This window comes from Rattus norvegicus, chromosome X (genome assembly GCF_021556685.1).
Source record: "Rattus norvegicus strain SHRSP/BbbUtx chromosome X, alternate assembly SHRSP_T2T, whole genome shotgun sequence".
Lineage (NCBI taxonomy): Eukaryota > Metazoa > Chordata > Mammalia > Rodentia > Muridae > Rattus > Rattus norvegicus.
The window spans coordinates 125010191-125082072 of NC_141554.1; the positions used below are offsets into that span (position 1 = coordinate 125010191).

Below are 71882 nucleotides of genomic sequence, written 5' to 3' on the forward strand. Positions count from 1 at the left end.
TTCGATGAACATAGTGGAGCACGTGTCTTTTTTATATGTTGGTGCATCTTTTGGGTATACACCCAAGAGAGGTATAGCTGGATCCTCAGGCAGTTCAATGTCCAATTTTCTGAGGAACCTCCAGACTGATTTCCAGAATGGTTGTACCAGTCTGCAATCCCACCAACAATGGAGGAGTGTTCCTCTTTCTCCACATCCTCGCCAGCATCTGCTGTCACCTGAGTTTTTGATCTTAGCCATTCTCACTGGTGTGTGGTGAAATCTCAGGGTTGTTTTGATTTGCATCTCCCTTATGACTAAAGATGTTGAACATTTCTTTAGGTGTTTCTCAGCAATTCGGCATTCCTCAGTGTGAATTCTTTGTTTAGCTCTGAACCCCATTTTTTAATAGGGTTATTTGTCTCCCTGCGGTCTAACTTCTTGAGTTCTTTGTATATTTTGGATATAAGGCCTCTATCTGTTGTAGGATTGGTAAAGATCTTTTCCCAATCTGTTGGTTGCCATTTTGTCCTAACCACAGTGTCCTTTGCCTTACAGAAGCTTTGCAGTTTTATGAGATGCCATTTGTCGATTCTTTTTTTTTATAAATTTATTTTTTTAAGATTTTATTTTATTGTATATGAATACACTGTAGCTGTCTTCAGACGCACCAGAAGAGGGCATCAGATCTCATTACAGATGGTTGTGAGCCACCATGTGGTTGCAGGGATTTGAACTCAGGACCTCTGGAAGAGCAGTCAGTGCTCTTAACTGCTGAGCCATCTCTCCAGCCCCCCATTTGTCGATTCTTGATCTTAGAGCATAAGCCATTGGTGGTTTTTCAGGAAATTATCTCCAGTGCCCATGTGTTCAAGATGCTTCCCTACTTTTTCGTCTATTAGTTTGAATGTATCTGGTTTGATGTGGAGGTCCTTGATCCACTTGGACTTAAGCTTTGTGCAGAGTGATAAGCATGGATCGATCTGCATTGTTCTATATGCTGACCTCCAGCTGAACCAGAACCATTTGCTGAAAATGCTATCTTTTTTCCATTGGATGGTTTTGGCTCCTTTGCCAATAATCAAGTGACCATAAGTGTGTGGGTTCATTTCTGGGTCTTCAATTCTATTCCACTGGTCTATCTGTCTGTCTCTGTACCAACACCATGCGGTTTTGGTTTTTTTTTTTTTTTTTTTTTTGGTTCTTTTTTTTCGGAGCTGGGGACCGAACCCAGGGCCTTGCGCTTCCTAGGTAAGTGCTCTACCACTGAGCTAAATCCCCAGTCCCCACCATGCGGTTTTTATCACTATTGCTCTGTAATACTGCTTGAGTTCAGGGATAGTGATTCCCCCTGAAGTCCTTTTATTGTTGAGGATAGTTTTAGCTATCCTTGGTTTTTTGTTATTCCAGACGAATTTGCAAATTGTTCTCTGAAGAATTGGATTGGTATTTTGATGGGGATTGCATTGAATCTGTAGATCGCGTTTGGTAAAATGGCCACTTTTACTATATTAATCCTGCCAATCCATGAGCATGGGAGATCTTTCCATCTTCTGAGGTCTTCTTCAATTTCTTTCTTCAGTGTCTTGAAGTTCTTATTGTACAGATCTTTTACTTGCTTGGTTAAAGTCACACCGAGGTACTTTATATTATTTGGGTCTATTATGAAGGGTGTCGTTTCCCTAATTTCTTTCTCGGCTTGTTTCTCTTTTGTGTAGAGGAAGGCTACTGATTTATTTGAGTTAATTTTATTCCCAGCCACTTTGCTGAAGTTATTTATCAGCTTTAGTAGTTCTCTGGTGGAACTTTTGGGATCACTTAAATATACTATCAAGTCATCTGCAAATAGTGATATTTTGACTTCTTCTTTTCTGATCTGTATCCCCTTGATCTCCTTTTGTTGTCTGATTGCTCTGGCTAGAATTTCAAGAACTATATTGAATAAGTAGGGAGAGAGTGGGCAGCCTTGGCTAGTCCCTGATTTTAGTGGGATTGCTTCAAGTTTCTCTCCATTTAGTTTAATGTTAGCAACTGGTTTGCTGTATATGGCTTTTACTATGTTTAGGTATGGGCCTTGAATTCCTATTCTTTCCAGGACTTTTATCATGAAGGGGTGTTGAATTTTGTCAAATGCTTTCTCAGCATCTAATGAAATGATCATGTGGTTTTGTTCTTTCAGTTTGTTTATATAATGGATCACATTGATGGTTTTCCATATATTAAACCATCCCTGCATGCCTGGGATGAAGCCTACTTGATCATGATGGATGATTATTTTGATGGGCTCCTGGATTCTGTTTGCAAGAATTTTATTGAGTATTTTTCTTTGACATTCATAAGGGAAACTCGTCTGAAGTTCTCTTTCTTTGTTGGGTCTTTGTGTGGTTTAGGTATAAGAGTAATTGTGGCTTCATAGAAGGTATTCGGTAGTGATCCATCTGTTTCAATTTTGTCGAATAGTTTGGATAATATTGGTATGAGGTCTTCTATGAAGGTCTGATAGAATTCTGCACTAAACCCGTCTGGACCTGGGCTCTTTTTGGTTGGGAGACCTTTAATGACTGCTTCTATTTTAAGAACACTTTCTTGTGTTCCAGAGGACACAAGTTCAGTTCCCTGGACTCATGTCAGATAACACACACAACACAGCAGCCTGTAATTTCCTAGGATCTAAGTGATCCTATGACTCTGACCTCCAGGACATCAGCACTGTTCTGCACATACTCACACTGAGACACCCATTAAGCATAAAACAGACTTGGGCTGTAGCAATGAATGAACAACTAAGAGCACGGACTACTCTTCTACAGAAACCGAATTCCAGCCTCAGAACCCACATGACTGACTGCCAACAACCACGTAGAACTCCAGCTCCAGGGGATCCAATTCCATTCTCAGGTACTTCATGCATTGGGATCACATATATACATGCAGGCACACTGACTAGAAACAAAAACTACTATCATTTAAAATAAATGATGGCTTTAAAAATAAAATAAATTTTAAATGCAATAAGTTGAAAAGTAAAAAGAGAACAATGGGAGACTACCTAAACTTTAAAACACAGCAGTGAGCCTGGAAAGCTAATAACCAAGGAGCCCAGGGCAAACAGTTCATTAGGAAAGAAAAATAGCAACCCAACTCTGCCCTTCTCCCAGCCTCAGGTAGGAAAAGTATCCATCAGGAAGCGGGTCCCAGTCAATCCAGTCCATACTTGATACTTTGTTCAAGATGGAAAAGGGGCTTGATGAGAGCTGACTTCTCCAACACTCTGTATCCGCATCTCCTGTGGCTCTCCGGACCTAGTTGGTTGCAGGCAGTGTATAGAAGGGTCCAGCTGACCCCAGAGAGGGGCCCTTGAGAGAGGAAGGGAGAGGAAGCCCATGTGTGATGGGGAATTGAGATCTGGAGGAATGAGGACCCTTGATGCAAACTAAATCATTTTCTACCCCATTGCTCATTTCGGTATAGTAAAGATGTTCCAAGTGGGGTTTTCGGCATGGTAAATGGATTAGTGTGTTCTGTATCACCTTCCAAAAAGACAGAGCAATTTATCATGTATCCTAAAGAGCAAGTACACGGGGTTGGGGATTTAGCTCAGTGGTAGAGCGCTTGCCTAGCAAGCTCAAGGCCCTGGGTTCGGTCCCCAGCTCCGAAAAAAGAAAAAAAAAAGCAAGTACACTAGGCATGAAGATGTGGCTCGGTTCCCCCAATCCTGAACTGGCATTCAGGAGGCTCTGGGTTCAACCACCACACAAAAATACTTTGTTTGTTTGTTTGTTTGTTTGTTTGTTTGTTTGTAAGGTATGGAGGCACTTTTAGAGCTCATGTCCTCCTTGCTCAAGTGCCATGCCAATCTCTATACTGTTTTAGTTTAGAGTATATGCTGCAGCATGAGGGAACATACAAAATAATTCAAAAAGCAAAAACTGGGCTTCAAAACAGGAACCTCTCCAGCAAACAAAAAACCATTCATTCATGGACCCTGGTCAGCCAATCAGGAGTCCTGGGTTTGTAACACCCCTTGAAGACATAACTGTCCTTTTGATTTGTGAATTTGCCTGGGTCCTGGGGTGGAGATGTGCAACAAACACCAACTTATGCTTTGTGGGCTGTTCCAGGATGACCTCACTATGTATAAGGAAGACTCTCTGAGGTGACCTGAGGGACTGATTTAATCAATGGGGTAGCTTTAAGAGCAGGATGGAGGTGTCTCTGATATCCTACTCCTTACCAAGTGCCTTGATAAGGTTTGGAAGGGCTAAAGGCAGGGACTGTAAGTAAACCTCTTCCTATTCCTCATCACCTCTGAGTTCTGCGTCTCTGCTTGAACTGTGGCTGAATAAATACAAGAGAGAAGGGCTGGAGAGCTAGCTGGCTCGGTGTTTGAGAGCATGTACTGCTCTTACAGAGTACCTGCATGAACACCTGCCTTCTTTTATTGCATTTCCTGAAATCCAATGTCCTCTCATGACCTCTGATGTCACTAGGGTATGCACATTGTGCACACACATACATGCAGGCAAAATTGCATTCGTATATGAGAAAAATAAAGTGTTTGTTTTAAAAAAAAATGCGAACTATTCTGGGACCTGTAACCTAGCCAGAGGCTTCATTCTGAGCATGGCCAATTCCAGGCTAGCTAAGGCCGTACATGAAACATAGGTGTAAACATTATACATTCTGACACTGTAGGTCAGCGTTCAAATTTAAATTTGTTCAGGTCACAAGGCCCTGGCAGATTTTTAATAACACACACACACACACACACACACACACACACACACACACACGGGGGGGGAGGTTTCTTTTCATGGATCATATCTTGCAGCCAGCCTCCTTCAACCATTTTCCAACTTAAAAAGAATATTAAATTGCTGGGCCTTTATTTCCAGCACTCTGGAGGCAGTGTCTTCTGGATCTTTTGAGTTCAGTGCCTGCCTAGTCTACACAGTGAGTTCTAGGATAGCCAGGGGTACATAGAGAAACTTTGTCTTAAAAACAAACAAAAAAACCCATAATGGATATAATGTAAGTATCAAAAATATCCAACTGTTATGAAGAAAGTACTTTTTTTTGTTTGTTGGTTTCTTGGAGGCAGCATTTCCTGAAATCCTGGTTGAGGCTACCCTTGGACTTCTGGTCTTCCTACCTCCCCGGACAAGTAGTAGAAGGCCTTAATGACTACTTAAATATTGGGGAAGAAGAGAGAAACTTTGTATGCAGGAAAACAGTAATTAATATGTATATATACTTGTTCAAGATTGTAACTCCTCTTCCGGTTTTCTTCCTGTCTTTCTGTCTCTCTTGCCTTTCTATCTTTTTATCTCATTCTCTCTCTCCCTCTCTCTCTCTCTCTCTCTCTCTCTCTCTCTCTCTCTCTCTCTCTCTCTCTGTGCGTCTGTCTCTGTATCTGTCTATGTGTGTGTGTGTGTGTGTGTGTGTGTGTGTGTGTGTGTGTGTGTGTTTCTGTCTTTATTTCTGTCTTAACAGAGGTTCATTCAGTAGCCTGGATGGCTTCAAACTGCCCATCGTCCTGCCTCAGCCTTTCTAGTGCTAGGATTACAGGCCTTCACCACAGCACCCTGACACACTCCTTAAATGAAGGCTACATCTAGGAGGTTATTTTTCCAGAGTCCAAGTGGAAAGGAGAAGGAACTCTACACTGGAGAAACTTGATACCCCACCTCAGCCAGGTGATCTAGGTCAACATAGACAGTGATACATCGTGTCGATGGTATGTTTCCTAGACTGGATTAAAAAAAAATGCTGCTCTACCTCTGTGACCTTCCTTAACTAGACTCACAAGCCTAGTCAAATTGTGAGGAAAATAGCTAAGGAATTCTAACAGAGGAACATCGTACAGATGCTTGACATAAGTAATTTTCCAGGTCAGCAAAGACAAGGCGAATGGGAGACCCTCACAAATAAGAGGACTCTAAGGCAATGTGATGGCTGACAGCAACATGACCGCATGTGTGGGATCGTGAAATGCCAAAGTGAAAAACTCCTAATATAAAATTAGAGAGTCTAGTGACGCACATTTGCAACTACAGTGTTTAAAAGGATGAGACAAGAGGACTGCCACAAGTTTAAGGTCAGCCTAAACTTTATGGTGAGTTCTACTACAGCCTGAGGTACATTGTAAAACCTCATTAAAAAATAAAATCCAGGAGCCAGGGAGTGGTGGTGTACACCTTTAATCCCAGCACTCAAGAGACAGAGGCAGGCGGATGTCTGTAAGTTTGAGGCCAACTTGGTCTTCAAAGTGAGTTCCAGGACACACACACACACACACACACACACACACACACACACACACGCACACACACACACATACACACACACACCAGGAAATTGGAATAAACCACAACTTTTCCTGTGGTATCTTCTCACTTTTTAAAGTAAATCTGTCCTAAAAATAGGGACGGAAGAGATGTCTCTGTGGTTTAAGAGTGCTGGCTGCCCTTCCTGTGGACCTGAGTTTACGTCCTAGCACACTCACTATTATTGGTGGTTGGAGCTATAAGAATTATTGGAGCTATAAGAACTCCAATGATTCTGTCTTCAAAGAGTGCCTGTACTCATGTGCATATACACAAATGCATACATACTCACCTGTACATAATTAAAAATCATAAAAATAAAAAGTTCTTTTTAAAAAGCATCTACTTAAAAACTAAAGCAGAAAAAGGTTATACAAAGTTCAGTATTAAACTGCAGAAATAGGAGCTAGTCTGATGATTTTATTTTTACTTGAATTAGGATACAGATCTTGGAACTGGCCATTGGTGGTGCATGCCTTTTCTCTGTGAGTTCTAGGCCAGCCTGGTCTACAGAGGGAGCTCCAGGACATCCAGGACCACAAAGTGAAACCCTGTCTAAAAAAAAAAAACATAAATCACAGTGGTTTAAATGAATAGTAGTTAGTTGAACTTGTTGGTAGTAAGTGTTCTGACTTTTAGCCAATGGTTTAAAAAAAAGGAAAAGAAAATAAAGAAAGGAAAGACTAGAAAAAGTATAGAAACTATCTAAATGGATTATTCTAGTTCTTGTTCACCCTGCCCTCCTTTTATCCTAACAGGAGGTGCTAGTAACATCATTTTGTTTGATACACAATAAACTCGTGCACTACCATCTATGCAAGATGTCCACATACCTGGCAAAACATGAATATTGTTTATGCATTCTTGCCTCCAATCAGCAGAACAAATTTATTTAATTTCACTGTTCTGCAGTCGGAGACACTGAGACTGAAGCAGAGAGTGAGAGAATCAGGTTTTAACCAGCTAGGCTGACTTCTAGCTTTCCTCCTCTGCACGTCAAGCCCTTTGTCCAACATCTGACTCATGCCCTCCCATCCCTTAGGACCTAAGGTCCACTGACTCCTGTGTCTTCCAGCTTCTCCTTCTCAAGCCATTACGCAAATGACTTCCAGGTTAAAATTAACCCCTTCCCCAAGGCAACAGCCTGTCCGTCTCAGTTTGCATGTGTCCATACTCAACTGTCTGCTGGCTATTGTCTCTTGGGTGTCTTGAAACTTGGTACACAAAAACTGATCTCCCAGCCCATCCTTCCAGTGTTCTAATTCTTTACCTCTTAGTATGTGACACAAACCTTCACTCTGCTGTGCAAACCAGATACCTGAGCTTCGTCATGGTCACCTTCCTCTCCTTCTCCCCTGCAGTCAGTCACAAGTCTGTCCATCTCATCCATCTCTGCTACCTCTGCCCCAAAATCGTCACCAGTAGGCCTCCTGCTCCGAACCACAGCCTCCGGTGACTCACTACTCCACACCTACCTGCCTCAACGATGACGTTCTCAGTGGTCCACACAGTGACCTCCACAGTTTCCTCTTTGTCTCCTTCTCCTGTATTTATTTATTATTTTGAATATTTGTTTTTAGCCAATCATAGTAGTTAATGCCTGTAATCACAGCACTCAGGAGGTAGAGGTAGGAAGATTATTCCAAGTCTCAGGCCAGCCTGGAAGGGCCTTCTCTCAAAACACATTCTTCTCTTTCTTTCTTTTCCCCTCCCCATCCCTTCCTCCATCCCATTTCTCTCTCCGGGGTTGATACACATATCAACTCATAGAGACTGTGACCCAAAACACAAGAGGAAATCAGTTTTCTTCAGTGGAGTGACACTGGGTGTATCAAACACACTCCAGGACTGACCTCTACATTCAGGCTCAGGAGTAGTTGACCAACACAAAACAAACTCAATGGTGTGTGTGTGTGTGTGTGTGTGTGTGTGTGTGTGTGTGTGTTCAAGTGTGCTTTTGTTTTTTGTTTGTCTATTGGGTGTTTTTGTTTTGTTTTGTTTTGAGTTTCATTTTTTTTTGATTGAAAGTTGTGTGTGTGTGTGATCTAGAAGGAGTTGGGAGAAAGAATAAGGTCAAAATATATGACATAAATAAATAAATAAATAAATAAATAAATAAATGCAGAATTGTGTGAGAAAGGAGAGAGAGTTGGGGGGGAGCAAGATGGTTCTGCAATCCAAGTTTCATCTTTGGGATCCATCTGGTGGAGGAAGAGAAGCAACATCTGCAAATCCTCCTCAGACATTCAGGAGCATGCTGTAGGTACGGTCCACCCCACCCCCAGGAAATAAGTGAGTATTAGTGTTAGTGTCTGTGCTTATGTGTACGTGTACGTGTGATAATGTGATGATGTGTGTGCTACGTGTGCTATGACTTGAGAGTGGGGGTCAGAGGACAACGTTCTGGAACGAGTTCTTTCCTTGTAACTCTCTATGGATTCCAGGGCTTGAATGTGAGTCATCAGCTATGCACAGCACTCTGCCTGTTGAGGCATCTTGCTGTCTCCCCCAAAATTTTAAGAGATATGCAATAATTGTCCCTATTTATAGGGTATATTATCTCTCTTTTTTAAATATTTATTTATTTATTATATGTATATGAGTACACTGTAGCTGTCTTCAGACACACCAGAAGAGGGCATCAGATCCCATTACAGATGGTTGTGAGCCACCATGTGGTTGCTGGGATTTGAACTCAGGGTCTCTGGAAGAGCAGTCAGTGCTCTTAACCGCTGAGCCATCTCTCCAGCCCTATATTATCTCTTCTTCTAAGACAGAATCTCACTATGTATCCCAGGCTAGCTTCCAACTCCTGCCTCAGTCTCCTGAGAATGATATCCATACAGCTCTTACCCTGACTGTTCAGATGTAAGACTGCGATACAGGTATACAATACGATACAGGTATACAATATGATACAGGTATACAATACGATGTAGGTTTACAATACGATACAGGTATACAATACGGTACAGGTATACAATACGGTACAGGTATACAATACGGTACAGGTTTACAATACGATACAGGTTTACAATACGATACAGGTATACAATACGATACAGGTATACAATATGATACAGGTATACAATACGATACAGGTTTACAATACGATACAGGTATACAATACGATACAGGTATACAATACGATACAGGTATACAATACGATACAGGTATACAATACGATACAGGTATACAATACGATACAGGTATACAATACGATACAGGTTTACAATACGATACAGGTTTACAATACGATACAGGTATACAATACGATACAGGTATACAATACGATACAGGTATACAATACGATACAGGTTTACAATACGATACAGGTATACAATACGATACAGGTTTACAATACGATACAGGTTTACAATACGATACAGGTATACAATACGATACAGGTTTACAATACGATACAGGTATACAATACGATACAGGTTTACAATACGATACAGGTATACAATACGTTACAGGTTTACAATACGATACAGGTTTACAATACGATACAGGTATACAATCAAGTTGGGGTAGTAAAGTTATCTACCACTATCTATCTAACCTCTCTCCCTTCAAGGATTTCTGAAAGCCAAGATCGATAGGCCACTGTAGGATTTCATAGCCTTAAATATTGTTCTCGGCTGTAGATAGAATCTAAGCTCCCCCAGACCTGAGGGCTCCATGACTGAGCCCTGGATATTTCCCCAGACTCTCACCCCTCTTCATTACTTCCTCCGGCATCCCCCCAATATATCCCTTTTCTGCAGTCCTGATTCACTGAGTGACTTTCGGTTCCCTAAATTCTTCTAACCTTCCCTTAACTGTCCTTCTCAAGGCCTGTTTCCTCTGCCCAAACAGGCCGTGCTTGGTCTCCAACCTCCCCTGGTCCTACAGACAAGGAGCCCATGAAAATATGGTCTGTGTGTGCCAATCCAAATGAGCCTCTGCTTTGTCATCTGTGCTGGTTTTGGAAAGAGAAAATAGTAGTAGGGGGTGGCTGATGTTGAATCTAGATCCAAGGGCTTTCTAATTCAATTACATAGTTGTCTTGGAGAGAGTTATTTGTCCTCCCTTTTCATGTCTGAGCCCTCGGAAACGCGCTGTAGAAGGATACTTTCTTTCCCCTCCCCTCCCTTCAGTCTGTAACCCAGACTGGTTCCAAATTTAGGACTCTTGTGCTTTAGCCTCCGGGGTGCTGAGATTGTACCATGCCTGGCTAGGATTCCTGTTTCTAAAAAACCCAATATTAAGTGTATATTCAGGGTCACAAATGTGGCCTCCAGGTTCACGATTCGTAGAGCTTGGTCATCAATGATGATTTTCTCACTTCAAACAGAAGAAGACTAGCCAGGGACAGTGGTGTGGAACTGTAATCCAAGGACAGGGGAGGCAAAGACAGGACTACAGGTCAGAGGTCACAGAGACCATATAGTGAGAGCTTGTCTCAAAAAAAATACCAATGAAGAACTTGAAAGTCCCAAAGTCGTTGCAGATTGCTTGTGGCGGGCTACAAGCATGGCTGGATTCATTCTCAGTTTTATTTAATATTTCCTTTCTTTTCTCTCCCCCCGTCCCTGTGTTTTTTCCCTTCCTTCTTTGATAGTTTACTGGTTTTACTTTTACTTTTTTTTTGAGGCAGAATCTCAGTAGCCCAGGTTAGCCTCAAATTCATGATGTAGCTGAGAATAGCCTTGAACTTCCGATCCTCCTGCCTCCATTTCCAGAGTGCTGGGATTGCGGACATGTGCCAGCAGACCGAGTTTATGTGATGCTGGGGGTGGAGCTCAGGGCTCTGTGCATGTCAAGCAAGGATTCTATGAACCAAACTACATCCCCAGCTTATTTTATGATGTGGCGCATGCCTCTAATTCCAGAACTTGGGAGGTGGAGGCTGGAAAATCACAAGCTTAAGGTCATCCTTGAATATATACCCAGTTCAAGGCCAGACTAAGACCCTGCCCCAAAGTTTCTTCTGGTCAAAAGAGAATTCCTTAATGCTCCAAATCAAGTTAAACACAGGGACTTGTGTGTTCTGTGGTTCGCAGGCCCATAAAGCAGTTTCAGGTTGTCTTACTTGGGGTTTCTATTGCTGCAATGAAACACCACAACCAAAAAGCAGGTTGGGGAGGAAAGGGTTCATTAGGCTCACACTTCCGTATCCCTGTTCATCACTGAGGGAAGTCAGGACAGGAACTCACACAGGACAGGAACCTGGAGGCAGGAACTGATGCAGAGACCACGGAGAAGTGCTGATTACTGGCTTGTTCTCCATGGCTTGCTCAGGCTGCTTTCTTACAGATCTCAGGAGCACCAGCCCAGGGATAGCCCCACGCACAATGGGCTGGGCCCTACCCCATCATTCACTAATTAAGAAAATGCCTTACAGCCAGGTCTTATGGAGGCATTTTCTCAATTAAGGTTTCCTCCTTTCGGATAACTGTAGTTGGTGTGTTGACATCCGAGTAGCCAGCACACAAGTTCTAGATTCAAGGCCCAGGTCTCCTGAAACAGGCTACTTTTGGTCCCTGTCTTTTGGGACACAAGGCAGTTGCCACCTGAACAGCAAAGTGTTCTGAGGTCAACCTGGGGGGGGGGGGGACAAGAAACTGAAGCCACAGAGAGGTCTAGTAGGATCAGAGGTCATGTAAAGAAACCAACAAACCAGGGGTTGGGGATTTAGCTCAGTGGTAGAGCGCTTGCCTAGGAAGCGCAAGGCCCTGGGTTCAGTCCCCAGCTCCGGAAAAAAAGAAAAAGGAAAAAAAAAAAAAAAAAGAAACCAACAAACCTAAAAGTTATGAAAATCCAGCCCACTGTATGTGTGCGAAGGGAACTATCACGGAAGTAAATCCTACAGGTTGGGTAGCCCCACTGACCCCAAACCAAAGCACACAGTCAAGGTCAATCTAAGTTCTTTGCCCGAAGAGAAAAAAAAGATGTCCAAAAAAAAAACTTTGTTCTAGGCTGCTGTAGTTTGGGGATAGCTTGTTGCACAGAAGTAGATAAATATAGCATATTTTCTTCCTGGACAAGTTCAAGGTAGCAGATAGATAGCAGGAGCAGACAATGTCTCTAGCAGCCTTTAAAATGTAAGCAAACGGCTATCTCTTCAAGCACAAAGAGTTTGTTGGTATAAAGCATTTCCAGTCTGAGAGTTCTAAATTAAATTAGAACTATACAGATATAAATATTACAAACATGCACGAAAGTCACTATGGAAGTTAAACTATGTAACTACATACTAGGGACATAATCTGTTTCAGAGTCTGCCAATCTACCACCCCACACTATAAAATGTAAAATATGTGAAGTTTAGCTGACTCAAATCTGTAATCCCAGCATAGAGGAAGGGAAATTGCTGAGTTCCAGGCCAGCCTGGACTACATATTGAGTTTCATCCAGTCTGTGCTGTGGAGGGAGGCTGGTCTGGTTAATGAACGGTAAGAGTGATGGTGATGGAGGTGAGGGGAGGAGGATGATGATGGTGTATCCGTTTCAGATGGTTCCCTTGGCCTCTGTATTCTCTATAATGGTACTTAAAATACCATAAATATTTATGAACTAATCTCCTCAAGCAGATCTGTGTTTTCCTTCTTTGTTTTTATTTTGCTTTTGGTTTTGTTTCTGAAACAAGGGCTCGTGTACACAGGCTGGCCTTGAACTAAATATGTAGTTAAGGATAAATTCCGGATCCTCTTGAATTCCTGATCCTCTCATCTCCATTGACCTGATGCTAGACTTATAGGCATATGCTGACACATACATTTCTATGTTTTTCAAGCTGCCAAATTAACTTAGTGGGACACAATGTACATTTTTTTCAATGAAATAGAAATATGATGTATTACATAAAATACGTATGATGTATTAAATGAAGATATAAGGAGAAGCTGGGGAATAGAGATAGCCCTTTAGTAAGAGCTCTTGATATTTAAACAAGAAGACCTGAGTTCAGATCCCAACACCCAACTTAAAAGGAAAAGCGTGGATATTCATACATGTACCTGTAACTCCACCACTGGGGAAGGTAAAGACAGGAGGGTAGCTGGGGTACCGGCCATCAGCCTAGCTTCAGGCTTCAGTGAGAGACTGTCTTAAGGGAATAAGACATACAGTGATAGAGTATGACACCCAACATGCTCCTGTGTGTACACGTACATCACATGCTCCATGCTCCTGCATGCACATGCATCACATACATACATACACATAAAAACAGTAAAAATTCCCTAAGAAAGTAATAAGGCTAGGTATGGTAGTGTGTGCCTCAATTCTAGCACTCAAGAAGCAGAGGCGGACAGATCTCTGTGAGTTCAAGGCCAGCCAGGGTACATAGTGAGACCATTCTCAAAAAAAAAAAAAAAAAGAAAGAAAAGAAAAGAAAAGAAAAGAAAAAGACAAACAAAACAAAACATTAAAGGGAAGAAGAAAATGAAGGAAAATAATATTGTTGAAAGAAACAGCTCAGAGGAATAAAAGACACAGTTTATTATGGAGTGAAGTTCAGTGGTTAGGGCTCAGGCTTTCCCAAGGATGTTATAATGCCCAAGGTAGAAGCAGTTTTAGAAACAGAAAAAAGAGATAAGTCAAGGCATTTTAAAAATACACTGGTGGAAACATGAGAGAAGCAGTTGCAGTAAGATGAGGGAAACCTCTGCTACAGACCTTGGATGCTATTTGATGGCAGAGTGCTTTGGGGATGGGGGAAGCCTGCTGTGTTAAGACATTCCAAAAGGTGTTTTCTCTTTTAGGTCTGACCCAGAGGTGGGAAAGGAAAGGCTGTTTAGACAGCTAAAGCTGCCCCAAGATAGAGTATAATTAGGTTCTGGACCTGCAACATTCCAACCTCTCCACACCACTGTAGCTCTAACCAATCACAGCTTCTATCTGGGGAAAGCCCATTCACACCAAGGGAAGAAATGGAAAAAGATAAAAGACAAAAAGACATTGCGGGAAGTCGTTTTAAAGATGGATGTATTCGTTGCTGGCCAGTGGTGGTGCGCAAACCAGTGCTCAGGAGACAGGCAGGCTCTGTGAGTTGGAGGCCAGCCTGATCTACGAAGTGAGTTCCAGGACAGCCAGGGTTACACGGAGAAACCCTGTCTCGAAAGAACAAACAAATGAAAAGTTTCATTTGTTTATTCAAAATTTTGTACAACTATCTCCTTCATGCCCTCTCCCCCCGCCCCCCGCCACTGAACCTAGTCTTCCTCGGAAGTCTCCTTCTTACTTTCACTACGTGTGTGTGTGTGTGTGTGTGTGTGTGTGTGTGTGTGCGTGCGTGCGTGCGTGCGTGCGTGTGTCCTACTGCATTTCATTACATTTGCTTAGCATGAGTGGATTATTTACTCAAGCTGGGCAATTTATCAGTAGCTAAACCGCTAAAGACTATGAGTCCTACTCATCCAGCACCTGTAAACTGCCTCAACGCCTCAGGAAGGGTGGGATCCTATGAACCTCCTCTACGCAGGATGGAATGTTGACAGGCCCCCTCTGGTATAGACTGTGCAGAGGCCTATTGCTGCTCTGGGTCTGATAGTTATGCCATGACCAGAAGGCAGCATTTCACAGCATTCCTTCCTCTCCCCAGACTCTTCTGATGTTCTCTCTTGCCTTTTCCCAGTTGCCGGCACCTCCTTAATAGATGGCCCATTTAGGACGGAGCACTCAGTCACTTTGGCCAGTCTCTGTATTATCTTTTACAGACAGTAGCCCCCCTGCCCAAGACTGAGAGCCTTGGATATGGACATACATCTAGCAAAGCAACAGTAGTAGGGTTCCCTGCTAGGGCCAATGGTTTCCCAGCTATGGGCTTTGGAACAATTTTACACTATTTGCCATTAATTCCCCCTGTGGAGCCAGCCTCGAGTTTATTCAAAACATGATTGGTTACCACTTCGTAGGAACTCCTAAAGACCAATTACTAACATTTATTGATTGGCCAATCACTGGTTTATTATTTTGAGTCAGGATCATATGTAGCCCAGGCTAGCCTCAACATGAACCTGAGGATGGCTTTGAACTCCTGATCCTTCTGCCTCCATCTCCTAAGGATTATAGGTGGACACAGCCATGCCCAATTTTTTTCCTTAGATCTTTATCTATTAAACACACACATATTAAACAGAACCTCACTGTATGTCTCTGGCTAGCCTGGAACTCACCGTGTAAATCAGACTGGCCTCAAAATCACAGAGATCTGCCTGTCTCTGCCTCCCAAATCCTGGGATTAAAGATGTGCACCACCATGCCCAGTTTATGCAGTGCTGAAAATGGAACCCACAACCTCGTGCATGCCAGGCAAGCACTTTACCAGCAGAGTTACATCCCCAGTCCCAATATTTTTACTTATAGAAGGTTATTACAACTGATCAAAAGAACTCAGGTTTAGCTAGGACTAGTGGCTACTGGGAATCCTAGCACTTGGAGGTGAAGGCAGGAAGACTAGGCGTTCAAGGCTAGCTACAGCTACCAGCCACACACACACACACACACACACACACACACACACACACACACACACACACCAGTTTGGAAAGGGAAGGAGGTAGAGAGAAAAAACAGGAGAGAGAAAGAGAGGTGGAGTGGGAAGCAGAGCCAGAGTGGTTGGTTTCATTGAAGGTGACACCTGAGAGCAGGAGCTACAGACAGTAGACAGTGTGGCTCAGTAGTAGAGTGCTTGTATACACAATGGTCCTAGACTCCATCCCCAACATCAAGAAGAGGAGGAGGAAGAAGAGGAAACTGGGATGTCATACCCACATCCATACTCTTCTACGATCCTGAGATTGCTTTACTCTTCCTCTGTGTATGTGTATGGTGGATGTGCACGTATGTTCACATGTATGTGTGCCTCAGAGGAGGCTAGAGGCCATGCCCTGTGTCTTTCTTAATTGTTCTCCCTTTTGTTTACTGAGGCAAGGCCTCTCACTTGAACACAAAGCTTACCAAACTGGGCTAGTCTAGCTAGCTAGGCTGTTCTGTGGAATCCCCTGGGGTTGTTTGTTTGTTTGTTTGTTTGTTTGTTTGTTTTGTTGTTTTTTCACCTCCCATGTGCTGAAATTAGAGGCCAGCCTCTACGCCCATCTGGCATTCATGTGGCTTCAGCGAGTGATTTACCCAGTCAGTCATCTCTCTACACCTGCCTATTTTATCTGTGCGCTGTGCTGAGGATTGAACCCCTGCTAACCCTGCAGCTCTGCCTTATATTTTAATATTAGGAATTGTAACCACAGCAAAAATTAATTATAGAAAATAAAACCTTTGTTTTTAGACAGGATCTCACTGTGCAGTCCTGGTTTGCCTGGGACTTACCCTGTAGATCTGGCTGACCTCAAAGTCACAGAGATCCATCTGCCTCTGCCCCCTGAGTCCTGGGACTGAAGGTGTGAGCCGTCATGTATCACAACAATACTAAATGTTTTCACACACACACACACACACGCACACACACGCGCACACACACACACTGTGTTGTTTAGACGCCATTAAATGCAAGTCTCCATATCACAACAATACTAAATGTTTACACACACACACACACACACACACACACACACACACACACACACACACACACCCCACTGTGTTTAGACTCCATTAAAATACAAGTCTCCAGAACTGGATCAGGGCAATGCAGAAAAGTGTTACAAAGGCTCCCTCTAGAGGTAGCAACTCCAGATGACAATTTGAGACTCATTCTGAGCCTCCGAACAGAGGTAACATTTAATCCGTGTTCATCCCTTTTTCATTTTTGGTTTACTGTTTTTTTCTGGCCAGCACATACGTCCCTTGTAGCAGATGCCCTAGCCCAAGCCTGCTCAGCTCAAGGCAGTCTATTTACAGCCAAGATCATACAGGCCTGGTCCTTCAGCAATAGCCGATTGGCTCTTCAACTAGAGATGAGGCCCAACTTGGGCCAATGGGGTTTCCTCCTCAAAATTTGGCCGTTGGGGTTTAGTGATGTCAGCGCATTTCTGCTTCTCACATGACCCAGAGCTAGAGAAGATTTCATGTTTGGTTTTGTGCTGGGAAAAGCAGAGGAAGTACATCTGCCAGGAGGAACAGTCAAGCAGTCATGCAGAAAGGACGAGGCCTAAAGAGAAAGGGCACTGGGCTTGATTTTTTTAAAAATCTGGTTGTGCTTCTTCTGGAAGTCTAGCTGAATCTTGCCCTTTGCTTCCATAAGACATCTTTTTCCTTAAAGGTTTATTTTTTTTCTTTTTTTCTTTTCGGAGCTGGGGACCGAACCCAGGGCCTTGCGCTTGCTAGGCAAGCGCTCTACCACTGAGCTAAATCCCCAACCCCGGTTTATTTTATATTTACTTATGTGCATGGGTCTGAGTGCTTGGGTTTACACATCACACATGCATGGGCACCCGCTGAAGCCAGAAGATAGTGTGAGATCCCCAAGAGCTGGAGTTACGGACAGTGAGCCACCTGAGTGGGTGCAGGGAACTGAACTTGGGTCCTCTGGAAGAGCAGTCCTCTAAACCCTGAGTCATCTCTTCAACCCCCTTTCAGAAGTTTCTGGCAGCGTATATTAATTACACATAATAATGGATATCATTTTGGGATTTTCATATGTGTGTATAATGTACTTTGGTCATACTTACCCTCATTATCCTCTGGTTCCTCTCTAGTTCATGCTGATCCTCCCTCTTCTACATGTTAGTTTTTATTATTATTATTATTATTATTATTATTATTATTATTTTATTGATGACCCAATGAGCTTAATTAGTGTTCCTTACAGGACCACTGGGCAGCTCGCCAGTGGCTACTCCACTGAAGAAAATCTCTCCTTCTCCCAGCAAACTCTATTGATCTTCAGGGAGTGGCTGAGCCTCATGAGCTCCACCCATTCTGTGATGGAATGTTGATAGGCCCAATCTTGTGCTGGTCTTTTTTTTTTTTTATAGTATAGAATAGGGTTTATTCAAGGCATGGGGAGAGGGAGTTAGGGGGGTAGTAGAGGCAGAGAAAAGCAGAGAGAAAGAGAAAAAGTAGAGAAGTAGAGGCCAGCCATGAGCACGTGGAGAGAGAAGGGGGAAGGGAATGTGGCGGGAGGGGGGGGGGGGGGATTGGGAAGGGGAGGGGATGGGGAGAGAACCAGAGCAGGAAGGCAAGAGCAGGAGCAAGAGAGCTCTTGTGCTGGTCTTATGTCAGCAGCAATCCCAGCCACTTCCAATTCGAGTACAAGGCGTGGTCATTCACGTCTTTAATTCCAGCACTCAGGACGCAAAGGCAGGAGAATCTCTGTGAGTTCAAGTCCAACCTGGTCTATATATCAAGCTCTAGGACAACAGGACCATATAGAAACCTTGTCTCAAAGCAAAACCATGTACGATGACCATGTCATGCTTCAAAGACATCTATATTGCACCTTTTCCTCGAGCTCCTCCAGTCCTTCCCTCCATGTATCTTTAATAAAATGAGTAAAGGTTTAAGAGGTTACGACATAAGGTCTCTCGATGTGAAGCCTTGGCTGGCCTGCAGCTTGCTCTGTAGATCAAGCTGGCTTTAAACTCAGATATGCCTACTTCTGCCTCCTGAGTACTGTAACTAAAGGTATGCCCCACCATGTCTGCTAAGCGACTGCATTCTACCTCTGAAAGTTACCTTCAATATGTGTTGGTGTAGATTTTTCTCGGCCTACTTCAATAAGGGTTAAACCTCCCCTCTAGCCCATCACCTGCCAGTGGTAGTAGGGAAAAAGGATATTGGGGTACAGGGGAAGTGGACCTCTTTAGAAATAGTTCTTTGGGGCAATTTCAATCTTCGTAGTTCTCAGTCCAATCCACTTGACAGACAACACACACGAATTAGCAAGGGCAGTTCAATCCAGAACTGTGAGGCTTGCGAACTAGGCTAGTCCTCAGAAGGCGAGAAACCACAGGAATCTCACAAGAAGTTATTTGGTGAGTTTCTCTTCTGAAATCACAGGTAAAGCTCAATAGCACAATTTAAGTTGAACCAATACCTGTGTGTCATCAGTGAAGACTAGTGAGGCGGAGCAAAGTGAACCAATGCTCAAACCCCCACTGTCTGTGGGGTCAGGGGTCAGGGGTCAGGAATTTATATTCCTTCTAAACATCATGCATCCTTTCATGTGTCTGCTATAGAGAAACATCTTTTCACCTGTGTGCCCAGGCAAAACATCATTCATCACAACTGACTTTCCAAAGAAACTAGAAGTGTCCACTTCAATTCCGTTCTTTAATTTTTTTTCAGACAGTTTCAGGTCCCCAGTGCTGGATGACCTTGAATTTCCGATCTTCTTGCCTTGTACTGGGATTGCAGGCATGTGCCACTACGCTCCATATTTGCTTTATGTAGCACAAGGGGTTGACCTCAGGGGTTTGTGCATGCTAAGAAAACATTCTCCAAACTGAGCCACATCCCCAGCCATTGGCATTTTTTAAATAAGGAGCTGGAGAGAAGACTCAGTTTAAGAACACTTTCAGGCCAGGCACAGTGACACATACCTCTAATACATATACTTGGGAGGCAGGGGCAGACATATTTCTATATGTTTAAGAACAGCCTGGTACATACTGTAAATTCCACTGCAGCTGTGTCTATGTAGAGTCCCTGCCTCAAAAAATAAAGTTTGTGGCTTCTCCAGAGGACCCAAATTTTTTGCATGGGATCTGACACTCTCTTCTGGCCTCTGTGGGCACTAGTGCTCTCTCTCTCTCTCTCTCTCTCTCTCTCTCTCTCTCTCTCTCTCTCTCTCACACACACACACACACACACACACACACACACACACACACTGTGGGCACTACCCCACTGTCATGCACATAACACATACATATAAAATATTTTTAAATTAAAAATAAATGACTGCTCATCATCAAAAATTAAATTCATTCCCTTGTAATAAAACACAATGACATCATGTCTATATAGCCTAGGAAAAATAAAAATGAAGATGGAGGGTCACATATAATGAAATATATACACTTGTTGAACAAAAGATATGCTCAATAATGTTCACAGCTATACTATTCATAAAGACTCCAACCAGGCACGGTGGTGTTGCATGTGATCCCACTGTGTGACAAACAGCAGTATGCAAGCCATTGTGTCTATCCGGCAGCACTCATAATCTGGTGGAAAAGGCGACATCAATGAATCAAACACACATGCAAGTTTACAATTAACAACTGTGATGTAAGCCCAGAGGCTAGTTGAAGAGGTAAGCCTAACTGGATTGGGAGGAGATGGGAACTTCATTCAGGGAGCCATTCACTCTCTGTGGACATATAAGGTAAGCTGCCACGTGACCAGTCTGGAGTTAACAGGTGAAGAGGAGGAGCATTCCTAGTTGAGGCAACAGCATCTGGTACTGTGAGGGGCAGACCCATGCGGCTGAATCCAACTTAGGAAACAGGGTATTGGAGGCACATCCTGCTTGTTTGAGTCATTTCAAGGAGTGAGCTTTCCCCTGAGAGCACTGTGAAAGTAGAGGCAGGGAATGGAGGGCTGGGAGTTGTGCCTGACATAGCTCATTCTGGCTGCCAAGGTAGTGCTATGGTACCAACCTTTCTCAGCCCAGGCATTGTTGGGATTTGGGGCAGGATAATTCTGTTGCGGACTAACCTGTGTAAGTCATAGCATTTTTAAAACTCATCTACTGTTAATGGCACCTCCCCTCTTAGTTACAACTAGAACTGTCTCTAGACAATGTCACCCCTCCTGGGCTAACTGCCAGGTGGTTGCCTTTGTTTGATTTGTTTTCTTGGTTGGTCACTTTATCTCCCTCAGTCCAAACACACAGAGCCATGCACAGCCTTGATTGACTGTGGTGCCCTTGGAGATCACACTTGGGGCTGGCTCTCTGCTCACTTACTAAAGCTTTGTGTAGCTAGGGGTTTGATGTATTTTTAGAGACCCACTCCTGCAGAGAATTTCATTGGAGTATAAATAATACTCCACCCAGTATCTCCAAAATTTACAAAATGTATTCCCTATTCAATAGGGATCTTACTTTAAACCCTACTAACAGCTACCTAGCATGATCCAAGCACCTAAAGAGTTGGTAATTATAAACTGGACATGGTGACACACACCTGTATTCCCGTATTGCCCCTGAAGGTGAAGGCAGGAAGATCAGGAGTTCAAGGCTGTTTTTAGCTATATACAATGAGTTCTAGGGCACCCTGGGAAACATGAAACTGCCTCATTAAAACAATTGCCGTTAGCAAGAATAAACTTTTGTTCTCCTCTGTAAAACAGGAGAGTTATCTGTTAGAATTGGCCTTGTGTAGGGACTGGAGAGATGGCTCAGCAGTTAAGACTGCATTCTGCTCTTGCAGAGCACTGGCCAATAGCCCACAAAACACCCGTAACCCCAGCAACAGGGGCCCTAACATCTTCTGCTACTCCTGGGCATCTGCACTTATGTATGCACATATCCACTCAGACACATGCATACACATAACTAAAAATAAATTTAGGGGCTGCAGGGACTCAGTGGTTAAGAGTTCCTGGTGCTCTTACAGACAATCGATCTGGGTTGAGTTCCCAGAACCCACCCCAGGCAGCTCACACCCACTTTTCACTCCAGTTCCATGGCACCTGGTGCTCCCTTTGGGCCTGAGTGCACTTGGCCACTGCACGGAGCACACATATGTACATGCATATACACACATATATGAAAGAACCATTTAAAAATTAAGAATTGGTCCTTTGTATATTTGTAAACATTATAACTTTATTCTGTAGCCCAGGCCAGCCTTGAACTCCTGACTATCCTTCTTTCCCCTCCCAAGTGCACCACCAGTCCTGCATTATGCAGTGCTGTCAAGGAGCATATCTTACTTTGAAGCTCAGAATGTGGATCTCCCTTTATAGTCCCGGCTGGCCTTGAGCTGCTGGCAATTCTAACTCAGCCTCTCTGAGTTAGGGTTGCAGGTGTGAAGCATCACACCCAGGGGATCCCCCTACAGTAAATTGCAACCATTTCAGAGATGGACCTGGAATCCAGCCCTGTCCTGACTTCAGCACCTAAGGGTTTTTCTCATGCCATCCTGCCTCCTTTGTTCAGCAACTCGAGTTAGAACCCTGGAATGGGAAGGGGTAGCATCTTCTGATTTCTTGAGTTGGCTCTGATCATAGCCTCCTTCTCCCTACTATCCTTGGGTGGCTATATCTTATTCCTACCCACTCAAGGTCCCAAGAGAAAGTTGATAATACTTTTAGTGTCATCTTGGCCTCCTCACTTAACCTCTCAGGTCCAGATGCCCGCCCAATCTCCTGTTTAAACTCACAGATCCTTAAGATGCCCCTGCCCCTGGAATGCTGGGATAAAAGGAGTGTGCATCACACACCTGGCTATAAATGTTTATTATCTCTAAATTATCTGGGTATGTGCATAAGTTGCAGGTACTTGAGAGGCTGGAGGCATATGGGTACTAGGAACCAATCGAACTCTGGTTAAGCACTGAACCATCACTCCAGGACTAAAATGAAAATAGGCCAGAATGTTTAAAAATTTGTCATGCTAATCCATTCCGGTCTGCTTTGGACTTGATAGTGACAGCGCTGGTGATTATGTATCCACATGGCTGGCCCTATGTCTTTATCTACAAAGCAATACTGGTAAAAAATCAAGCTACAGGCCGGAAAGATAGCTCAGCGGTTAAGAGTACTGGTTGCTATTCCAGAGGTTCTTCGTTCGATTCCCAGTAACCACATGGTGGCTCATAGCCACCTGTAATGGGGTCTGAGGCCCTCTTCTGGTGTGTCTGAAGAGGGTGACAGTGTACTTACATACATGAATTAAATATTAAAAAAAAAAGTTAAGCTAGCTCAGAGGTAAAGGAGCCAATTGTCCTAAATTGAATCCCTGGTTATCTACTCGCTCCTGCAAGTTGTTTCAACCTCCATACTTACCTTCAAATAAATGTAAATTTAAATTTCCTTAATTATGCAGAAACCTGGGCTCAGCCAAGACAAACATGCCTTTAAACTGCTGCACTTGGGGGCAGCAGTTCGATCTCTGGAAGCTCCTGACTCAAAAAACAAACAAACAAAAAAAACAAGAACCAAGGCCCAGTGGGTGTGGCAGTACACACCTGTAATCCTCAAACCTAGGATCCAGGCCAGCCTGAGTTAATATCAGGACACTTTACATCTTAGTTCCCATGATTCCAGCTATCAAGCATTAAAGTCAGCCCATCAGGGTGTGGAAGACATAGCTGAGCAGTTGAGTACTATTCTTGCAGAGGACCTGGTTTCAACTCCCTGCACCCAGCGTCTACATTCATATTAACCCCCAGATTGAGAACCGCTGCTAGAGGACTAGGGAAGCAGTTCAGAGCGTTGGCTTACAAGAGCCTTGGGGCTCAATCTAAACACACAAACCACCATGCAAATGTGGAGGGGGGCGGTCATGGAGATAGCTGTTGGTAAAGCTCTGCCATAAGGAGAACAACTCCAGTTGACCTAACGTCTACCAACAATGGCTTATACATGTGGATACAATCTTAAGGTTTAAAACAAAACAAAATCTTTTTTAAACTATGACCCAAAGCCAGGACTTCTTCAAGAACACCAAGTACTTTTAATTGTTGAGCAATCTCTAGCTGCCAGGAAACAATACTTTACCCACCGAAGAAGCCTTATTAGGTCTTATAGGGGAAATTCAGTACTTTATAAACCAGAACATCAGTTTGAAAGGTTCTAAATTTTATTACTGGACAAATTAGTTCAGACACAAGTAAATCTCTAGGTTAAAAATGTTGAAATCCATCTGGTCGGACTGATCGATGACGGTGATTCAGTAGAAATCCTCAGTCTGGCCGTAGTGTGACTCCTTATAGACCCAGCTTCGTTCTCCTCCAGTGTCTTCTCTTAGAGTTGTACCTGTACAAAGAGAAGCCATCAGTTACAAGGTGGTTTGGTCACAATATATCTGCTCCTAAAGCACACTCAAGTCTTCCAGAGAACAGGATAATGGCTGCTTCTTAAATTCTAGCCAGCCAAAGTACACAGTAAGACTATCTCCAAAATAAGTAATTGTTACACGTGTCATCCATTTCAGATGTATGAGCTGGGACCACCTAGCTTAAAACAAAAACAACACCACCATGGCCTGGAAATTACATACAAGTGGTGCCAAACTAGGACTCACATTAGGTGCCCCCTAGAATTCACATTAACATAGGAGACAGATCCTACCTTAATTCCAAAACTCCAAATTGCAGAGCTAAGCCAACCAGTCTCTGAACTGTCCCCATGCAAGTGTCATGATTTTTACTCCAATAAATGCAAAAATCAGAAACATCAACATGGCTTTTCTTTCAGCAGGATTAATGGCAGTACTCCCACAAAATGAAGCACTGTAATTGCTACCTGCTCTTAAGTTTTCAGAGAATGGAAGAGTAAGGGGGGGGGGCTAGTCCAGTGACAGCACTTGTTCAGCAGGCAGGAGGCAATTCTGTGGGTTGGGGGATTATATCCCCTAACAAAATACCACCCCATCTCTAGGATATTATGTCCTATATATTAGGAACACAAAGATATGTGTAAAAGTTTCATATTACAAAAAATAGGTGATATATTTATTTTTTCCAAATATCAACTATCAGTCCCCACTGTGGCTAGATATGGTCCTAGTGAAAGTTGATGTAATTATAAAAGGTGGCACCCACCTCACACCTTGGCACTTGGCAGGCGTGAGCAGATTAGCCAGTCTGAGCTCACAAGACTTTCAAAAAGCAAAGGATAACATCCTATCAAGCACATAAAATCCACTGCTTAGCTCAATGCTTTCCTTAGCATTCCATGGGGGTGAGACCAAAGTTTGACAGTCTTGTCCTGACTGCAATTAAAAGACTGAATAAAAGGACAGCACCTACCATACCAGGAGACAGAAGATGGCAATTAACTCGAATGTAAGGCCAGAGTGGGTTGTTGATCATCAAGCTTAAGTGGCTAAATTAAGAACAAGATTCTGGGGGCTGGGGATTTAGCTCAGTGGTAGAGCGCTTACCTAGGAAGCGCAAGGCCCTGGGTTCGGCCCCCAGCTCCGAAAAAAAGAACCAAAAAAAAAAAAAAAAAAAAACCAAGATTCTGCCCCAGTAGATACACACCCAGATTTTTACTAATCCCTAAACTGGGCAGTGCTCAAATTTAATCCCAGCACTTTGGGAAGAGAACCAATTCCCACCAACTATCCTCTGACCACATATGGGCAGGCATCCCCACACAAATACTCTTCCCTCTAAGCCTCAAAGGCTTCAGACAGAAAGAACTCAGTAAGGCACTTCCTATGTCTGAAGGAGGCCTTGGGTTCGATCCCAATCCTCTCAAAGGTCCAGCTGGTCCTGAGTTCTGATGCCGATTCAACTCTGGTTGTAGTTAAAAAATAAATAAAATAAAATCTCCCGCCAGGATAGTCGAATCTCCTTAAGCCTTCCTAGGGAATTACCAAGTGAGAAAGCTCTGCCTCAAAGCCTAGCTGTGGCCACATAGAACTCAATGAAACACACAGGGGAAAACCAAAGGAGCGCCACAGCGTAGTAAACAGAGGCTCTGTCTTGAATGGCATGTGCTTTGCAACTGTGTATCTACAACGTTAGTCTTACCTGATTTTGTTACCAGTTTTCATCCGAATCCATTGAGGAATAGGACGATTTTGCTTTTGTTTCTTTGCCAGGAATCGCTTGATTCTGAAAGTCTTGTGAGAAGACTACGAGGAGATGCACCAGTTTAGTGACATCAGAGCCCTACTTTTGATTCAGTCACAAATTCCCACAAACATCAGGCCTGCAGAGCACACACCCAGGAAAATCTCCCAACCCCGAACCCCGAAGTCCTTTTACAAACTGGTTGCTTCTGTGCTCCAGGTCACCAAACAAGGAAGAGCTAGAGTAGGAGAGCAAAGTGACTTACTAGCTTTAGTTTTAAGTCAATGACTCTAGGTGCTGTTCTTTGGAAAACAGTCACATCTACCTTCAAGTGTCATTGCTGAGGAGCCCTTGACACTCAGTAGCAAATACCACTAGATTAAAAAAAAAAAGGCAGCGAAAGGAAAAGTACACTCGTCCTCCTAGACCAGCTGTAGATTTTACTTAACAAATTCTGATACTAATGCTACTTTGTACCTAGAGACCAATAAGCCTAATCTGTCAGTAGGCAGTGAATGATGCGCTGTTAACAGACGCTTCCAAACAGTGATGCCTTAACTTATGAAGAAAGGGATCTCAAAGTTCTTTTAACCCTGTGGACATCTCCCTGTGCAAGTAAGTTTCATGCTCTTTGTGCATGCCAAGGGAAGACTAAGGACAATCTAAGAGTGGCCCCAAGCCTCCCTTTTTGCCCCAAATCATGCAGATCACCGTCACCGAGGCTATGTGAAACAAGGATACTTTTCACCCCTTGCCAGGTTTCAGGAGGAGCAGCCCGACCCTGCTGGGGTAAATGGGTTAATTTCATGCCGCACCCGCGATCTATTAGGTGGCCTAACTCCCAAAACAAAACACTAAAACCCTGAAAATGCACCCAGCGCTTAATGCTGCGCACGTCCACCACAAAGGCACAGCGGTGTCCGGCCTCAGGAGAGCCGCCTAGGAACGGATGGCGGCCGATAGTCTTACCATGGCGAGGATCTGAATCAGGCGCAGAGCGCACGATGGCGGAGGAAAGGAGAAGAGAAAGGACAGGCCGGAAGAACGCGATTAGAAGACGCTGCTAGAGGCGGAGCTTAGGTAGATGACTCGCTGCGTCTTCCCTAGCCCCGCCCCTTCGCTACCAAGGGGCCGTGGGAACCCACACAGATTTATAGGGAATGTAATTTCGAATTCTCCGCTTCCACGCATGTTCCTCCTAGTGAGCATCAGAGTCTTGGGGGACACAGTCTTTGTGGCCGTGGTAGGTGACCTTTCAGAAGTAACCAAGTAAATAAAAGCAAAACCGGGGAAGCGGAGTAGGCAGTACCAACTCTGAGGGCGGGATAAGGGCTTTGTCACTTCCTACAGCTGCAACTTCCGTCCGGTCTTTGAGAGGGGCGGGGCTTAGGGCTGGGAATGCACACCCAGGGCGGGTGGAAGGGAGGGAAGACAGCTGCAGACATTGTTTAATGGCTAACTGCACGATTATAGAGAACCCAAGTTCTTTTCACAGCACCTGAGCCAGGCAACTCACAACCGTACAGCGCTAGGGGATAACATGTCTCTGGCTCCCAGGGGCACCTACAACTCATGATTTACAGGTGCACATCCCTACGTAGACACACGGACACATAATCAAAAGTACCTAAAATATTTCATTAAAAAGGGGGTGGGGTGGGGCTGGAGAGATGGCTCAGTGGCTATGAGCACTGACTGCTGTTTCAGAGATCCTGAGTTCAATTTCCAGCAACCACATGGTGGCTCACAACCATCTGTAATGGGATCTGATGCCCTCTTCTGGTGTGTCTGAAGACAGCTACAGCGTACTCTCATAAATAAGTAAATAAGAAAAAAAAAAAAGACGCCAGGCGGTGATGGTGTACGCCTTTAATCCCAGCACTTGGGAGGAAGGCAATGCTATAGAGAAACCCTGTCATAAAAAAAAGACAAAACAAACAAACAAAAACGAACCGAGCAAACAAAAATGGATGAGATGCCACTTATCCTCTTGTCTGAATTGTCTCCATTCTGTCTTTAATTCCAAAGAAATCAAAGCTGGGAGTGTACTCCATAATAAAGTATTTGCTTAGCACCAGTGAGGGTTGTATATGTGTATGTGTGTGTTGCTAGGGATGGAACCATGATTGTATACATGTTAGGAAAAGCACTCTACCATTGAGACACACCCAGCTCCTATGAGTTTATTCTTTTTGACTTACAATATAGTTCTGATGGGCTTCAAACTCACCATATAGTCCACGTTGGCCTTAAACTTACAGTTTTCCTCCTGCATCAGCCTCTTGAGTACCAAGCATTCTAGATAATATCCCACCATGCCTGGCTCCCATTGGTTTATTATAAATAATATGAAGTTATGATTTAGGGCAGCAAAGGTAGGACATGGTGTACATATCTGTAATCCTAGTATGCAGAAGGCAGATGTATGTGAGTGAGGCTAGCCTGGTCTACAAAGTAAGTTCCAAGACTGCCAGAGTTACACAGAGAGATCCTGTCTCAAGAAATATAAAAAAAAAAGGTGTTAGAGGGGGACAGCAAGGGAACAAACTGAGGTTTACAAGGGAGAGGGAGTGAGATGGCTCAGTGACTAAACCTAACACTTAGAAACCAATTCCCAAAAGTTGTCCTCCGACCTCCACACATTATGTCATGGGAATGCAGCTCCATTAAATAAATATAATAAAAAATAAAATTAGGGCTGGAGAAATGGTTCAGAGGTTAAAAATTGGTACTATTTGGGAGAGGGTGGGGGTTGATACAGGGCCTCTCTATATATTTCTGATGTCCTAGAACTCAGGCTGGCCTTGAACTCACAGAAATCTACCTACTTCTGCCTCCTGAGTGTTGGAATTAAAGGTGTTTGTCTAGCCTAAACTGGTCCCCAAGTTCCACTCCCAACATCCACAATGAGTGGCTCATTGCCACTTTTAACTCCAGCTCCAGAGGACTGAGCACCTCTCTCTGGCCTCCACAGTCACACACAGATACAAAGTTAAAAGAAAGAAAAGGCAGCTTTGTCTAAAAGGTATCACTTCTCCACAGATTAAACAACTGCTTAAGCAGGAGGGAGGGCCCTCGTACGGTTTCCTTCAGTAAATCCAGTTTAGGGATTTTCTCTTTTTTTAAGATTTATTCATTTATTATATATAAGTACACTGTAGCTGTCTTCAGATACACCAGAAGATGGCATCGGATCTCTTAACAGATGGTTGTGAGCCACCATGTGGTTGCTGGGAATTGAACTCAGGACCTCTGGAAGAGCAGTCGGTGCTCTTAACTGCTGAACCATCTCTCCAGCCCTAGGGATTTTCTTCAGCACCGCTGGGCAGCTTCCAGGCAGGAGACTCCCAAACCAAGTTGTCTTCTCACGGCCCTTCTCAGAGCTGCATCTCAGGTTCTGACTAATTCCACTGGTAGTTCTGGTGGCCACTAACATATCCTAAGGACAAGGACTTGTCTTTTCTTCATCCTTGTCCCCAGGGACTGACACATATACAGTGAATAGTAAATGCTTGCTAATTGAATGAAGGAATGGAAGAAATCTGAAGGCGGGGAAATGAGCTTGACTCAGAGCTGGGCAGAATAGGCAAGCACCAGAAGAAGGTGCTGACAGGAAAACTGCCGAATTTACTCAGCTGCTAACAGGCCAGAAGGGAGGAAGACAGTGCTAGCTTGTTACTGATGGTTCTGGATGTAGCCTTTTTCCTAAGACCAGCTCACCTGACCTCTACCTTGGCTTCTATTTTGGCTGCCTTTGCAAGAATCCTACACTTATTTCCTCAGGTATCTCTTCTCTTGAATGTCCTCTAAATATACTTTAGTATTTCTTATATATGAAATAGTCATTTTTCAAGACTACTTGCCTTTTATTTCAAGGCCAGACTTCTATAAAGTTATAAATGCTAACTGAATCTATTCTAAACCTAATGACTTCCTGCAATCCCAAGTCATTAATGGTCTAGAAGTCAGCACATCTGTGAGTCTCTTCAAGTATCATAATTAAGTTTTCTCTAGCATCCAACCCTCTGTCTCTTCCAAGTGCTGTGATTCTAGGTTTGTGTCACCATACCCAGGGCCATTACTTCTTGAAACATTCTTTTAGATTAAGTAGCACCAGAATGTTTGGTTTTACTTCTACTCTATGGCTATCCCCCCACTCTGGGGTGTGTGTGTGTGTGTGTGTGTGTGTGTGTGTGTGTGTGTTGGTCTAGAAATGTTAGGATACACTCAGGCTGAGCTCTAGCTCTATTTCTGTCCCTACCTTATTCTTTTTGGCTGTAGCTCAATGACCATCTAAAACTAGAGAGTTTCTAAATTTCAAATGCCTTCTGATCTATTTGCCCCATCTCTACTTCCCACGACGTGCCATTCACTCTGGACTATGACATGGGTTCCCTCTAAGCCCTGCCAAATCCACTGACAATTTCATGCTTCTGTTCCTTCACCTCTCTCGGGTCAGGGACACACTGAGCCATTCTCCGGAAACTTTCCCTTACTTGGAAGTACTTTCTCAGTTTCTCATGAGTCTCTTCCAATCGTTTTTAGTAGCTCTTCTACCTGCTTTGAGGAACTGACTTCTAAAAGCTGAGGAAGGTGGCGCAGGGGCTGGAGAGATAGACTCGTGCTTTGGAGCACCTGTTGCTCCTGGAGAGATCCCATGTCAATTCCCAGTACCTATAGGGCAGTTTACAACTGCCTGTGATTCCAGTTTCAGAAGATGTGACTCCTGCTGGCACGAGGCACTCATGTGTAAGCACATGCAGACAAATGCTCAGGTACATGAAATGAATAAAATGAATTTGAAAAGATACATTGCATACATGTATGAAATTACCAAAGAATAAAAATATTTTTAATAAAGCTAAAGAAATATAAAGCCATAAGTTAACCTATTAGTAATGGGCAACTGATGCCTACTAGTTGGGGCTGGCAGGAAGAAAGTCAGGCAGAAGCTCAAGAGTGCTGTGCAGACTCATTGATAAGTGGCTATTACCCCAAATGCTTGAATTACCCCAGATGCATAGAACACATGAAACTCAAGACGGATGATCAAAATGTGAATGCTTCACTCCTTCTTTAAAAGGGGAACAAGAATACCCTTGGCAGGGAAGGGAGAGGCAAAGATTAAAACAGACACAGAAGGAACACCCATTCAGAGCCTGCCCCACATGTGGCCCATACATATACAGCCATCCAATTAGACAAGATGGATGAAGCAAAGAAGTGCAGGCCGACAGGAGCCGGATGTAGATCTCTCCTGAGAGACACAGCCAGAATACAGCAAATACAGAGGCGAATGCCAGCAGCAAACCACTGAACTGAGAACGGGACCCCCGTTGAAGGAATCAGAGAAAGAACTGGAAGAGCTTGAAGGGGCTCGAGACCCCATACGTACAACAATGCCAAGCAACCAGAGCTTCCAGGGACTAAGCCACTACCTAAAGACTATACATGGACTGACCCTGGACTCTGACCTCATAGGTAGCAATGAATAGCCTAGTAAGAGCACCAGTGGAAGGGGAAGCCCTGGGTCCTGCTAAGACTGAACCCCCAGTGAACTAGACTGTTGGGGGGAGGGCGGCAATGGGGGGAGGGTAGGGAGGGGAACACATATAAGGAAGTGGAGGGGGGAGGGGGATGTTTGCCCGGAAACCGGGAAAGGGAATAACATTCGAAATGTAAATAAGAAATACTCAAGTTAATAAAAAAAAAAGAGTGCTGTGCAGATATGTTGTTGTTTGGGACAGGGTCTCGATTTGTAGCTCAGAGTAGCCGTGAACTTAAAGCACTATACCCATCTTCATTTTGGTTCTTATGCTAAAAGAATAATGAACCATGATCTGACGCTCTAGTTGGTCAAAGCCTCTCCTTACCTACTAAAGGCAGAAATGAATATCATTTATCCCCTTTCAAAATTCCCAAGAACTTAAATCAGAATCAAATGTTTAACTTCTTAAAACCAACAGCTATTTAATAAAGTTGATAATCTCACTTGGCATGGGGCTGGAAAGGTTATAGCTCAGTGGCAGAATATACACAGGGCATGGTTGAGGCCCTTGGTTTCATCCCCAGCACCACATATAAGTGAGCACTTGAATAAATAAATGTAGCTTCACACTTGAATGAAGTAGAAATTTATTGACAGCATTACAAAACAAGCTAAGACTGAAAGCTGCCATGACAGGAACAGATATTGGTGTAGTTTGCTTCCTGAAGAGGGTATTCACTCAAATCATCAGACCTAAGGTAAAACAAAGACTAGATTATCAGTAACTAACCAAGGACTACATTTTATCTATTAACAGGAAAAGATGCTAAAGGCAAAAACGAGATGTTTACAAGTATTTTTGATGCTAAGTTCACAGAAGTAAAACAAGCTGTAATTACGCAAACTTCAGACACAGGATATAGATGTAACGAGACTATTTAAATCCTTTCCATCAGCCATTATTTGCTCTACCTTCTGCTCCTACTTGTGCTACAATTACATGCTTGTTGCTTCTACACTACAGAGTCAACACCAACAATGCAAAAGTTAGATCCCAACAAGACTTAGTGTGCTCCTGCTCCACTCGAACTAAGGCGCGCCAAGCCAGGATTAAGACACCTGTTGAGTTTCGAACCTGCTCTTTTTAGCTGTCATAACAAAGTTAAGCCCTTATTTGACATTTTTCACTTGCAATATCCTTGCTACCATCTTTTTCTGAGACATTAAAATTAACTTGTGGAAACTGCAGAAAACAATGAAATTGTCCTTTGATTCTGAGCCTGCAATCTTATTCTGCTTAGACACACTCCTCTGTAGTGCCCCACCAGCACAGCGACCCCTTTTCTTGTTCTCTGTTCCTCTGCCCTGAAGGCACTTCTGGACAGCATAGCCAGGTGCACTCTGGCTGCCTGGACAGTCAGGACACCTATGGCCATTTGGACTTCTCACTCCTCTCCTCCTTCTTTTCTATGGCTAATACCACTTTCCTGCTTTTTCTCCACTGGGGAATCTCCAGGCTTGATGCTGTCATCGGCGGGACAGAGTCGACTTCGGCTTCGAGCCCCTGGTTGGTAAAGCTGCATTGCTGGACGATCCTGAAACAAAACAAAATATTCATGTTATAACCCTGTGATTCCGCTTTAACACAGGGAGTGTTCCACAGCACTAATTATGCACTCATATATCCTGAGACCAAGTCATACCAGGCCAAAGACTTGGATATATGGTACATAACAGTTTCTCCTTTCCTCTCTCCTCCAAAAAAAAAGCAAACATTTTTGGCAGGAGGGACTGAAACAAGAGCCTTGTACATGGTAGGTTAGTGCTGCACTGAGCCATATTTCCAGCCCCTTTTCTATTTATCCTGAGACAAGCTATCACTACGTGGCCCAGGCAGGCCTTGACTTTAACATCTCCTTGCCTCAGCCTTCCTGGGATTACAAGTTGTCACTACCAGCTCTAGCTGCTGCCACTTTTTATTTAAGTCAGGATCTCTCAATGTAGTCTAGCAGTCCTGGAAATTCTTATGTAGTCCAGGCTGGCCTCAAGCTCACAGAGATCTGTCTCTGCCTCCTGAGTGCTGGGATTAAAGGTGTTCAACACTATGCCCAACCTGTAGTCATTTAAGAATGACTCTACACATCTACTATGGTGACTTTTGGAGAAGTCTATTGTATAAGTTTTAAAATAATACTTTATTAATTCTTTGAGAATTTTGTACATGTATATAGTGTATTTGCCTAATTTTAAAACTATCTCAAGATCACCTAACTATTTAGCTATTAGCTAAATAAAAATTAATTGCCTCTACTTTTTTAAACTTAAAAACTACAAGAATCAAGGGCCAAGCTATAGCTCAGTGACAGAGCGTCTAATACATTCAAAGGCCTGGGTGAAAAACATCACTGAAGAAACCACAACAATTACATGCCTGTGATTCTCTACCAGTAAACTGTCTTTTGTTTGTTTGTTTGTTTTTGTTTTTGTTTTTTTTTTGGTAGGAGAGGGAGAACAGGGTCTAAGGTAGCCCAGGCTGACTTTCAACTTGAAATCCTCCTTCAGACATGGGCCACCATGTCCCATGCAATAAATTCACTGTAAAAATTCAAAAGTACACAAAAATATGTTTGTTTGGCTCAGTGGTAGAATTAGGTCTTGGATTTGATCCAGCGAAGCAAAAACTGAAAAAAATCTGCCTGCCTTACAGAAATCTACCTGCTTCTGCCTCCTGTGTTCTGGGATTCTAGGTGTGCACCACACCTAGCCTTTTATTATATGTAAGTACACTGTAGCTGTCTTCAGATACACCAGAAGAGGGCATCGGATCTCTCTTTTTTTTTTTTTCTTTTGGAGCTGGGGACTGAACCCAGGGCCTTGAGCTTGCTAGGCAAGCGCTCTACCACTGAGCTAAATCCCCAACCACACCTAGCCTTTTAAAAAAGATTTATTTATCCTTAAATTTTTAAGTGTGCGTGTATATATATAAGTACATGCAGTTGCCCATAGTGGCTGGAGTTATGTCTGTGAGCTGCCTGACATGGGTACTAGCAATTGAACTCCAGTACTCTGAAAAAAATAATATTCACCCCTTAACAGCTAAGCCATCTCTCCAGTGTTGTTATTGATACAGGGTTTCTCTACATAGCCCTGGCTGCCCTTGGATTCAGCTAAATAGACCAGGTTGTCCCTGAACTCAGGGATCCTCCTACATCTGCCTCCCAAGTGCTAGGATAAAAGCTTGTTTTTATTATCATTTTTTGAACCTAGGGCCTCATGCAAGCTAGGCAAGCATTTTAACCACTGAGAAACACTCTCAACCCAAAGCTCATTTTTATATACCACCCATGTCTATTTTCTTTCAGAGTTTGGCTGTTGTGACAGAGGCTGTATGGCTCAAACAACCTAATCTATTTAGCAGCTGGTCTTTTCAGAAAAAAAAATTGCTGATGTCTAGCCTAGATTTGACTATTACTTTCATTTTAAATTGTTTAATTATAACTTTTTAATGCTGGGTTTTGAACATATGGTTCCAATTATGCTGCTGTGTACCACAGTACCAGCACTTAACTAATAACTGTAAAAATAACAGAATATGTATGTTCAATGAGATAAAAAAGTTATAATTTGCCAATCTGCAATCTGAGAAGATTCACAGGACAAATTGCTTTCTACAACAACCAAGGGAGAAAAAGGAGATTGTTTAAAGTTCAAGCACACACTATGAACATTTGTTCACAGTCCTTATTTAAAAAGACATTAATGATGCAACGGGGAAACTCTGACTCTGAAAAATTAGGATATTAAGAAATTACCTTTGAAGCTGGGCATGGTGGCACATGCCTTTAATGTCAGCACTCAGGAGGCAGAGGCAGGTAGATCTCTGTGAGTTCAAGGCCAGCCTGGTCTACAAAATGAATTCCAAGACAACCAAGGGTACAAAGAGAAACCCTGTCTTGAAAACCTCCCAAAAAAAAAAAAAAAAAGAGCGAACAAAAAAAGAAAAACAAAAAGTAAAAAAGAGAGAGAGAAATTACCATTGGGCTGATGAGATGGTTCATTGGGTAAGAGGACTTGCTGCCAAGCTTGACAACCTGGGTTCAATCCCTAGAACCCACCTGGTGGAAGGAGAGAATGGCTCCCACAAGTTATCCTCTGACCATCACTCATGCACTTGGACAGGTGTGTACTTGGGCACACTCATGTGCACACACGCAAAAAAAAAACCAAATGAATAAATTAGAAAAAAAGAAAATGAAAATGCCACAATGGGGACTGGGGATGAAGTTCACTGGCTGAAAGCTCGCAATGATTCAATACCTAGTGAGCGTGGGGAGAGACACATTCCTTTCAATTTATACTTGTAAGAACAGGGAAAAAAAATCCTCATAAAAACAACCAAGTGTAATAAAAAAAACCAGCAGCACCTTGTTCCTTATGCGATCTCTCTTAACCACTTCCTCTTTTTTTTCAATTTTTTCTAACGAGCATATTGATTCTGTATTCTCACTCTTCTTTCCTTTATCTCGAAGTGCTTCTTTCTCTCTCTTCATTTCTTCTTCCTTTCGCTTAAAAGCCTTCTCTTTCTCATAGCGCTCCTTCTGCTGCTGCCTCCGGCGCTCTTCTTCCTGCCGCTTCATCCTCTCTCTTTCTCGGATCATGCGCTCCTGATCTCTTTCATAATCCCGGTCCCTATCTCTGTAGTCTCTGACACTCTCGTCATCAGGCCTGTATGAAAAATAAACAAGAGGGCTGGAGACACAGTTCAGTGGATAGAGCGCTTTGCCTAATGCTGTGTGAAGTGCCCAGGGCTCAAGTCCCAGCACTACAGGCTCGAGAGCCTATCTGAAAAACAAAACAAGACAAATTAGAACAGAACGGAATGAGGGGAGACTAAACCTTCAAGCATCAAGACTGCAAATGCAGAAACACTGGGATTCTAAATTGGCCATCTTATTGAGGGTGCACTTTTACAGCTGAGGAAAAAGTAGCAGTTGTTTTAGAAAATAAGAAGGAGAAGATATCAGGGCTGGAGAGCTGACTCATAAGAGCCTATCTATCGTTTTTGCAGATATTACTCAGATGGCTTATTACTGCCACTTACAACTCCTGTTACAGGAGGGTCTGACACCTTTGGCCTCCATGGGCACATGCACTCATGTGCACATAGGCACACACAAGACAGACAGACTGATACACACACACACACACACACACACACACACACACACACACACTGAAAATAATGTAAGTAAAAAAGAAAAACCAAAGGTCATTCACCTAGCTGGAGACACAAGAATATTTGAAACCTTCGCTCCTCCTCCCTCCACTCCATATAAAGCAGTTCATTTCCTTTTTTTTGGACAAGGTCTTACTATGTAGTCTAAACTGACCTTGAAGCTAGCCATCCTCCTACCTCAGCCTGAGTGTTATTATTATAAGCTGCAAGCCAGCAAATAATTTAATTCCATCCCAGTCTAGGACACGGCCATCTACATTAGTGCTACTGATGAAAGATGGTTAAGAGCCAGCTCTCACTGCTGACTGACCTCTTTGGTTTTTCATCCTTCAGTTCGACATCAGAACGCCTGGGCAGAGTATAACTGTGCCCACTGGCTCTGTCTTCATTCAGATTTTCTTTGTCCAGTCTCTTGGTTTTGTCTCTTTTATCAAGTTCCTTTTCATCTCCTTTTTCTGGTTTCCTGAGCAGCTTTTAAAGAGAAAATGTTTAATTTTTATTCTGGTACATGGGGCACTGCCTTCTGATTCTATCCAAAATCCCATAATATACTAAATATTTTAAATTTAGATTACAGAAGACCCTTTATCTCTGCCATTAGCCTCAAACTTCCAGTGAGCAGTTAAAGCCCAATAGTGATTTATCAAAAGGAAGCTACCAATGTGAAAGTGTCATCCCCCTACAGGAAGTGGTTTCATCATCCTGTGGCAATGATATCAATACTCCTTTGGTTTCAAGTCAACCTCTTTTGAAGGGGCTTTGAGACAGGGTCTTAATATGTAGCCCAGGCTAGCCAGGAAATTATAATCTGCCTATATCTGTCTCCCTAGTGCTGGTTAAAAGTGTGTATCACCATACCTGGTTACAGGTCAAACTTTTAAGTGACTCAGTGTATTTTTTCTTAGTTTGTTTTTCTTATGTGTATATTCCTGGAATGCCAAATACCTTAATTACCAAAGGAGAGATCCATTGCAGGAATGATTCTTTAAGAAATGATGTTTAAGCCTGAGAACAACATATTTATGACGGTACAATCACATTGTCATTAGAGATAAATAGCAAGAATAATTTGGTGCTGGATTTTTAAAATCCAAAAGTCTTATACAATAGAATGTTGAGACTCCATCTCTATTCGGTGCCACATAAGATGCTCTTTCTGACATCATTGCTATAAAGAGGTATCATGAATACCTCTGAAAGGTGTTGGATGGGCAGTTTCTTAGACAAAACATCATAGTAAAGGCATAAGAGGGTCATCTCAGGGAGAGGGCATCATGCAAGTCACAAAGCAAAAGGCAAAGGAACCACACTTAAGCATGAGCTACTTCAGCACACACAGCAACTGCAAATGGGAAACCAAAATTGACACAATAAAGGTCCCAAAGCAAAATGAGGGCATATGTGCAGGTTTCATTAGAAGTGTTCTTATTTCTCTAATGAACATCTATCTACCTGTATTAGATGCCGAGATGTTCATTATTCTCATAAGAACATTAGAGAAGCTGTCCAGCATGGCTGGCTACCTTCCGTCTTGCTCATCATGAGGACTAGCAAGTCAAATAACTTGTGGCATGGCGGACAGACACTCAGCTGCAAGGAACTGAGGTGGAACATTCCCCTCTATCAGCGATGATGAGCCTAAAAAAGGCTCAGGAAACCCCAGCCCCTTTAAACTGTTGTGTTTCCAGAAAGTAGAAGAAGGCGACCATGCCAATATACCTGTAAGATGCTTTCAGGCTCTCTGAGGGTCTAGTGGCAAGTACTTCTCTAGGATGTTACTGCCTAAGCCATGCCCTTGGCAAGGAAGCAGAAAGGCTGAGCTTTTTCTACAAGATTTCCTCTTCCTACATGCAAGGCAGCAATAAGCATCTGCTGCTCATAGATTTCTAGATGCAAGACGGTCACTCAGGAATCACGTGAGAGGGGGAAAGCACTTAAGGCACAGTATCTGTCCATACACTTCTCCCATTGGAAGACGCATAAGAGAAGATGAGAAGGCGCTGTATATCCTGACTTTCCTCTGAATTTATATTGCTGGTACTTCTGGATACCAGCAGAGCATCAGAGCTCCCTCTATTTTATTCTATCCTACTTTATTGAGACAGGTTCTGGACCTGCAGGCCTGGCTGGCTTCTCAAACTAAACCCTCGTGCTGTGTTGAGTCACCATGCCTAGTTTTGGGTTTCCTTTTAAAGAGAGATATCAAAAAGCTCAGCTTTTACAAAGCCCCAAGTCCATCTGTACGGGCTTTACTATGTAACACTAACACCACCACCACCAAAAGTTCTTATTAGCTAAGACCTGAGTGTATGACATGATACTAGGTGCTCTGTATCATGTACTTGATCCTTACATTTTTCTGATTCACAGCTTGTAACAGAAACCTGTGTACCTGAAGACAGTGGAAAACAAACAGATGAGGCAACTTCATGTATCATTTATGAAAGAAAAGCTGAATAAAACCCCAAATTCATGCAAGCCACACCTAAGTCCTCCTTTACCAGGAACCGAGAGACTAGTGACCCACATACCAAACATTACTAGTGACTTAAGCAAACAGGTCTGCAATGGAGGATGATAGATAGCATTGGGTAAAGTATTGAATCCTTCTATGGCATCTTAAGCTTAAAACTTAATACTATTGGCACAACAGGAAATGTATTTCTGTACACCACCCCCCGCCCCAGTGTAAAACCAAAACAAAACGTGCCGCAACAAGAGGCTCATGCACACACAGATGCATGCAGTTTTCAGAGGCATGCAGTCAGCTTTCGTTACTTTCATACCTTAATCTTTGGTTCATCCCTTATCTTTTCCCTTTCTGGAATTCTTTCTATCTTCTTTAGTTTTTCTATATCTTTTCTTTTTCGTTTCTCCTCTTCTTTCCATTTTCTTCTCTCTTCTTCTCTTTGTCTTTTCCTCTCTATTTCCCGTCTCCTCCTCTCTTCTCTCTTTTCTTCTCTCATTCTCTAGAAATAACAACACAACCCTTTTGATTACAAACATGCCAAAACCCCAATTAAACCCAAAGGCAGTTTGGGTACCTGCTAACCTATCTGACTTTTTTCCTTCTTTCTTCATTGTCCTTACTACCCATTCTCTTGAGAATCAAGACCAGAATCTGCTCCTCCTATTCTCTTTGTACACCTCAAGGCGTTCAGGGTACTGCAAATGTCTCTAGGACGGCAAAGCTCTCTCCAGGTCTACAGGGTAAACCTCTAGACCCACAACTGCCTTGAATAAGATGGCCGAAGAAGCTTGAAGGGCTAACTGGGGAAGGGAGCCATGTTTCCTGCAGGATTCCAAGGCTCTCGAATGTTCATTCACTGTAAACCAATAAAGAGCCAAGACAACTACCAAAATGAACACTTACCTGCTTGTTCTTCAGGAAGCTCAAAAGTGGGGTTGTCCTTTTAGCTATAAAGCATAAGCAGATTATTAATCAACCCTGGAAAGGAGTCTGCTTTTCATCATCCCCTACTACTCTTACCCACTCAGGATGGGGAAATTACACCCCTTACAAAATCTACAACTGCATTAACTCAACCAAGTTTTATAGTATTCTATTTCAAATTGCAGGCTTAAAATATTTTTTTAACTGTGGATAAAACCAGGTGTTGGCACACGCCTGTGGACACAAGAAGATCAGGAGTTGAGGCCATCCCTGGCTATATGGCTATAAGGTTTGTGTCTAGCTGGGACACATGAGACGCTCTCAAGAAAGAAAGAAGGAGGGAGGGAGGAAGGGAAAAGGAAAAAAAGAGAGAAAAATAGTGAATTAGTTCCCACTGAATACTGAAGTGTTTATGAGTCATTTGTAACTGGTAAGAAGTAAGTAAGGACAGTCTTATCATACAGGAGCGTGTTTGTTCAACTGGACAAAACCTGATCATTCGGATTCCCTAAATCTAACTCTAGGAACTTATTCTAAGGAAGTGATCAGATATGAGCTTATTCTGCATATTCATTAATAGAAATGTTTTAGAAATTTATTTAAGGAGGTTAAGAGCAAGTACTGCTATTCCAGAGGACCTGAGTTCAATTCTCAGTATCGACATCAGGTAGCTTAGAGCCTCAGAGTTCACAGTAACTCAAGCTCTAAACAATCTGAAGTCTCTGGCCTCCCTAGGAATCAGCACTCATGTGCATATACCCTCCTCCAGCACGCATAGACATCATTAAAAGAGTAAAAATGGATCAGATATGGTGGCACACTAGGAGATAGAGGCAGGCAGATCTCTGAGAGTTTAAGGCCAGCCTGGTCTACATACCAAGTCCCAGGACAGCCAGGGCTACACAGATAAACCCTATCTCAAAACAATAAACAAACAAAAAACCAAGCAAAATAAAAATGAGTTTTTAAAAAGAAATTTATTTAAGTTCATTTTTCAACATTCTGAACAATGATATTAACCTTGATGGCATCTTTTTGAACATAACTTTTGAAAATTTTTCTTTTTGTTTATTTAGATCTAGGGTCTAATATGGCTCAGGATGGTCTGGTCTTTGTAACTGAAGATGTTCTTAACCCCTGATCTTTCTGCCTCTATCCCCCAAGTGCTGGAATTACAAGGGTATGCCACCATTACAATCTTTTTTGGTTTGATTTGGTTTGGTTTGGTTTCTTTACTCACTAAATTGCTCAACTGGCCACAAGCAAACTACAGCCCAGGCAGACCTTAACTTTCCATCCTCCTGAGTGGCTAGGATTATGGAACAAATTTCTGGGATAAATTCCTAGGGGTGGAAATCCTTGGTCAAACTCTATATCAGTAGTTAGAATTGGTTGCTTAGAACAAACATCTGAACTGAAATTTCTCAGATTTTCAGTTTTATAGTAATGAATTTGAGCTGTTAGATTACCAGGTCAAGTTTTCAGAATAAACCTACTATTAGGAGACAATTGTTCTTCAAAGACTTACCTTTGGCTAGGAATCCTGTAACAAGCTTTAAACTCAGCATACTTATTACCACAGCTGTATAACACTAAGAAAGCCACTAGAATCTTGTCTTATGGATGCAGTGTCCCCATGTGAGGTAGGTGTTACTCTATGCATTCAAGTAGAAGCAGTGAAGAGAATGAATTCAAGATCACACAACTGCCAAACTATGCAGGAGGAGACAAGACTTTAGTAGTCTTAGAACCAAAAAGCCATTGGCCAAAATCCTTTTCCTACTTACCTATTAATTCTCGATTTTTGGCTTCAATTTCTTCCAGCAATGTCTCTGGAGTAGATGTCATTTTCTCATTGTCTGTGGCATAACTCTCCAAAAATTTTCTGTATTCTGGATCTAAATAAACATTTAAGGAACAGAAAATAGAGAGTTTAAACAACAAAAAGGAACTATTAGCTGGGATAAGTATTTATCTTAGAAGTACGGCATTTCGTCTACTATATGGAAGATTTTTAAAAAACTGAGCACATTGACAAGAGGCAGCAGACTGCTCCAGGCCTGGGTTGCACCTCAGTTGGAAAGCACTTACTTGGCATGGGTGAGGGGTTAGTTTTGAGTCTCCAGAGTCTCAGGAGATAAAAACTAAGACTTCTGCGAATCAAGAGCCACAGTTATAGGAGAAATGGGAATTATAGAGTAATTAACAGCACGTAAGCAATATGTACATGGGCATAACACACTTTAGGAATAGTCAACACAGGAGAGTGAGGTGTTCCAAAAAGATAATTGGAGGGCAAGTCCTAGACATGGCTTTGGAGAGCATGGTGATTCCTCCAGTCCATTCCTAGATACCTCTGTGCTAAGAAAGGGAGAGAAATACACCTGAGCTATTTTGTTTGCTCTTCCACATTTAATATCTGTACTATCATCAAAAAAGAGCTGTGCTGTCAAGTCCTCACTGTTTTATAAAGTACCTGTTAGAGTAACAAAAGACAGAAATTCAACAAGGTGATTCTAAAAGTTCAATCTGACAGAAAAATATTGGCTGGTGGCTGGATAGATGGCTGAACAGTTGAGAACAGTAGCTGGACTCTCAGAGGACCCAGGTTCAAGTCCCAGAACCTAATGGTACCTCACAGTATTCTGTCTCTCCAATTCTAAGGGATGAGGTACCCTCTTCTAGCCTCTGAGGTGCATGCATGTGGTATATAGATATACAAACAGGCAAACACCCACACACATAAGAAATAAAACTAAAAATTACTGAAGCTAAATCCTTATCTAATACAGGAGTCATACAACAGTTAGCCAATATAATGTTACCAAAATCGCAAAATCTAGAATTAGTTTTGCCTTAGATGGAAATTATTTCAGTTTTCCATTCCCAAATTTCTGTTTAGCCTAAGAATTCCATGTATTGTTAACTACATATTCAAAGCCTGGGAGATCAGACTGGCAATTTGAGTTGCTTTACATGAAGTTACTTGGGATAAGGCTTTTTTTCTTCTTTTGGGTGGGAGATGTTTCAAGATGGTTTAGATAGTACAGACATCTACTGTCAAACCTGATGACCTGAGTTCAATCCCCAGGACCCAAACAGTAGAAGGGAAGGACCAAGTCCTCCATGCTGTCCTCTGAACTCTACACTTATGCATTCCCCCCACCCCCACTACATACACCAATTAAAAAAAAGTTTTGGGGGGCTAGAGAGATGTCTCATTAGTTAAGAGTACCGACTGCTTTTGGACCAGGGTTTAATACTAAGCACCCACATAGTAGTTCCTAATTGCCTATACTCCAGTTCCAGGGGACATAATGTCCTCTTCTGATTTCTCCTTTCACGAGGCACACAAATGCTACATAGACATACATGCAGGCAAATTACTCATATACATAAATAAAAGCAAATCTCAAAAAATTGTACAAAGCTTTCTACCACAGGTCAAACCTTGTTTTAGAACACAGAAAGTCAAATCATGGCAACAGTAGGGGGTTGCAAGGAGCACTCATTAGTCTTTAAAAACTGATTTTTCTTACCATTTTCTTTTCAAAACATTTTATGTATTTTTTTTAAATTGTAGAAGTGTTGTCTGCATGTACACCTACATGCCAGTAGGGAACATCAGATCCCTTTATAGATGGTTGTGAGGGGGCACCATGTGGTTGCTGGGAATTGAACTCAGACCTTTGGAAGAACAGCCAGCGTTCTTAACTTCTTAAGCACTGAACCACCTGAGCTGCCCTTTCTTAGCATTTTCTAATCAGAAGACTCAGACTCAGAGTGATTTACTGCTCAGTGGTTAAGACTAGATTGCTCAGTGGTTGAGGAATGAAACACCAACAGCCAAAGAGAACAGAAACACAGGAAAACCCACACCCACTTAACAGCTTCCATAAGCATAAGATTTCTCATTAACTTTATCTGTATGTTTTCTAATTTAACATACTGGAGTCTAACTCACAAGGACATCATACAAAAGAACTAAAAACTAAAGTGGATAGCTAAAAGCCGACAATGGTAGTATATAACTGGAGCTATACTGTACCATCCTCGATAGTCCCAACTTTTGTATCTCTTTTCTTAATCTTCTTTTTTGCAGCTTTTTGAAATGGTGCAAATTCTACTATAGCATGATATTCCTGACCTGTTTAGGAAAAAAAATACCATTCTTGCTTTAACAATGAAGATGTCAAAAAAGATGTATAAGCAAATCAACCTGTTTTTTAGACCTACTTCGATGACAGTCATTTGAATAATCTCCCAAAGGCCAACACCCTTACTAGAATAACATAGAGTAACTACAGAATTAACTCTGATAACATAATTAAACATACAACAGCAGACTTAGGGAGTAGTATGTACCTACAATCTCAACTACCGGGAAGACTGAGGCAGGAATATTGCTTAAACCCAAGAATTTCAGGCCAGCACACAAACATCCTATCACAATCAACAACAGCAACAGATAAATAAAACGGAGCAGAGAAGTCAATGTTCCCTGAAATTCAACTTCTAAAATGTGGTGTTTTGATATGTGAAAAGACATTCTATAATTTAATTTTCATTAATGTATATATTAGAACCTAAAATAGTGGCTCTTGTTGATAAGTGCTAACACTGGTAAGGTGAAAGCAAGAGGGCCATGAGTTCAAGGCCAGCCTGGGCTGCCTAGCAAGCTCCTGTCTCAAAAATCCTAAATAATCTAGCAAACATTAGATATCCCTTAAATAAGCAAACTTTAAGAAAAACTATTTTTGCAAGTAGGACACTTCATGTAGCCACAGCCAGCCTCAAACTTGCTATGTAGTTAAACTATCTTAAAACCCTGATCCCCTTGCCCCTACCCTCCGAACTCTGGGGTTACAAGCATGTAATTCCCAGCTAGAAGTAAATCTAAAGACAGAAGCTTCATGTAGAGGCACATGCTGGTCATCCCAGTACTCATGACGAAGACCATTAGTTTAAGGCCACTGTTGGAGAGTGAGACCCTGTCTGGGGATCCAGGAGATACTAATGGTTTAGAGTTAGTTGTAGGGATGACAACTAATGAGTATGGGGTTTCTCATTGGGATGATGATCCAGTCTAAAATTAGGTTGTGGTGATGGTCACACAACTCTATGAAGAAATGAAAAATCAAAGGGGTAGATTTTGCTAGGCAGTAGTGGCAAATTCCTTTGGTCCCAGCAGAAAGAGGCAGATCTCTGAGTTCAAGGCCAGTCTGGTCCAGAGTGAATTCCAGAACTGTAGAACAACAGAAAAAAACTCTATCTATAAAAAAAAATGTGGGACTGGGGAGATACCTCAGAGATTAAGAGCACTGACTGCTCTTCCAAAGGTCCTGAGTTCAATTCCCAGCAACCACATGGTGGCTCACAACCATTTATTTTTTTTTTCTTTTTTCTTTTTTTCAGAGCTGGGGACCGAACCCAGGGCCTTGCGCTTGCTAGGCAAGTGCTCTACCACTGAGCTAAATCCCCAACCCTCACAACCATTTATAATGAGATCTGGCACTTGCAGGCATACATGAAGGCAGAAAAAACACTATATACATAATAAATATTTTTTAAAGATTTATTATACAGTGTAGTTGTTTTCAGATACACCAAAGAAAGCAACAGATCTCATTACAGATGGTTGTGAGCCACCATGTGGTTGCTGGGATTTGAACTCAAGACTTCTGGAAGAGCAGTCAGTGCTCTTAACCACTGAGCCATCTCTCCAGCCCATAATAAATCTTTTTAAAAAGTGGGTTTTATTATGTGTAAATTGTGTCTTCATAAAGCTATTTTTGTGAATAAGGTACCAATGTGAGTTTGACAGATGAAATTAACTTCATTATAGCAATCATTTTACAGCATATGCATAATCAAGTTATCATATTACACAGCATTCAGAAAAGAGAGACAGGAAGTTCAAGGCTGGCCTGGTCTACACAGAGAAATTGTTTCAAAAAGTCAGGACAAAGGAAAATGAAACTCCGAAAGGGCTACAGATTGCACATATTGTATGATTCTGTTGAAATGAAATGCCCAAGTAGGGAAATCCATAGAGACAAAGTAGATCAGTGTGGCTGCCAGGGCTGAAGGGGAGATAGGAGAAACGGCTACCAGATGCGGGGTTCTCTGGGGATGAGGAGACACTGCAGAAGTAGTAGTGATGATTGCAGAAGTTTGTGAATATACTAACCCCATTAAGTTTGCACTTACAGATGGTGAATTTTATGATGTATAAATTATAGTTCAATTTTTCATTGACTGTTAAAAGAAGATATATTAGATCACTCCCACCAAGCAGTGTCATACAAGGTACACAATACTATCTTGTCTTCAGTGGCACATGGACATTAACTAGAATAAAGTAAGAACTGGAGTTGGGTTGGGCAGCATATACTTGTAATCCTAGTACTCAGAAGATGAAGGCAAGAGGAGGAGAAATCCAAAGCCGGACTAGGTAGCAAAGCCACATCATGAGGGAAACATGGTTATGGAAATCCTAGAATGCAGAACCAGATGAGTAACTATTTGAAGAGTAGAAAAAAACAGATGAAAGGACTGTGAAATTGGCGGAGACAGACTGGGGAAACAAACAAAAAAGAAAACCAGAACTGAGGTGAGGCAAGGCAATGGAGGGCTATGACTTGGAAGTTTTGTTTCATAACTATCAGTTTAAATCATCTTTTCAAAAGGGTTAATTTCAAGTTTGGTATATAGCTCACTGGTAAAGGCATGGCCTAGTATGTGAGAATCCCCAGGTCTAATCCGTAGTATAGTGGGTGCGTGCAAGTGTGCACACACACATGTACACACACACACACACACACACACACACACACACACACACACACACGAGGATTTTATGCCAATTAAGTTGAAGTATACAGAAATAGAAAAACAGAAACCCTTGCAAAAGACGCTGACTGTCTGTATATTACCTGGTGAGAACACAATGTATAGTATAGATAGTCTCAAAAAAAGCCCTAGAAGTCTCAGAAAAAAACTACATTTTAGGTGCTGGAGTGATGGCTCAGTGATTAAGAGTACTTCTTACTCTTAGATCTGGATTCAATTCCTAGCACCCACATCGCAGCTCACACACATCTGTAACTCTCCAGTCCAAGTAATCTGATGCCCTTGTCTGGCCTCTGTAGGGAACAGGCATGAACAGGCAACACCCATACACATAAAATACTTTAAAAATAAACACAATAAATGTAACTGTAAAAAAGAAAATCTACAGCAGGCTGGTGAGAGGGCTCAGTGTGTGAGGGCACTTGCCACCAAGGTTGATGATCTGAGTTCAACTCCCGAGACCCTCATAGTAGAAGGGAGACTAAGGATTCCATAGCCTGATGACACACAAAATAAACACATTTGTGTAATAAAATTATTAAGAAAATAATAAGTTGATAAGACATCACTTAGATAAAAGGGATAAAAAATGAAAATATTATACAACTTGGATCCCTGAAGTTAAATGAGAGATCATTGTCATCTACTAGAATAAAAATGCTGGTCAGGAAAAGATAGCCAGTTTGGGAAATTTGATAATTAGGCAAGAGGAAGAATGTAGCAAAGAGTGACTTTTAGCAAGTAAGAGACCCTTATTTGACCCTAAGTGTACACAAGTTGGACAGGCACAGTTGTCAAGTCTCAACTTGTATAGGCATATTCCATAACAAGGATTTAATATTTGCAAACTTAGAGTAATTGAGGAAATAAAAACAGACAGGAACCCCCACATCACTTGTCCATGATCATAAAACCAAATGAGAGCTGGCAAATGGCAACTTGAATACATTGTAGCTAAATATTGCAAATACCAGATAGCAAATAACAAGTGAGACAGGAATTCAGTCAGAAACCTGTCACTGTTACAAACTGTGTATCTTGGATCCCAAGAATTTGTGTGTTCCTGTTTGTTGCTGATGCTGGGGATTGAACCCAAGGTCTCAGACATAATCAATCACTGCATTACATCTCCAGCCTGGAAGATCAAACTTGATACTTTAGTTATATGCAACTTTGTGAGAAAGGTAAACAGTATCCTAACTGAGGACTGGCAACAAACGTTATTAATCAGTAGCTTTGAAACAGAAAGTCAACATTTAAAGCAAGTTTAAAGTATCACATAAGGAGAAAGCAGTGGCAATTTCACTCACTGGATCAAAGTAAAGAAACAGTAAATTAATAAAAATATCTCAGAGTTATAAAAATTCTTTCAGTGTTGCACATTTTATCTTAAAGAAGTTTAGAAAAAGTAGCTACCTAGGCATGCTCTCCCCAACCCCTTCCTCCCTCTCCGCAACCCTCTCTCTTTTCTTCTCTCTCCAGGGTCATTTCTAGACTGGCCTCAAACTTGAAGTCATCCTCCTGCCTCTGCCACTAGCGCTCTGATTACAGGCATGCATCACAAGTGGCTGTACACATTCTCTTAAACATAACCATGGCAAACTCTCCTGAATTGTATACTCACCTTTATTGTCAAGGAATACATAGCCATCAAATCGGTCCCTGAATAAAAGAATGTCCTCTTGGTTTTTAAAGTTGATATATGCTCTGGCATACATATGAGGATAAAGACTGTAGAGGGGAAAGCAATGATGTGAATATGGTTGCAGGTCTGGCTGAATTGCAAACATGTATATATTAAAGACACTAGCTCAAAAAAACAAAAAGGATAAAGAGAAAGAAAGACTGTTTTGCACCCCCGTTTAATTTTTTTTTTTTACCTAGTATCATTGGAAAAAAACTCAAAATAATCATGCTCAGGCATAGGTTGAAGATGTTCCTGAAGCTGCTCCTTGGTCAGAGTGGGAGGTAATCTTCGAATTACGACCTTAGGAAATGAATGGAGAAAGTAAAATCAGTACATAGCAACGAAGTCTTTGACGTACCATGGCTTCTGATAATCGGCTTAAAAAGACAAAAACACTTATTATAAAACCACTGAAAATATCCTTCAGCCCAGTGCTCTGAATTACTCAAAGGTATAGATAGCGTGGGTCTATACAAACTCCTGGAAATGAAAACTGTCTGAGGCTAGAACAATCCCAGGTTCTGTTCTTAAATGGAGTTTAAAATCCATTTCGTCCGAATCTGTTGGTTAAAAAGGTAGACGAATCCTGGTCTTTTGTGGGTGTCACGAAATTTTATCTCTCACACGTCTAACGTGCGCTAAATGAACTCCCCTCCTCATTCTGCTTAACACACAGAAAACATTTACCCATCGCCCTCCTTCGGTCCGCTCTTCCAGGTCATCAGTTCCCTTAACGTGCTCCCCCAACTCGCCTCCATTAACACTTACACTACAATAACTCCCACCCCTAAACCCTGGTGTCGAAAGGTCTATTTAGCAATTCAAACCAATTAAAGTTCCCCTATCTTTACTGCCGCTCCCCTCTCCCATAGCCACCCGAAAGTCGCAGCTCTGACCTAAACCCTTCTCATCTGGGAACCGTCCCTTTCCCTCACCCCACACTTCAGGGGCTTTACCAGAACCTGTTAATCCCATTTCCACCAGCTCGTGAGACGGAGCGAAGCAATTTCCATTCAGTTAGAAACAGAAGAGATACCCGGGTGAGGAAGAGAACAGCCCCGTTCCCAGCCATCATCCCCAATCACTGTACACGTCCTGCCCTCTCGTGCTACCAGCCTATAAGCACCTTGCTCAAAGCTTCTTTCTTGTCCCTGTTGCGATCTTGCCTATCGTCCCCTTTGGCGCCTTCTGCGGTAGCTCCAATGCAGCCGCCTGTAGCGCCCTGAGGCGTTAACAGGGTCACTCGTTTCTCCTTAGGCCTATGATCTTTTTCTTCCTTCATGGCCACGGTGACGCTCTTAAGAGCGGTGGCACAGCTGCTAAGCCGTTACGCCGGGCACCTATGACTCTAGGGTAGAGCCCTCAGGAGCTCCGCCCACAACAAATAGCCCTAGTGATAAGCCGAGCCCCGCGTTCCATTGGGCTCCCCGAGATCTCGCGAGAGTTCAAGGCACCCGGTTTCACTCAGGGTTAAGGTTTTAACACCTGACCTTTACTTCCCGCCTGCCTAAGTCCCGTTGCTGCCCAATCCCCTAGCGGCCCAGATTCCCTCGGGGCCCGCCCCTTAGCGCGTCATTAGCAACTTCGCCATCTTGTCTAGAAACGACTCTTTCCTGGACTACAACTCCCAGCATGCAAAGCAGCTACCATTTAGGATTAGAAATGTGGGCATCATCCAGATGTCTCATAAAGATTTTTAAGTATATGTGATTTTTTAATCTTAAAAGTTTAGTGATTTTTTTCAAGATAAAAAGTACCATAAAGATTTTAAGTATATATAATCTCTTAATCTTAAAAGTTTAGTGCTTTTTTTTCCAGATAAAAAAAATACCCACAAGGTTTTGAGCCACATGAGGTAGATCGAGTGCTGGGGAACCTGAAGAGGAGGATCACGGCAAATTCAAAGTCTGGTCTAAATAGCAAGTTTCAGGCAAATTAGTACTAGATAGTGGAACCTTGTATCGACCAAACAATCAGCAGGTAAATAAATAGATAAGTAAAAGCTTTTTAAAACTGAAGTACACTTTCAGAGGCATTAGGATTTACAGATACTCTAGAAGCACACATGACACTAATTTCAATGAATTAGAACCAAAATGTATGAAATTTGTTTTCACCACCTTTCTTTCTTTTTCTAATTAAAGAATTCTCTCCTGGTATTGGTATCTAACAGGAAGGGGAGAGGAAAATATCCAACTGGATTTTGTTCACTTTCTTCCCTTTGAGAAAGGTCCAATGCCCATTAACAGTTGAATGGACAAGCAAGATGTGATACATCCACAGAATGAAGTATTGTGTCGTGGTAGTGACCAGTTGGTACATGCCATAAATTTGAGCAATAAAATGAACTATTAACCAAGTGTGGTGGCATGTTCCCTGCTTTGGGGAAGCTGAGGCAGGATGGTCATAAATTCTAGGTCAGATTGAGATATCCAACAAGATGTTTTCTGTAGATGGAAGGAGGGAGGGAATGAAGAAAGGAAGACAAGAATAAAGCATGTTGTTAGTGAGTCCACCTGAAGGAGGAGGGGAGTCTCCAGGGCAGTTTGCTGGTGCCCAAAGAAGACAAGGCACTGACTGGGCCCGGTGTGGCAGGTTCCTGATCGTGGCAGGTGGTTCTCAGCACTGTGATTAAAAAGAACCATGGTGTGTTGCAATTAAAGAAAGAGTGAGGTCTGGAGCAAACTTCCCTCACCTATATTCTGCACTAACCTGAGAACTAAAATTTTGCTACTACAAAGGATGACCTTTATCTGAAGTTGACCAGATCCTGTAACTTTGGTCTTTCTTGTAGCCCTGTATTTTTTGTGGGGAAAAAAAAAGATCTGAAACCAGCATATTTATGTGTCAGGTAGACAGAGGTAAATAAGTGTAGTGGCAGATAGTAGTAGTAGTCATAGCTACTACTCCCAGCTACTGAGCCACAAGTTCACTGAGCTCACCCGTCTGAGCAACAAACTAAAATTTCATTGTTCTCCCCAAGAGACATTTATTTGCTTTTTGTTTCTTTGTTTTTTCAAGACAGTGAGACAGGGTTTCTCTGCGTAGCCTTGGCTGTCCTGGCCAAGGACTCTGGAGAACAGCCTGGCCTTGAACTCCAAGATTAGCTTGCATCTGTCTCTGGAGTCCTGGAACTAAAGGGTGTGTGTCACTAATGCCCGGCATGAGACAACATTTATTAACACTTATTTTGTTTTAGAAATACCTGGGGCTGGAGAGATGTCTCAGCGGTTAAGAACACCCGACTACTCTTCCAGAGGTCCTGAGTTCAATTCCCAGCAACCACATGGTGGCTCACAACCATCTGTAATGGGATCTGATGCCCTCTTCTGGTGTATCTGAAGACAGCTACAGTGTACTTATATATAATAAATGAATAAATCTTATATTTTTGGTTGTGAGCCTAGCCTTTAACGGCTGAGCCATCTCTCCAGCCCATAAATGAATAAATCTTAAAAAAAAAGAAATACCTGGCTTGGACTCTGTGGGAGACTCCTAGCATTGGCAGGATATGGATCCTGAAGTGTCCACTTCCTGTTGCCAGGCAGGACCTCCAGTGGAAAGGATAAGGCCTGCAACCCATCCACAAAAACCATCTACCCAAAATTTGTCCTGCCTATAAGATGTGCAGAGACTGTGGGAATGGACAGCCAGTGACTGGCTCAAATTGAGATCCATCCCACAGGCAAGAACCAATCCCTGACACTATTAATGATACTTTATTATGCTTGCAGACAGGAGCCTAGCCTCTGAGAGCTTCTTAGAGGCTCCATCAATAAGCTGACAGAAATCGATGTAAGGACCCAAGGGCCGAAATTAGATGGAGCTAAGGGAGTCTTGTGGAAGAGTTGGGGGAATGATTAGGGGACCCAAAGAGGACAGGGACATCACAGAAAGGCTAACAAAGTCAACTAACCTGGACCCTTGGAGTATCCCAGAGACTGAGTCACCAACCAAAGAGCAAGCATGGGCTGAACAACACCCTCTCCCCAGAAATTGCATATATGTAGCAGATATGCAGCTCAATCTTCTTCATGCAAGTCCCCCAACAACTGGAGTGGAGGCTGTCCCTGTGGATCCCATTCCTCTAAGTGGGAGGGGAAGCTCCTAGTTCTACAGTTCTACTTGATATGACAGGGGTGGGTGATGGGGAGACTCCCCCTTCTCCTCTGAGAAAGGGAGGGAAGATGGAGGAAGGATCTCTGTGAGGGGATCCTGGGAGGAAAGGGGGGCCGATATTGGGATGTAAAGAGAATAAGTAAATTAATTTTAAAATATACCTAGTTTTTAAAAAAGCTGGGCAGTGGTGGCACATACTTTTAACCTCCGCACTTGGGAAGGAAAGGCAGGTGGATATCTGTGAGTTTGAGGCCAGCCTGATGTACAGTGTGAGTTTCAAGACAGCCAGCCAGGGCTACATAGGCAAACCTTGTCGTGAAAAACCATAAATAAATAAATAAATAAATAAATAAATAAATACCTGATTTTATCATAAAGATCACAATAAGGTATTTTAAAGCAAAAAGCTAATATGTTGGAAAACAATTCAGAAGTAGAGTTCTGAGGCAAGCTAAAAAAGACAGGAAGTTGGGGAGACATGAGGGGAGAAGGAAGCCCCTTCATCTTGAAATCCAGCTTTTGTCATTCCAGTTCTCAGAGAACTGAAAGGAGAGGAGTCAGACAGCCAGGAAATGTCAAGACTAATGACAGGGAAACTTGCATACAGAGACAATGTGTGCCTACCAAACCCAAAATGTCATGTAATCTCAAGTTTTAACACCTCTTTAATCCAGTAATTTTGGTAACTCTTTTGTAACTTTAAAGCTTTTAACCTTGTTCTAAAACACACTCTGAACAATGGAAAAAACTGGGGAGAGATTGTTCTAAAGGTTTAGAGATGTAACTTGAGAGATGTAATATGCCTTCAGTCCCTAGGATCCATACTTACACACCACCAGCACCAGCACCACCACCACTATAATCCTACATGTGCCGATTGTAAAAATGCCCAAAGATGAATCTCCTTTGAGAAGCCGTTATCCACACTTGGTTATGTCTGATTTTTCTGACTGCCTTTCTTCCCTAAATCTTTGTGGTTAACTTTTTTCCTGAGATTTAAAATTTTAGGTTTCATTTATTTTTATTTAAGTGGATGAGTGTTTATCTGAATGTATATCTGTTTTTTTTTTCTTTTTTCTTTTCCATAAAATGTTATTTGGGGTTTGACTGTATGCCCTTGAGTAAGATAGAAGACACGCTACCAGACTTGGCATTCTCCTTCCATCACCTGATTTCCAGATACACGATTCAGATTGCCAGACCTGGCAGAGGGAAAATTAGAATATTTTTAGAAGCATTTAATTGTATGTGTATGAAGGTGTGCATGCATGTCTGTGTACCATATCCATGCCTGGTGCCAGAGGAGGCCAGAGGTGGACATGGGAGCCCCTGAAATTAGATGCAATAGTAGTTGCAAGCCACCATGTGGATTCTGGGAATAAAATCCAGGTTCTCTGCAACAGAAACGAGTACTCAAAGCCCCAGAGCCATTTCTTCATCCTTAATGTGTTTTCAAACTTAATTTTTAAAGGCTTAGCATGGTGGTGTACACCTTTAATCAGAGGAAGAGAGAGGCAGAGAGAGAGAGAGAGAGAGAGAGAGAGAGAGAGAGAGAGAGAAAGAGAGAGAGAGAGAGAGAGAGGCAGAGAGAGGCAGAGAGAGAGGCACAGAGGCAGAGAAGCTGGCACATGCGCGCGCGCGTGTGTGTGTGTGTGTGTGTGTGTGTGTGTGTGTGTGTGTGTGTGTGTGTGTGTTTGACCCTGTGAGGCTAGATGATGCCTCACCTGACTGCTCTCTCCTTCCTTGATGTGTCCTCCTGGATTGAGCTCAGGTCTTTAGACATGGTGGCAAGCACCGTCCACTCTGACACTTCATAACCTCTACCTCCTTTTTAATGTTCTTTTGAGGGAGGTATGAAAGGTTCCCTCTGTGTCTCTCTGTCTCTCTGTGTCTCCCGGTCCCCCTCGCTGTGTTCCTGTTCCTGAGGGGTACAGGAAGGAGATGGAAGATGACACTCACCAGGGCTGGCTCTCTTCTTCCATCACAGGGATCCTAAGGCTTGAACTCTGCTTTTCAGGCTTGTTAGCAGGCACCTGGTGAGCCATCTTGCTGGCTCTTTTCTTTTTCTTTCTTTCTCCTTTCTCTTCCCTGTTGTTGTTGTTGTTGTTGTTGTTGTTGTTGTTGTTGTTGTTGTTTCCCCTTATTTTGGACAAGGTTTCACTCTGTAGCCCTGGTTGGCTTCAGACTCAGGGCAGCCCTCCTTCCTCAGATTTCCATGTGCTGTGATTATAGGTGTGGTCTACCAAAGTAAGTTCAATGTCTCTGGTGAAAATGCTTTTAAAGAATGTCCCAGTTGTTGGGACTGGGTTGCATCCATATGAGTTGTTGGCCAAAGGCATCCCAAGCAAACCCCCACACAAACCAAGCTGTTGCCAAGGCAATAGATTTCTTTCTTCAAACTGATATCAAGGCCCCATTGTTGAAGATAACACACACACACACACACACACACACACACACACACACACACAACTTATTAAACATGGAGTGATAGATACGGTGCCAACATAGAACATCCGTCCCTATATTTTAGCGTCTTTGGTACAGGAAAGTTCTTGGCAGGTTACCGAAAGAGAAAGATAAACAACCTTGCCATATTACCTTTGACCTACAATACTGTCATGCCAGAAAAAATATCCTAAGGCAATGGTGGCATAACCAACCAATGTTTGATTTTACTTAAAGCCTACCCCACAAGATTGAAATCATATCTGATACTACTTAGGAGAGCAAGAACCAGAGACTGTATAGCCCAGATACCTAGGGTGAAACCAAATATTACCGGTCTTAAAGAAATAGTAAGAATGTACGTGACTCCTAATGATATTCTGTAATACTTGTAGATTTGTGCCTTATTCACCCATCATTAGAGAGACTTCCTCTTGCAGCAGACAGGAACAGGTGCAGAGGCTACAGCCAGACACTGCACAGAGAGCGGGTAAAGGCTGACTTTGGAACACGCAGATCTAATTCCACTGTCTCTACAAATCCCTCCCTTCAGAGCTCAGGGAACCTCCTAGAAGAGGAGGCAGAAAGAATGTAAAAGCCATAGGGGATGGAGGACAGCAGGAGAACAACATCTGTAAATCAACATGAACAAAGCTCATATGAGCTCACAGAGACTGAAGCAGCCTGCACAGGTCTTCAGTGCTGGTTCCTCTGCGTATAGATTATGGATTTCAGCTTAGTATTCTTATGGGACTCCTGAGTGTGCGAATGAATGGGTCTCTAATATTTGTGTTTTCTCTTGGGCTCTTTTCCTTCCATTGGTTTGCCTTGTCCAAATTTGATGCAATTCGTTTTGCTTTATATTATTACATTTTATTTTGTTGTGTTTTGTTTTCTCTTGGTAGCCTGTTCTTTTCTGTTAAGATCGAGAAAAGGAGTGGATCTGGATGGGAGGGGATGTGGAGAGGAACGGGGAGGAGTGGAGGGGCTGAAAACTGTAATCATAATAGAGTGGATGAAAAAATAAGCTATTTTCAATAAAAGGGCAAATTCCCAGTAATGTGTAGTTGTTTATGGTTTTTTTTTTTTTTTTGGTTCTTTTTTTTCGGAGCTGGGGACTGAACCCAGGGCCTTGCGCTTCCTAGGTAAGCGCTCTACCACTGAGCTAAATCCCCAGCCCCGTTGTTTATGCTTTTAATCCTATCACTAGGTAGGCGGAGGAAGATGGGCGGTTATCTTTGAGTTTGAGGTCAAGCTGTTCTACATAATCAGTCCCAGGGCAGTGCTGGCTATATAGTGTTATCCTATCTCAAAAACAAACAGACAAGCAAGAAAGTGTTTGAGTCCAGGAGTCACCCCACAAAGCATACGAACACCAGTCTCAGTCAGACAGGGATAGTTTATTGCCCCAGAACTGATCTATTAGGGCTGCAAACCAGACTCGGGAGCTGATTGCAACCCCCAACCAGAATCCGACAGACCTTTTAAAGCCTGAAATTCACAAACGTCTTCACCAAGTTATTCCACTGACAGGATTTAGGGATACGAGACTTCTTAGATTATGTCTTTGTTGTACATTTATCCTATTTATTGGGTTATTCAACTGTGGCAGAAGACTTGCCTTGTCTAACATTCATATCTTTTTTTTTTTAAGATTTATTTATTTTATACATATGAGTACACTAGCTGTCTTCAGACACGCCAGAAGAGGGCGTCAGATCTCATTTACAGATGCTCTGGAAGAGCAGACAGCACTCTTAACTGCTGAGCCATCTCTCCAGCCCCGATTTTTTTTTTTTATTAACTTGAGTATTTCTTATATACATTTCAAGTGTTATTCCCTTTCCCGGTTTCCGGACAAACATCACCCTCCCCCCTCCCCTTCCTTATGGGTGTTCCCCTCCCAAACCTCCCCCCATTGCCACCCTCCCCGCATAGTCTAGTTCACTGGGGGTTCAGTCTTAGCAGGACCCAGGGCTTCCCCTTCCACTGGTGCTCTTACTAGGATATTCATTGCTACCTATGGGGTCAGAGTCCAGGGTCAGTCCATGTATAGTCTTTAGGTAGCGGCTTAGTCCCTGGAAGCTCTGGTTGCTTGACATTGTTGTACTTTTGGGGTCTCGAGCACCTTCAAGCTCTTCCAGTTCTTTCTCTGATTCCTTCAACGGGGGACCTATTCTCAGTTCAGTGGTTTGCTGCTGGCATTCGCCTCTGTATTTGCTGTATTCTGGCTGTGTCTCTCAGGAGCGATCTACATCCGGCTCCTGTCGGTCTGCACTTCTTTGCTTCATCCATCTTGTCTAATTGGGTGGCTGTATATGTATGGGCCACCTGTGGGGCAGGCTCTGAATGGGTGTTCCTTCAGTCTCTGTTTTAATCTTTGCCTCTCCCTTCCCTGCCAAGGGTATTCTTTTTCCTCATTTAAAGAAGGAGTGAAGCATTCACATTTTGATCATCCGTCTTGAGTTTCCTTTGTTCTAGGGATCTAGGGTAATTCAAGCATTTGGGCTAATAGCCACTTATCAATGAGTGCATACCATGTATGTCTTTCTGTGAGTGGGTTAGCTCACTCAGGATGATATTTTCCAGTTCCAACCATTTGCCTACGAATTTCATAAACTCGTTGTTTTTGATAGCTGAGTAATATTCCATTGTGTAGATGTACCACATTTTCTGTATCCATTCCTCTGTTGAAGGGCATCTGGGTTCTTTCCAGTTTCTGGCTATTATAAATAAGGCTGCGATGAACATAGTGGAGCACGTGTCTCTTTTATATGTTGAGGCGTCTTTTGGGTATATGCCCAAGAGATGTATGGCTGGGTCCTCAGGCAGTTCAATGTCCAATTTTCTGAGGAACCTCCAGACTGATTTCCAGAATGGTTTTACCAGTCTGCAATCCCACCAACAATGGAGGAGTGTTCCTCTTTCTCCACATCCTCGCCAGCATCTGCTGTCACCTGAGTTTTTGATCTTAGCCATTCTCACTGGTGTGAGGTGAAATCTCAGGGTTGTTTTGATTTGCATTTCCCTTATGACTAAAGATGTTGAACATTTCTTTAGGTGTTTCTCAGCCATTCGGCATTCCTCAGCTGTGAATTCTTTGTTTAGCTCTGAACCCCATTTTTTAATAGGGTTATTTGTTTCCCTGCGGTCTAACTTCTTGAGTTCTTTGTATATTTTGGATATAAGGCCTCTATCTGTTGTAGGATTGGTAAAGATCTTTTCCCAATCTGTTGGTTGCCGTTTTGTCCTAACCACAGTGTCCTTTGCCTTACAGAAGCTTTGCAGTTTTATGAGATCCCATTTGTCGATTCTTGATCTTAGAGCATAAGCCATTGGTGTTTTGTTCAGGAAATTTTTTCCAGTGCCCATGTGTTCCAGATGCTTCCCTAGTTTTTCTTCTATTAGTTTGAGTGTGTCTGGTTTGATGTGGAGGTCCTTGATCCACTTGGACTTAAGCTTTGTACAGGGTGATAAGCATGGATCGATCTGCATTCTTCTACATGTTGCCCTCCAGTTGAACCAGCACCATTTGCTGAAAATGCTATCTTTTTTCCATTGGATGGTTTTGGCTCCTTTGTCAAAAATCAAGTGACCATAGGTGTGTGGGTTCATTTCTGGGTCTTCAATTCTATTCCATTGGTCTATCTGTCTGTCTCTGTACCAATACCATGCAGTTTTTATCACTATTGCTCTGTAATACTGCTTGAGTTCAGGGATAGTGATTCCCCCTGAAGTCCTCTTATTGTTGAGGATAGCTTTAGCTATCCTGGGTTTTTTGTTATTCCAGATGAATTTGCAAATTGTTCTGTCTAACTCGTTGAAGAATTGGATTGGTATTTTGATGGGGATTGCATTGAATCTGTAGATTGCTTTTGGTAAAATGGCCATTTTTACTATATTAATCCTGCCAATCCATGAGCATGGGAGATCTTTCCATCTTCTGAGGTCTTCTTCAATTTCTTTCCTCAGTGTCTTGAAGTTCTTATTGTACAGATCTTTTACTTGCTTGGTTAAAGTCACACCGAGGTACTTTATATTATTTGGGTCTATTATGAAGGGTGTCGTTTCCCTAGTTTCTTTCTCGGCTTGTTTCTCTTTTGTATAGAGGAAGGCAACTGATTTATTTGAGTTAATTTTATACCCAGCCACTTTGCTGAAGTTGTTTATCAGCTTTAGTAGTTCTCTGGTGGAACTTTTGGGATCACTTAAATATACTATCATGTCGTCTGCAAATAGTGATATTTTGACCTCTTCTTTTCCGATCTGTATCCCCTTGATCTCCTTTTGTTGTCTGATTGCTCTGGCTAGAACTTCAAGAACTATATTGAATAAGTAGGGAGAGAGTGGGCAGCCTTGTCTAGTCCCTGATTTTAGTGGGATTGCTTCAAGTTTCTCTCCATTTAGTTTAATGTTAGCAACTGGTTTGCTGTATATGGCTTTTACTATGTTTAGGTATGGGCCTTGAATACCTATTCTTTCCAGGACTTTTATCATGAAGGGGTGTTGAATTTTGTCAAATGCTTTCTCAGCATCTAATGAAATGATCATGTGGTTCTGTTCTTTCAGTTTGTTTATATGATGGATCACGTTGATGGTTTTCCTTATATTAAACCATCCCTGCATGCCTGGGATGAAGCCTACTTGATCATGGTGGATGATTGTTTTGATGTGCTCTTGAATTCGGTTTGCCAGAATTTTATTGAGTATTTTTGCGTCGATATTCATAAGGGAAATTGGTCTGAAGTTCTCTTTCTTTGTTGGGTCTTTGTGTGGTTTAGGTATAAGAGTAATTGTGGCTTCATAGAAGGAATTCGGTAGGGCTCCATCTGTTTCAATTTTGTGGAATAGTTTGGATAATATTGGTATAAGGTCTTCTATGAAGGTTTGATAGAATTCTGCACTAAACCCGTCTGGACCTGGGCTCTTTTTGGTTGGGAGACCTTTAATGACTGCTTCTATTTCCTTAGGAGTTATGGGGTTGTTTAACTGGTTTATCTGTTCCTGATTTAATTTCGATACCTGGTATCTGTCTAGGAAATTGTCCATTTCCTGAAGATTTTCAAGTTTTGTTGAATATAGGTTTTTATAGTAAGATCTGATGATTTTTTGAATTTCCTCTGAATCTGTAGTTATGTCTCCCTTTTCATTTCTGATTTTGTTAATTTGGACGCACTCTCTGTGTCCTCTCGTTAGTCTGGCTAAGGGTTTATCTATCTTGTTGATTTTCTCAAAGAACCAACTTTTGGTTCTGTTGATTCTTTCTATGGTCCTTTTTGTTTCTACTTGGTTGATTTCAGCTCTGAGTTTGATTATTTCCTGCCTTCTACTCCTCCTGGGTGTATTTGCTTCTTTTTGTTCTAGAGCTTTTAGGTGTGCTGTCAAGCTGCTGACATATGCTCTTTCCTGTTTCTTTCTGCAGGCACTCAGCGCTATGAGTTTTCCTCTTAGCACAGCTTTCATTGTGTCCCATAAGTTTGGGTATGTTGTACCTTCATTTTCATTAAATTCTAAAAAGTTTTTAATTTCTTTCTTTATTTCTTCCTTGACCAGGTTATCATTGAGTAGAGCATTGTTCAATTTCCACGTATATGTGGGCATTCTTCCCTTATTGTTATTGAAGACCAGTTTTAGGCCGTGGTGGTCCGATAGCACGCATGGGATTATTTCTATCTTTCTGTACCTGTTGAGGCCCGTTTTTTGACCAATTATATGGTCAATTTTGGAGAAAGTACCATGAGGAGCTGAGAAGAAGGTATATCCTTTTGCTTTAGGATAGAATGTTCTATAAATATCCGTTAAGTCCATTTGGCTCATGACTTCTCTTAGTCTGTCTACATCTCTGTTTAATTTCTGTTTCCATGATCTGTCCATTGATGAGAGTGGGGTGTTGAAATCTCCCACTATTATGGTGTGAGGTGCAATGTGTGTTTTGAGCTTTAGTAAGGTTTCTTTTACATATGTAGGTGCCCTTGTATTTGGGGCATAGATATTTAGGATTGAGACTTCATCTTGGTGGATTTTTCCTTTGATGAATATGAAGTGTCCTTCCTTATCTTTTTTGATGACTTTTAGTTGAAAATTGATTTTATTTGATATTAGAATGGCTACTCCAGCTTTCTTCTTCTGACCATTTGCTTGGAAAATTGTTTTCCAGCCTTTCACTCTGAGGTAATGTCTGTCTTTGTCTCTGAGGTGTGTTTCCTGTAGGCAGCAGAATGCAGGGTCCTCGTTGCGTATCCAGTTTGTTAATCTATGTCTTTTTATTGGGGAGTTGAGGCCATTGATATTGAGAGATATTAAGGAATAGTGATTATTGCTTCCCGTTATATTCATATTTGGAAGTGAGGTTATGATTGTGTGCTTTCATTCTCTTTGTTTTGTTGCCAAGATGATTAGTTTCTTGCTTCTAGGGTATAGCTTGCCTCCTTATGTTGGGCTTTACCCTTTATTATCCTTTGTAGTGCTGGATTTGTAGAAAGATATTGTGTAAATTTGGTTTTGTCATGGAATATCTTGGTTTCTCCATCTATGTTAATTGAGAGTTTTGCAGGATACAGTAACCTGGGCTGGCATTTGTGTTCTCTTAGGGTCTGTATGACATCTGTCCAGGATCTTCTGGCCTTCATAGTTTCTGGCGAAAAGTCTGGTGTGATTCTGATAGGTCTCCCTTTATGTTATTTGACCTTTTTCCCTTACTGCTTTTAATATTCTTTCTTTATTTTGTGCGTTTGGTGTTTTGACAATTATGTGACGGGAGGTGTTTCTTTTCTGGTCTAATCTATTTGGAGTTCTGTAGGCTTCTTGTATGCCTATGGGTATCTCTTTTTTTAGGTTAGGGAAGTTTTCTTCTATGATTTTGTTGAAGATATTTACTGGTCCTTTGAGCTGGGAGTTTTCACTCTCTTCTATACCTATTATCCTTAGGTTTGATCTTCTCATTGAGTCCTGGATTTCCTGTATGTTTTGGACCAGTAGCTTTTTCCGCTTTACATTATCTTTGACAGTTGAGTCAATGATTTCTATGGAATCTTCTGCTCCTGAGATTCTCTCTTCCATCTCTTGAATTCTGTTGGTGAAGCTTGTATCTACAGCTCCTTGTCTTTTCTTTTGATTTTCTATGTCCAGGGTTGTTTCCATGTGTTCTTTCTTGATTGCTTCTATTTCCATTTTTAATTCCTTCAACTGTTTGATTGTGTTTTCCTGGAATTCTTTCAGGGATTTTTGCGATTCCTCTCTGTAGGCTTCTACTTGTTCTCTAAGGGAGTTCTTTATGTCTTTCTTGAAGTCCTCCAGCATCATGATCAAATATGATTTTGAAACTAGGTCTTGCTTTTCTGGTGTGTTTGGATATTCCGTGTTTGCTTTGGTGGGAGAATTGGGCTCCGATGATGCCATGTAGTCTTGGTTTCTGTTGCTTGGGTTCCTGTGCTTGCCTCTCGCCATCAGATTATCTCTAGTGTTACTTTGTTCTGCTATTTCTGACTGTGGCTAGACTGTCCTATAACCTGTGTGTCAGGAGTGCTGTAGACCTGTTTTCCTGTTTTCTTTCAGCCAGTTATGGGGACAGAGTGTTCTGCTTTCGGGCGTGTAGTTTTTCCTCTCTACAGGTCTTCAGCTGTTCCTGTGGGCCTGTGTCTTGAGTTCACCAGGCAGGTTTCTTGCAGGGGAAAAATTGGTCCTACCTGTGGTTCCAAGGCTCAAGTTTGCTCGTGGGGTACTGCCTAAGTCCTCTCTGCTGTGGCAGCAACCGGGAAAATCTGTGCCGCTCCTTCCGGGAGCCTCCGTGCACCAGGGTTTCAGATGACGTTTGGTGTTTTCCTCTGGCGCCTGGATGTGCACAGAGTGCAGTCTCTTCTGGTTTCCCAGGCGTGTCCGCCTCTCTGAAGGTTCAGCTCTCCCTCCCACGGGATTTGGGTGCAGAGAACTGTTTATCCGGTCTGTTTCCTTCAGGTTCCGGCAGTGTCTCAGGCGCAGGGGTCCTGCCGCTCCCGGGCCCTCCCCTACGGGAACCCAGAGGCCTTATACAGTTGCCTCTTGGGCCAGGGATGTGGGCAGGGGTGGGCAGTGTTGGTGGTCTCCTCTGCTCTGCAGCCTCAGGAGTGCCCACCTGATCAGGCGGTGAGGTCTCTCTCCCACGGGGTTTGGGAGCAGAGAGCTGCTGCGGTCCGGGATCCGCCGTTGTAGGACTTCCGGTAAACACAGGAAGTGCCCGGCCTTAGAGGAATTTTGCCTCTGTGTGTCCTGAGTTCACCAGGCAGGTTTCTTGCAGGGGAAAAGTTGGTCCTACCTGCAGTTCCAAGGCTCAAGTTTGCTCGTGGGGTACTGCCTAAGTCCTCTCCGCTGTGGCAGCAACCGGGAAGATCTGCGCCGCTCTTTCCGGGAGCCTCCGTGCACCAGGGTTCCAGATGGCGTTTGGTGTTTTCCTCTGGCGCCTGGATGTGCACAGAGTGCAGTCTCTTCTGGTTTCCCAGGCGTGTCCGCCTCTCTGAAGGTTCAGCTCTCCCTCCCTCGGGATTTGGGTGCAGAGAACTGTTTATCCGGTCTGTTTCCTTCAGGTTCCGGCAGTGTCTCAGGCGCAGGGGTCCTGCCGCTCCCGGGCCCTCCCCTACGGGAACCCAGAGGCCTTATACAGTTGCCTCTTGGGCCAGGGATGTGGGCAGGGGTGGGCAGTGTTGGTGGTCTCCTCCGCTCTGCAGCCTCAGGAGTGCCCACCTGATCAGGCAGTGGGGTCTCTCTCCCACGGGGTTTGGCTCATATCTTTTTTTAAAGATTTATTTATTTATTATATATAAGTACACTGTAGTTGTCTCCCGACACACTAGAAGAGGGCATCAGATCCCATTACAAATGGTTATGAGCCACCATGTAGTTGCTGGGATTTGAACTCAGGATCTCTGGAAGAGTAGCCAGTGCCCTTAACCACTGAACCATCTCTCAAGCCCTAATATTCATGTCTTAACTTGCCAACCAGGATGTCAGTTATCCATGTACATGATTCTTTCTGTCAGGTAGGATGTCAATTCCCAGAGAGGTCTTAGAAACTTAAAGCTTTACTCAACCCCTACTCAAAGTGGAAGTCTTATTCCAAAAGATGTTTTTATATTAGCACAGGTGTCTTTCTTATTGGGATCCATCCCAGGGGCAGCTTAAAATGCAAAAACCATACAAGCTCATACACAAGTGCAGAAAGTGCTGCCAGATGGTTGGTTTGGGTCCAAGGATATTGTGGCTACTATGCAAAGCAGTTCTAACTGACTTCTATTGTAATTTGGTGTTTCCGAGAACACCAAAGGACAGAACATAACAGAATATGCAATCAACTAGGACATGAGAAAGTTTCCTAGTAAGAGTAGTAATAGCACATAAGAAAGTTTCCTTGTAACATTAGTAACAGCATAAAACGGCTGGCTACACAGGCAGTAGTTACTCAGGCCTTATTGGAAAAGAAAGAGGGAAAAAAAACTCCCTCCATTTCTGGATTTTAATTCATTCTAGATGTAGTCAAGTTGGCAACCAAGAAAACCAAGAAGATCCATCACGCTAGATTAGAAGTTGCTCATGTGGCAAAGATTAAAACAGAGACAGAAGGAACACCCATTCAGAGCCTGCCCCACATGTGGCCCATACATATACAGCCACCCAATTAGAGAAGATGGATGAAGCAAAGAAGTGCAGGCTGACAGGAGCCGGATGTAGATCGCTCCTGGGAGACACAGCTAGAATACAGCAAACACAGAGGCGAATGCCAGCAGTAAACCACTGAACTGAGAACAGGACCGCCGCTGAAGGAATCAGAGAAAGAACTGGAAGAGTTTGAAGGGGCTCATGACCCCTTATGAACAACAATGCCAAGCAACTAGAGTTTCCAGGGACTAAGCCACTACCTAAAGACTATACATGGACTGACCCTGGACTCTGACCTCATAGGTAGCAATGAATATCCTAGTAAGATCACCAGTGGAAGGGGAAGCCCTGGGTCCTGCTAAGACTGAACCCCCAGTGAACATGATTGTTGGGGGGAGGGCGGTAATGGGGGGAGTGTGGGGAGGGGAACACCCATAAAGAAGGGGAGGGGGGCGGATTAGGGGGATGTTTGCCCGGAAACCGGGAAAGGGAATAACATTCGAAATGTAAATAAGAAATACTCAAGTTAATAAAAGAAAAAAAAAAGAAGTTGTTCATGTCCAGCCTCAGCAGGAGGAGGGTCCTGAGAAAGGGGGAATGGGAGCAGCGTTGATTCAATAAGGATTCAGAGTCAGTAGTGGATGCAAGCTGTCAGTTCAAGTGCTCTCTCTTTGTCCAAGAATGTTCATCATTCTTCCTTCTTCTCATTCCTCACTCCTATTCTTCATTCTGATTTGAGAACCTGAACCCAGTCTTTTATTTACTAAAGCTATATCATCAAGGCTTTGACCATTTTAATAATTTTTTAGAAATTCTTAAATTTACATAAATTCTAACAATACTGTATCATTATTTCCAACCCCCACTTCCTTAGAGCAGAAACTAAATACAAAGCAAAAACATATTTCCTTATGGGTTTATACAGCCTATTCTTTTTTTAAAGAGTTTAGTTTTTATTTGAGTATACTGTAGCTGTCTTCAGATACACTAGAAGAGGGCATCAGATCTCATTACATATGGCTGTGAGTCACCATGTGGTTGCTGGGATTTGAACTCAGGACCTCTGGAAGAGTACAGATAGTGCTCTTAACCACTGAGCCATCTCTCCAGCCCTATACAGCCTATTCTTCATGGGTATCTGGAAACAGCTCCTGTGGTTTTCTGGTACAGCAGACAGCAGTCTTTAGTAACTGTTTTCGTGTAAGAACAGAAAGGTGACAGACTACTAAGGTTGAAATTATTTCTTTTTTTTTAAAGATTTTATTTATTCATTTTATATATGATGAGTACACTGTAGCTGTCTTCAGACACACCAGAAGAGGGCATCAGATCTCTTTACAGATGGTTGTGAGCCACCATGTGGTTGCTGGGATTTGAACTCAGGACCTCTGGAAGGGCAGTCGGTGCTCTTAACCACTGAGCCATCTCTCCAGCCCTGAAATTATTTCTTACAAAGTTTCAAAATTTATGCAGGTAAAGCAGCTATATTCACTACAATATATCTCCAGGAATTGGCAACTCCAATTCTTCAAGTAACTAAGGGAACAAAGTACAAACTTTTCAGATGCTTGTACATCATCTTTTTTTTTTTTTTTTTCGGAGCTGGGGACCGAACCCAGGGCCTTGGGGACCGAACCCAGGGCCTTGCGCTTCCTAGGTAAGCGCTCTACCACTGAGCTAAATCCCCAGCCCCGTACATCATCTTTTAATTCTCTAATCTTTGTTTCCACATCCTAGCAATTACATGGCTTCATGTGCCCTCTAATACCATTTGTTTCTAAATCACATATGAGCCTTCCTCCTATAAGATAACCATCGTCATTTCCTTGCTTTCTGTAAATTCCTCCTTCTTTCCCTACCCATGCCTTTTCTTCTTGAGACCACTTTAACTCTCTATCCTTGAGTCCCTCAGTTCACCCTAGCTAATTAATGCAGCGGCCATTCAACCGGAGGGTACATGTATGTCCTCACATAATTCCAAGTTCAAGGCCAAGTCTTGCAGTGAGTAATTTCTACAAAGGACCATGTAGACTTTCATGACCTCTGTGGTTATGTCTAGATCCTTTCTCATGGCCATAAAGACTAAGTGGAAGGCCTGTTCCTCATCTGCCACAGTCTCATGACTACCCCCATTCCTCATTCCTGAGAACCACATCTGTTTTATTTATTATAGAGTGATTAGCTCTGAGTAATGGGGGAAATATATTCTCCAGAAAGAGAGATTGAAACTAAAACACATAGATCAGACAGCAGATCAGTTGCAGGCCAACAGCAGTCAATCAGCACATGTGGTGCCTGGCAATGCTTCAGGGGTAGGAACTGTGTCATACACACACACACACACACACACACACACACACACACACACACACACAAACACACACACCCCTCTTATGTAGCCATTGCTGGACCTGACAAGAAGCCCTGCTTTGAGTTATTGGTTATGGGAGTCCAAGAGACTCCCCAAACAGTATAGGCCTTTGCTGTTGTTCTTTGCTGCCTATCAGAAGTTGACGGTAAGTTCATATTTTAAAGACACTACAGAGTTCAGACAAGGACCTAGACGATACACACTGGATCTGACTTGAAAGCCTCCTCCCTGAGGATTAGCAATTGTGGTACAAGAAGGTGCCATACAAGCTTCCAGAGCAACCAATAGTCATACAAGCAACGGTAGCTGTGGGCTTCAATATCAAGCAGCATAACATGATATCTCTAAGGGTACAGGAAGGGCATGAATATCCTGGAAGTAACCAACATTTCTCTAGTTGGTTGCATCCTCTCTTAGATGAGTCTGCCTTTCTTTGAGTCTGGCTTATTAGTCATTGTTTCTGTTTGTATTTTGATTCGTGCCTGCCTCATACCATTTTCATCCCTTTCTTCATTCTACCCCACAACCTTTTTATTCATCCTTTTCTTCCTTACATTTTCATTTATCCCCAAATAAAATAAGGCCTGCTTGACAAGCGGGAAATGATGCCCCGTACTAGAAACCCAGCCAACTACCCAGGACTAGTGATGTCATTGATCTTTGCAGAGAACCTACATCCACCACTTTACTAAACCAGCACAGTTCTTAATCGCATTCAAAATATTTATGCGCACATCCACATATACAAGTGTAATGATCACCCCTCATTAAAGAAACTTATCTTTGCAGAAAATCAAATTTGGTGGTGTCATTTCACTCATTGAAATAGGTACTGCATTCATCATAGAGAACAACTAATCCTGTGGTGCCTGGACCAAACTGATCTACAAGCAACCTAACCCTTGCACCTACAGCTCAGGGAACATCGAGGAAAGGAGTAGGCAGAAAGATTGTAAGATCCAGAGGGACAAGACGTCTGTTTTCAGACTGCATCCCTTAGAAATGAGGGAAACTACGAAGTCTCAGGAATGTGACTACTGAAGCAAGATCTGCCAAGGATGACATCAACAGGTAGATTATGGTAACATGAAAGGGGGGAATCTCAAGAGGCTCTAACCCTAGACAAAGAACTACAGGCAAATAGGTAATGCTGAGAGCCAGGAGAAATAATAGTCTTCCCTCAGTTGATCATCCAATACCAAATGGTCAGTCCTGAAATCATAAACAGACAGGATATATATATGGATTTACTGCTGTACCTGGAACTGTTTCCAAGTTGGAGATATACACATACATATATACATACATACACACACACAGACACACACACAGAGAGAGAGAGAGAGAGAGAGAGAGAGAGAGAGAGAGAGAGAGAGAGAGAGAGCAGGTTATTGTAACAATGCTCCAGACCTTAGTAGGTTCCCAGACCTTAGCACAACTGACTCCATAATGGAAGCATCATTTGGGCTATAAAACTCACTATGTAGATAGTATCGCCTGTCAAAACCAAAGACATAATCCATTTATAGTTCTGGGAAAGTCTCTAAAGGTGCTACTAATCTTGCCTTTGACTTCTGCAGTTTCACTTTTGGCTAACTGTTCTTGTTCATTGAAGTATATCAACCCAGGACATGTGTTTGTGTGTGTTTCTGTGCTTAAAAGTTCATCCTGAGAAAGGCTGGGGCCAAGCTGGGACCACAAACACCCAGGGTAGTTGCTGGCCAGCTAATGAAGACTTTCTACTGGCTGAAACCCATGTCCAAGCAGTCTTCTCTGGTGAAAACTTTACAACAGCTATAGTTACAGATACATGTAACAACAACTAAAGAAAAAGAGGCAATGAATTTAAAAGAGCAAGAAGAGGCCCATGTGAACGGTTGGAGGTAGAAAAGGGAAAGGGAAATGACATAATTGTATTTCAATTTCAGAAAAAAACTAAAAACCAAAATTAATATTTGAATGCTTTCACCTAAAAATAATACTTGATACATACAACTATGAATCGTCTACCTTATATTTTGCTGGGCTAGTGTATGATGGACTAGTTTAAGGGGCTTGATAACTTTGTTTTGTGGGACATTTGTGGGTGGCTGGAAACTAAGTATTAAGATTTTCTCTGGGTCGCTAAACTAATCGGAGTAAAACACACTGAAGTTATAAGAATGTATGCCTTCTAAGTGAACTGGACAACAATGATCTTAGATTAAAGTTTAACCCTAATCGTGATAAACCCTCTTTTGTTTGCTTAGGATTTAAAAAAAAGTGGGGGTGGGAGTTATAATACACACACAGATTCATACGCGCACACCATACAGGCAAATATAGTCCCACACGAAATACGGGGAAAATTGGCGGTGTTGCTTATATGGCTACTCAATGAACTACGTGTTGCATTCATCATAATGTTCTTTTAGGTATCTGGTGCAGTTTAGATTTCAGAAACCTCACTAGGAACTGGATGAGAGCGTGTCCCCAGTTTCCCGGCCGGCTTCTATATGGAGATACACACATCCCTTCCTGTTGGCTGCAAGGACTCCGAGTCCAGGGGAAGGGATTTACTGCTGTACCCGGAACTGTTTCCAAGTTGGTTTTTTTGTTTGTTTGTTTGTTTGCTTGCGTTTTTTCTAGTTCGGTCGCTGCAAGCTCTAAGACCCTAGGTATCCGAGAACCTTTAGGGGACAAGGAGAGCGCCTCCTTGTCCCGCCCCTTAGCCGGTTCAGCTCACACCACCATGGCTCCTGTGTCGGGCTCGCGTAGCCCTGTACGGGAGGCCTCCGGGGGAAAGCGTCGCAGTTCGTCGAGGAGCCCCAAATCCATCAAATCTTCCCGCTCTCCGCGATGTCGCCGGTCTCGCTCGCGCTCTTGTTCTCGGTTCGGTGACCGGAATGGCCTCAGCCATTCGCTGAGTGGCTTCAGCCAAAGCTCTCGAAACCAATCTTATCGCTCCCGCTCTCGATCGCGTTCTCGAGAACGGCCTTCTGCACAGCGGAGTGCCCCGTTCGCGTCTTCATCCTCGTCCGCCTATTATGGCGGCTACTCGCGTCCCTACGGGGGTGACAAGCCATGGCCTAGCCTGCTGGACAAGGAAAGGGAGGAGAGTCTGCGGCAGAAGTGAGTGAGATCGCCGCACCCTCTCTTGGACGATTCCGCCTGCCTTTGACTCCAGCTTGTCGTTCATTGTTTCTGTTTTGTTTTGTTTTTCCGCTTCTCGCCCGCCTAGCACCTTTTTCATCTCTTTTTCAATCCACCCCATGACATTTTTATTTATCCTTCCTAACTTACATTTTCATTCATCCTTAGACTTCTTCATAAAGGGATCTGGTTTCCCACTACCTATTTCCCCCTCTTGGCTTGCTGGCTGGTATCACAAAGAAGCTCGGCGCTATTGTATTTCTTGATTGTGCCATTATCCGTGCACCTGTCTTTATTCCTCACTAAACTGTAATAGAGGTCTGTGATTTTATTGATCAGAGAATTAGTAGTACCTGCCTTTTGGTAGGCATGCAGCTGTTTCTTGTTGCATGAAGAATCAGAAAAAATTTGAGATAAGAGGATATTTCAGTGGAAAAGTTTTGCAGGGAATTGGGAAGTATTGTAATTAAGTGTATGTATTGGCTCTGAGGAAAAGGGATAATTAGATGAGGCTATGTTGGGAAAAGTCTTGTAAGTCTCAGCCGTGTTGACCATGAAAACCGATGTGGGAAAGAGATTGGATCTCCTCTAATGGGAGTTCTTAGTTTAAAAAGACACAGACCTTTAGTGGCAACAGCTATGAGTCTCTTGAGGGAAGTCAGAACAGTGTCATTCTCATTGATGTAACAAATTTAAGGCCACCTTGGTCTACATGAGACCGAGTCTCAAGAAATATTTAAATTCAAACGCTGGGCATGATGGCTCACTAAAGCCGATGCAGGATTGTCATAATTAATTTGAGGCCAGTCCATACTACAGAATAAATTAAAGGTAGGCCTGAGGCAGAGTGATACCCTGAGAGGCTTATATTGCTGCATTAGTCATAGTATCTAATATATATGACGTTTATTATGTTTGTTAAAAAATTATGTCTTAGGCACTGAACTAGTCCCCATACCATGTGTTTAAAAATACTAAAATTTCAAGTATTGCAGGCATTGAAGAACAAAACTTTCCAACAGTTCAGAGATGTTTTTATGTTTTTTCCCATCAGGGAAGCAATAAAGTATAACAACAAAAGGGGCAAGTTTCAGAATCACACTGTCAGAGTGTGAAGGCTTCGTTTGCCAGGAAGCAGGGTAGTCTTGGAGGAGTTAGACCTTTCTGAGCTTCACTTCTTCATCATTAAAATTCCGTAGAAGTGGAGCTGTAACTCAGGGGGAAGAGTGTGCCTAGTAGACCTGAGTCCCTGAGTTGGAGCAGCAACTCGGGTTGGGGAGAGGGAAATTTGTAACAAGGCTTTTAAGGTGTAATAATGTCCGTAAGTGCGTGGAAACAAACAAACAGTCCTGAATTCTTAGAGACCTATGGTATGGTACCCATGGAGTATGTCAGTCGAAAAGCAAATGCTGAACCAGGATCATGTCTGTAATCCCAACACCGAAGAGAGGGTCAGAACCACCAGGAGCTGAAGGCTAGCTAGACCCTGCTCCATGAGAAGATCCAGTCTGAGAGGTGTAAGGGGTTTACTGAAATGTTAAATGATTGGATTAAATTTGCATTCGTACTTTTGGATGATATGA

The 71882-nt window shown here is 42.6% G+C and overlaps 3 protein-coding genes and 1 non-coding gene across 9 annotated transcripts in view; 1 reads left to right on the top strand and 3 right to left on the bottom strand.

Moving 5' to 3' along the window:
- Window positions 1-23981: 23981 nt before the first annotated feature.
- Window positions 23982-26988, bottom strand: Rpl39 (ribosomal protein L39). The gene is made up of 3 exons (NM_012875.4): window positions 26915-26988; window positions 25904-26007; window positions 23982-24179 (listed from the first exon to the last, which is right to left on the bottom strand). The coding sequence occupies exons 1-3, from the start codon at window positions 26915-26917 to the stop codon at window positions 24131-24133; spliced, it is 156 nt and encodes a 51-aa protein (NP_037007.1). The 5' UTR covers window positions 26918-26988; the 3' UTR covers window positions 23982-24130.
- LOC120099449 (small nucleolar RNA SNORA69) lies at window positions 24542-24675 on the bottom strand. The gene has a single exon (XR_015647253.1). It is a non-coding gene; the product is annotated as a small nucleolar RNA SNORA69 (small nucleolar RNA).
- A 5068-nt stretch (window positions 26989-32056) lies between the features above and the next one.
- On the bottom strand, window positions 32057-49993 carry Upf3b (UPF3B, regulator of nonsense mediated mRNA decay). 6 transcript variants are annotated; one of them, XR_015646276.1, is made up of 11 exons: window positions 49729-49952; window positions 48796-48902; window positions 48540-48646; window positions 44112-44210; window positions 41851-41961; window positions 40043-40086; window positions 39456-39638; window positions 39023-39061; window positions 36980-37140; window positions 35246-36158; window positions 32064-33028 (listed from the first exon to the last, which is right to left on the bottom strand). XR_015646276.1 is itself a non-coding variant. In XM_087599803.1 (11 exons), the coding sequence occupies exons 1-11, from the start codon at window positions 49882-49884 to the stop codon at window positions 32961-32963; spliced, it is 1293 nt and encodes a 430-aa protein (XP_087455929.1). In that variant the 5' UTR covers window positions 49885-49952; the 3' UTR covers window positions 32064-32960.
- Window positions 49994-69801: 19808 nt separating this feature from the next.
- Window positions 69802-71882, top strand: part of Nkap (NFKB activating protein) — a 19678-nt gene continuing 17597 nt past the window's right edge. Inside the window, 1 exon segment of the mRNA NM_001024872.1 lies at window positions 69802-70278. Within this exon segment, the coding sequence (NP_001020043.1) occupies window positions 69899-70278 (380 nt within the window). The 5' untranslated portion in view covers window positions 69802-69898.

Bases quoted from the DNA above. Each gene is read 5' to 3' on its own strand.
- Rpl39 (NM_012875.4), bottom strand. The intron at 24,180-25,903 runs GTAAGACTAACG...CTCTTTGTACAG, and splicing joins AAAACTGGTAACAAAATCAG to GTACAACTCTAAGAGAAGAC.
- Upf3b (XM_087599802.1), bottom strand. From the start codon at position 49,884: ATGAAGGAAGAAAAAGATCATAGGCCTAAGGAGAAACGAGTGACCCTG. The intron at 48,903-49,728 runs GTGCTTATAGGC...TCATTTCCTAAG, and splicing joins AGAAAGAAGCTTTGAGCAAG to GTCGTAATTCGAAGATTACC. The intron at 40,087-41,850 runs GTAAGTAGGAAA...TATGCTTTATAG, and splicing joins CAAAAATCGAGAATTAATAG to CTAAAAGGACAACCCCACTT.